At 38.2% G+C, this 66,865-nt stretch overlaps 1 protein-coding gene across 1 annotated transcript; it reads left to right on the top strand.

Annotated features, from left to right (window-relative positions):
* Nucleotides 1-21,320: 21,320 nt before the first annotated feature.
* On the top strand, nucleotides 21,321-66,052 carry LOC127234031 (thioredoxin domain-containing protein 3-like). Its single transcript, XM_051200742.1, has 15 exons — nucleotides 21,321-21,360; nucleotides 21,438-21,495; nucleotides 21,660-21,766; nucleotides 23,650-23,721; nucleotides 26,417-26,533; nucleotides 27,545-27,611; nucleotides 35,691-35,764; nucleotides 38,946-39,038; nucleotides 40,953-41,149; nucleotides 42,258-42,433; nucleotides 56,930-57,074; nucleotides 57,641-57,748; nucleotides 58,429-58,580; nucleotides 64,712-64,856; nucleotides 65,818-66,052. The coding sequence occupies exons 1-15, from the start codon at nucleotides 21,328-21,330 to the stop codon at nucleotides 66,050-66,052; spliced, it is 1,779 nt and encodes a 592-aa protein (XP_051056699.1). The 5' UTR covers nucleotides 21,321-21,327.
* The last annotated feature ends 813 nt before the right edge of the window (nucleotides 66,053-66,865 follow it).

Here is a 66,865-nt window from a genome sequence, read left to right as displayed (position 1 = left end):
AATATTAACACAAGACTAACATTCCACAGAATTTCACTCCATGTACAAATACATGTTAGACACTTATTGTTAGAAATCTTAGTGATCAATGTTTTACTCATGCTTACTACATGCTTTACTATTCAATCCATTATTAAAGGAAAAAATAAATAATATTTACTTTTGCCCATAGACTTGTTATTATTAACACTATAATTATCAATTACACTTAAAATACTATAGCTCAAATGTTTTATGATTTTGTTACAAAACAAGGTAAGAATCAGTGTGCTTAAATTATACTTTATTTCTCCTTTAAGATTGATATGTTTCTTCACAATGGTTGCAATTGGTTTAATTGGTGGCCCAACTGATAAGTATGCTAATTTCTGTGACTGTTTTTAATATGTAGACAGCCTTTCAGAGGGATGCTAATGACTGCTATCTATTAAATAGTCATATCACTGCACAAACAAGTTCTTTCACCATCTCTGTTGACATATTAAAACAGAGTAGACATTGAAAGAATATCACTTCCAATGATATATCATGAAGAGGCTGTGGTTTCCATCTTGCACACTCTTTTCTATTTGGATTAATTTTCTCTGAAAAAATCCATGCCATGCCTCAGGCCCATGGAAAGACCCACATGGCTAAGAAATGAGAAAGCCTCTTAGCATTAAACCATGAAGTAACTGCCTACTGGTACGGCACATTCATTGTTGCTTCACGAGGGACTCTATGACAGAATATGTCAGTTAAACTAATTTCTAGATTCTTGTATGAAACTGTAAACAGTTCATTTGGCCATTATGACTTGGGTTATGAGTAGTAATATTTTATAGCATATTAATCCCATATATTAATATGCTTGTACCCTTACATACATAATATTTCCATGTAGGTCACTGCATCTGAGTTTTATAACCCACTTGCTACTCTCTGCATGTTCTAGTTGCTGTTAATAACAAAGACATCATTCTCCAAGATAGTAAGAACTGTGTCTGTTACAGCCCAGGGTCTTGAATGGTGGGGGAGTAAAAACATGTCAGTACATGGAAACATACTGGTACTTAAGGTAGATTTCAGGGAGGACAACTGGGATTGGATAAGAGCTGTTAGTCATGGCTAAGTATAAACCATTAGATTCTATGTATAGCCTCTGAATCACTATCAGTTATAGTATTTGGGACTTATGTCTTAGTCTGTTTTGTGTTGCTATAGCAGGATAGCACAGATTGGAAAACTTACAGAATATACAATTAGAATTTTGAGAGACAATAAAGTAGTCTGTTCTTGAATAATTTGTTATGCAGGAATAGATAATTACCACATACATAATTTTAAAATTTGATGTCATACATCTAATTGAATTGTTAATAAATGGGGCCTCACAGGAATCCCAAAATAACCCACGCTGTTGCCAAGACTAAAGGTTGCTCAAAACAAACTGACAACAAGGCCCTAATTTTGAGGATACTCCACAGCGAATTTAAAAATGAAAGTGTCAAGTCGTGCCTAAGCATGAGGCAAGCCTCATGTTCAGGAGTAGTTGACCAACATATCATTGGACTCAGAGGGGTGTGTGTGTGTGTGTGTGTGTGTGTGTGTGTGTTACAATTCAGTGTCTTATTTTTGTTTTTGATATTGTTTCTGTTTTTTTGGTTTTGGAAGGTCTGCTGTTACGTTTCTTTGGTTTTGTTTTGATTTTTTTTTTTTTTGAGAAAGAACTTAAAGTCAGGTAGATAGGGAAGAGAAGAAGATCTGGAAGGATTTGGGGAGGGGAAGAACATGATCAACGTATATCTGAATTTGACAATTGTTTTAAATAGTGAGAAATATAATAATAACAAAGGTTAAAAAGTAAAATTTTATTATTTCACTTACTTGACTAAAATATTTTCACTTAAGATTCAACCCAATAGCAAGACTGTCCGTGAGATACCTACAATCTTTTATTCATTTATACTGTCTTCAAAATCTGTGTTTTTAATGAGTAGAGCATATCCTAACTTAGTAGCCATATTTCATATCAAAGATGGCTCATGCTTAATGGATAGAACCCTGGTACAATTTCTCTACAGAAAGTTCGAGTTAGTTTGCATCCATCTTTTTGTTGTTGTTTGTTTGTTTGTTTGTTTGTTTGTGCTCACTTGGTACAAAATAGAACCTATGTCAGATAGTTGAGATAAAACTAACATGGTTATACACAATACAACCAGCAATGTCTGACATATCCTAAAGGCTTTATAATTGTAGTGTGATAGGTTTTAGTCTTTGTGTCCTACTTAAGCCAATATTGCTATAACACTGACACTGACAAAAACAACTAGTAGAAGAAGGGGGTTATTTGGCTTAAACTGACACACTAGAGTCCATCACTGAAGGAAGTCAGTGTAGGGACTTCCACAGCAGGTGTTCTCATTCATCAGTATGTGGCCTCCTCAACAATAAGGACTTCCATACCCAGTACTTACTATAACCTGCCAGAAGCCAATGGCTGGGAAGATAATAAGCTCCAGAGCAATCTAGTATTGGTTTGTTGAGTTTTCTTTTTTATTTATTTTAGAAACAATCTTATTTTACATATCAATCCCAGTTCCCTCTCCCTCCCATCCAGCCATGTCTCCCAACAACCCTCCATCCCACACCCCATCTAATCCCCAAGGAGGGTAGCCCCTCCAGGGGGTATCATCAAAGTCTGTCACACCTAGCCCTTCTGTATGTATTTGGTGGTTAGAGTATCACTTTGTGAATGGGCTCAAAATTCCATTTGTGCACTTTGGTTATAGATTTCAAAGCTTCTTTTTATAATAGGTAGTGGCTAGTGAAGAAACTGATAACTTGTCAAAGTGTCAAATATAAGTAGCCGTGAGTGCTCAGCTTTTGACTGGGATATCTTTATCAACTTCCTTATCAAGGCTCAAGGAACATCTCAAAAGTAGACAGAGAAAGGATGTAAGATCTATGGCTATGGAGGGAAGCTATGAAATATTGGCTACTTCTGGATGTGACACAACTATTATACACATCAACTTACAGCAACTATGGTTACCTGAACAAAATCTGCACAAGATCAAGGGGTAGTCAAAATTCCAGGATGAGTGGAATGGGGGCCTTCAAGGCTTTACCTTGGTGGATGAGGTGGTTGGCATTTGATGGCTAGTTGCTAACAGAGAAAGAGCTACTCTTCTTTACAGACATGGCTGCTGTTAGATGGCTCACATTGTATTGGATGACCCCATACTTATGCACATATGGACATCACTAATTGAACACATGGTGTTATTATTTATAACAACAACAAGAAAAAGGGCATGAAGTTGAAAGGCATATAGGACAGAAACACTAGAGAGGAAGTTGGAGGGAAGTCGTGATATATGGATAACTTCAGTGAAGTTTTCACAACAAATTAAAAGATTAATTGATACAGAGGTGATTGTTTGGCCATGGTGGTTGCCATTCTACTAAAAATAGATTAAAAAATGGAAGCAACCTAGACGGTCAGTTATCTGGTAAGTGGATAATGAAATGTGGGTATATATGCAGTGGAATTTTATTCAACTGTAAAGAAAAATGAAATCATGAAATGTGCAGTTAAATGAATGGATTAGAAAATACCACACTGAGTGAGGTAATCCAGACCTAGAAAGACAAATGTCACCCACTCTCTCTTATTTGTGGATCCTAGATCATAACTCTAAATCTTGAGATTTGAATGTGTAACTTGTAGTAAACACAGATGTGAGTAGGGGACCATGGAGTAGGGTGAGGGGAGAAGGGGCTCTAGAGAAGGGTATAGAAAGACATAGGTGCCGTGGAAGAGGGAAGGGGAGAAGTGGATGGAGACGATAACTGAGGAATGGGGTGGGGAATATAACATAGAACGGGAGAGATGAATAACACTGAGAATATTTGAGAAAGCAATTGGGTAACATTTTATAATTTATTTGAAAATACATACAATAGAACTGGAGAGATGGTTCTGTGTTTAAAAGTATGGGCTGCTTTTTCAGAGGACATAGGTTCAATTCTCAGTATGCCCGTGGTGTTTTAATTATCTATAATTTTAGTTACAGGATATTTGAAGCCCTCTTCATATCTCTGTAGGCACCAGGCACACAGTGGTACACAGACATACACGCAGAAAAATCATCCATGCACATAAAATTAAAAAATATGTTGCGTGTGTGCATGTGGTGGTGGTGGGGGGAGTTTTCCATACTTGGGATGATAGTTTTCACCCCAGTATCCATAGACTGCCTGAAAATTCTCTAGCCCCAGTCAAGAGCTCTTCCTTAGAGTTGTCAGAGGAGATCCAAGAAACTCAAAAACAATACACACTTTTTCTGTTGCTCCTGGCCGCCTCCCATAATTGAGGGTAAGACACTATTGCTGAAGATACCACACACTTTGGACACAGGGGCTTGGAGAATCAAAGTGGTCCTGACCTAGAAGCCCCTCCCTGAGGACTATCTCCTGTAGTATTGGAATGCATTAAGCAAGCTGCTAAGGGGGGAATGTAGTGAACAGTCATACCCAGCTGTAAAGCCTCTGAACCACAATAAGGACCAGCTCAGTAAGATATTCTTCGTGGTGCAATAATGGTACTTTGACTTTGGGGTAACTAACAAATGTCTAATAGAACATAAGTCCTGCTCAATAGGAGGAAACTCATGCTTATTACTATTTTAAATCCATCAAGAGCCTGTGACTGGAGACATCATAGAACCTGAGGGAACCACTGCCAGTTTTCTAATCAATATAACTTCCATGTATATTGTAAATACTTAGCCTCATCAATGAAACTTCTTTGCAACAGATGTGAACTAATATAAAGACAAACAAACGGTCAAAATGCAGAAAATAAGCCACCATGTGGTTCAAAGTCCCCACTGGTTCATCTATAACATAGCCCCTACACTTAAGGCTTAGAGGACATCAGGTATGGAAAAATTGTAAAAGCCAGGAAGATTGCAGGGAGATGGTGTCTTCTAGACAAGACAAGGGTGCTGTGTCCATAGAATTTAAACAATATATTTGCTTGTATATGACAAGTTCCATGACCACACCAGTCACAACATGCCGATTTTGATAGGAGGAGTGGGTTTCGCATGGTTCCTACTCTTAGAAGAAGAGCTACAGTCAGCAAAAGCCATCAAAATAGAGAGAATTGATTTTCTTCAGGATCAAGACCCCAGGTATGTTTCCTAAGCCTAAGTGCAGACCCGAAACATGTGACACATGGGTGACACCAATTAGACTCTGTCAGTTATAAATTATTCATACATGCAGGCACACCTTCAACACACACACACACTCAGGATTATAAAAGAGTGATTATAAAAGAGTGCACAAATTTGAGAGGATTCTTGTGAGGGACACAGGAGGGAATTATATAAAGAAAAGATGTGTGAGGGAGCTTTCTCAATAACCACTAGCTTCTGATTCACAGAAGGAACCTGATGAACAACGAACGGTTCCCCTTTCTGAACTCCTTGGCTGAGCTCCAAAGCAGTTCTGTTTGGCCCAGGAGTCTCATAAGCTTGTTTTTCAGAGTCATTAGCTTTTGACCTCCATCCCATGGGCAGAATCTCAGCCAGTCTCTTGATGCATGTGCTTGAATATTTCTGATTATGAATCTTCTAAGTGTTGTTCCTTTCCTCCATGCCCTCTTTTTGGCATTCTTTCTGCCCTGCCCTGCTCTGCATGGTAGGCTGGCCTCCATGCCTGTCTTAAGGGCTTTTTGCTATCTGGAATCTTGTTGGATTTGACCACTGTCAGGAGGTGCCATCTAGTGGGAGAGGGAGAGGGAGAGGGAGAGGGAGATTTTTTTTCCCTTCCTAGTCATTACAGTTCAGCTGCTGCCTATATCCTTTCCAAAAAACTGCTTCTGCAGGCAGCCTAGCTCTTGTTAGTTTGTTTCAACACTGTGCTTTGTATTGCCTCTTCACATCAGGTGGTGCTAATCTCTGGGTACATCATGTCCCTTGATGACTTCCCTATTCTTGCCACATTTCTAAAATAAGCATAATCTGAAAGTTTAACCATCGAAGTTACACTATTAACCTGCATTTTACTTTTTAAAGAAGTTGACTAGAAAGCTACAGAGCTTAAACATATACCTTAAACAGAAGGAGCAGAGAAACAGGCCCACCTCTCCATCTGTGCATGGTCTCTCCACTTCTAGAGAAGGAAAAGCTTTTGTGAATGCCACTATTTAAACAAATGACAAGGTGGGGAGAGGAGGTTGAGCTTTTGGTGGAAACATGTTCTTGGTGCTAGATGAAAGGTAAACATGGCCTTTTGTGCCTGCCTTGAAGAGGACTCACTTGCTTCTTCCCCTTCCCCATGGTCCAAGACCATAAATCGTCAATTCTGCTGCAAACTCTAGAGCACTGAAGAATCTGTCTGGGAGTTCTGAGTTGTTGCTAACACGTCCTCACCCTCCCTCAATTTCTTTCTTCTGACAAATAAAGGGGATGAGTAAAAAGTTTTATTCATCGGCATTTTACCGTAAAAACGCACTTATTTTATAATTCATTTAAGCGAATCTTTCTTAAATTTCCTTAAATTCTTGGTTTTGAATACACATAGCTTAGTTCATGCAGTTAGCACTATTTCCCGCTTTGCACTATTACTTTTGCAAAGGGTATCTTTAAATGACACTTTGAGAACATGCTTATAACTCACTTTGATTTGAAGAAGGCTAAGAGAACATTTTTCTGGGTTGTAGAGATGGCCCAGAGGTTAAAAGCAAGCACATATTTGGTTCCCAACACTGAAATCAGGTGGCACCTCTGGTCTCCCACCAGCACCTATATCTCCACACACAAATTTACTTTTAAAATAATAAGAAATCGATTTTAAAAGGAAATTATTGTGTCCACCATTTCAAATGTGCAACCTTGAAAAACTTTGGAGTTTCTATTGCATAAGATTTCTCTACTGAGCTCATCAAGCAGAAGGATCACATAGGTTACTTGAAATGAGAGAAACTGCAAGAGGAAAACATGCAGGGTCTAATGGATAGCATATGGAACAGTTAACACCAACCACACTCCTGTTGCATGGAGTGTGGGAGCATACAAAATAATGACTTGTTGCTGTGCCAAGGGAGTAGCAAGGCAGGGCAAAGGCATTCCAGAGAAAGACACTTGTGACCTTTCTTTAAACCGCTAGACAATTGAAGCAATGGTCCCCAAGAAATTGGAATTTATCCAGGAACCTCGGGATGAGGGAAAGGAGAAACTGAAGTCTGTTCCAGTCAGAAGAGAAAACTGTCTCTCTGAAAGAGATTCCACACAGTTTGGCAACTCCTCAACCATCTTGCAGGAGCACTTGGAGCCCAGACAGTAATGGGTTAGCTGTGAGAAGGACCACGCTGTAAATAGGATTGCTTGATTATGCATACCTCTTGCCTTCTGTTTAAACCTCAGCTTTATATCATGTCTTTGACAGTAAACCGGTAGTCACCCAACTTCTATTTGCTCCTCCTCATGCAGCTGCATTGAATAAATCTCCCTTTTCTGTTTTTCTCTCAATTGGCTTACTGAAGATGGAAGCCAAGCTAGAATGTAGGGCTGCCAAGACTCATGTTCTGACCTTAGCAAGTCTGGTAACAGTAGTGGAAAATTTTCTATTTATATACAGAAAATAAGCTTAATTGCACAGCAGTGCTGCTATGTAAGTGAGATATCACCAACATGAGGACCTAAACCATGAATAAATATATTTAGTGTGATTGCTTGTTAATTTTCAAATGAAGATATATGATACTATGAAACCTCCATTCCAGAAGACTTAGCAAGGACATTATTCTCTATGAAATGTTTTTCTCTTAAGAGAACAACTGTTCTCAGAGTAGGGAAGTATTTTGATTACAGGTTGTGACAGAGAAGGCAGATGGACTCCTCAGTTAGCCTAGATGAAGCTGTAAGTAGTAGACATTTGACTGTTGTCTCTGAAGGTTTCCGAAGATTTGGGGATACAAAAAACAGAGCTAGTGACCATCTACCCAGTGGAGAGGCACCGGCAGTGCTATTAGTGACAGCCTGGGAGAAGGACAATCACAGCACATGATCCATGAGACACGGGGATATTTACAAATAAATCCTATTTATGTCATTGGGAACTTGTTTGGAGCAGTTTCCAGTTGATAGGGAGCTTGAGGAGAAAGTACGGCGGCCCCATGTACCTCTTACTTCACATATTCTCACCCCTAAACTACACCAATACCGTTCCTCAGAATGGCACCTTTACCACATCAATGTAACAATATTGCTTTTAATATCACTCAAAGGCTATAGTTGGTACTAGAATTCGTTCTTGGTTTTATATATTCTGGAGGGGTTTGAAACTGCATTATGGATGCATCCACTGTTTTGGATGCATTAAGAATGGTTTCAAGTAAGAGGGAAATGACTTCTGGCTCTCTTAATTCACCCCTCACTTGTCCTAACCCTTGGACCACTTATCTTTTTGTTTCCTCCATGGTTTTGCAGTTTTCAGACTCACATGACTGGGATTATTAAGCATACAGCCTTATAGCTTAAGTTATCCTGGAATCTTTTTTTATGGTAGGTATTATCACTCCTTTTTCATATCAAACAATATTCCATCACTTTGATGACGGTCTGCTTACCTACTGGAAAGCATCACAATCCAAGCTACTATGGGTATTCCATACAGGTTTTTATGTGGTTGTGGTCTTTCAGCTAACTGAATAAACACTAAGAAAGCAGATTGCTATATCATAGGGTTGATTGAGTTTTATTTGCCATTAGCAGTAAGACAGTGGTAGTATCATGTTATCTTCCACCAACAAAGAGCAGGAGTTCCTGTGGTACTTCACTGTTCCTTTAATTTGCATTTTCAGGTTAGCATGTGACACAAAACACCTTTTTATGCATTAATTTGTATTATAATGTATCTTTTTATGAAGTATGTGTTTAAGTTTTAAGCTCATTTAAAATATTTCTATTGTTGATTTTTTAAAAAAAAACTTTGTATATTGCAGATACAGATACTTAATCAACTATATCTAGTATAAATATTTTCTTCCAGTCTTTACTTGTCTATTTGTTCTCTTTTGAAGTGGAATTTTTGTTTTTACTTTAATGAATTCTAGCTTATCAATTATTTCCTCCTGCCTTCAAAGACCATCAATCCCAGGTTGTCTGGCTTCTCCCTTGTGCTCCATTTTGAGGTTATCATTCTGTGTTTTATGTTTTGGGCTGTGGTCTACTTTGAGTTAATATATGTGAGAGGGGCATGAGCTATGGTTCTGGACTTATTTGTGTAATCTGGTTCTAGAGTTTCTGCTGAGATGCACTCAAGCTTGTCTCTTCAGCCATGTCCAGTATAGTTATTAGATATCAAAGACTTTATTTCAGTTCTATTTCAGTGCTTTTGGTTTTTTTGAAATTTAGTTTGGTTTTGAGTTTTCTTTCTTAGAACTTCTGTGTTCTGGGTGGGGACAGAGTGGATAGAGAGAGCCAAAAGATTTTTTTTTTCCACCTACTTTGACACTCTTTTCTCGAAGCCATAACAGTGAATACATTTCACTGTGCTCCTCAGTTCTGTACATTGTCTGCTTTTCCCCCATGAACTAAAGTTCTCAAAAAGAAATTACACCTTCAACTGAACCTTCTGCATAGTTGATTAACTGATTAGAACTTCAACCACTGTGGAGAGTTTGGAATGCTACATATCCAGATCCTCATTGCAATTTATCTTGGGCTATCTTTAGCCCCTAAATAGCCATTATTTGCTCTTGTGTGATAAAGCATTTCATTCAGAGATGCAACACACATCTACCCACCACAGATAGGGATCCCATGACAGAAAAATGTATGGATACCAGCAAGTTCAACTTGGTGAACCAATGAGTTTTACTGGGGTTATTTATAGGAGCAGAAATGACTCAAAGACAGCTGCATCACCAAAGTCAACCTCAGCATGGGCCAGGGATCACAACAGCTAAGAAACATGTAACATACTGCATAGATTGAAGGCAGCTCAACAGACTGGAGAGTTTCCATTCCAAGTGGCTCTGGTCTAAACCTCTTCCAGGAAGCTGGACTGATTTCTGCTTTTTCCTGGCTGTTGGTCTGGTCTCAGAGTCTTCTTTGCATCTTTCCACCTCCTCAGACTTCTTTGCAGTTCACCTGAGAATTTTCTTTTCCACCCAGCTTCCCTTCTCTGAGGGAAATGCCCAGCTTTTTCTGCTTACTCTGACAGGGAGGGATATAGGTGGAGTTTTCCTAAATAGCCACAAGAGAGTCCTTTTTATTAATTATAAATGCTTAACTAATATCTCAGGCTTATTACTAGATAATTATTATATTTAAATTAATTAATATTTCTTATCTATTCTTTGCCACATGGCTTGGAAACTTTTCTCAGTCCATTCTGCTTCTCTATATCACTGCTGGAAACTCCAGACTCTGCCTTTCTTCATCCCAGAATTCTCAGTTTTGCTCACCCACCTGACCTCATCCAGTTCAGCTATTGGCCAGTCAGCTTCTTTATTAAACCAAGTTAGAGTACAAAAAATATTAGTTATTCCACAGCAGAAGGTCCTAGTGAATCTGGTCAATTTCAGGGACTTCCTGAAGCTACTTCAAGTTGCTTACTTTCCTGCTTAAGGAGCTTCCTATAAGATTGAATGTTTTCAATCTTGTTGGACACTATTACACATTTGCCCACCTCTGTATTAGACATAGTATTGTAGCTGGATAATTTTATCTGTCTTGTCCAGTCCCGCTGGACCAGTTTCTTTCCCACCTGCTGGTCCCTGCTGCTGCTTATAAAATAATCATTCTGAGGCTTAATATTATTTGCAATTGCTTGACTAATGGCTCAGGCATATTGCTGTCTAGCTCTCACAACTAAATTAACCCATTTAGTTTATGTTTTACCACAGTGTTTGTGGCTTGTTTTCTCACATCTTGCTTCTCCAGCAGCTACATGGTGCTTCCCTGACTCTGCTTTCTTTCTCTGTATCTTTGTTTGGGTTTTGGCCTGGCTATTGGCCAAATCAGTTTTATTTATTAACCAATAAAAGCAACACAAAATTGAAGTATACAGAAGGACACCCCACATCATAGCATCTACAAAATACAAAACAAAACAAAAAACAGATAAAAGTTAGTGGAATATATTAACTTAACAAAACCCCAATCTGAGTAGTACTGGGATCTATAACAGAGGTTTCTCCACTTGGCTATCAACATACCTACTTACGATTTTACCAATGTATTTAAAGGGAACATTAATTTATTACTTTCTATGGTTTGTTACTACAAAATTCATCAAACTGTTACCACGTTGGAACATGGAATTTGGGATAATCTAAATTTATGTTTCTAGGCCATACTCAGAACAATCTAGTACCTTCCAGGCTCATTATCTTAACATTTAACTTTCCTTTTCTGTGTATCTTGATGAGATTCTTTCTTCATCAATACTGGACTTGGCATAAGAATTTTTAAAAACACAGCAGCCTTGGTATTTTATAAGGCTAGCCTATGGCAATGAATAAAGTATGACCTCGTAGATGACACAGTATCCTACCATGCATACAGATTCTTAATTTTCTTTATTGAGTGCTCAGAGGGGCATATGAAAATAACTGTCACAGGCAATACATTTGATAGACGTTGACTAATAGTAAAATCTAACTTCATTCAAATTCCAATTATTAAAGTCTAGTCGCTCAGTTTGAAGGAAATAGGCCCCCATGGATATATTGATTAGATAAAATTAAAGGCAGAATTTTGAAGACAAGATTTTTGAAAGGGATACTTTCACCAATAAGAAAAGACCAGCAGGGATTTAGAGTTTGCTCTACACTGGTTTGTCTTCCAGAGGACCCCATTCATTTGCCAACACCCACTCCAATTTAAAGGCATCTGAAACATTTTCTAGATGCTAAAGAGACAAGACATACAAGAGATATACAGTCATACACTCAGGATAAACACCCCCCACACATAATAAAATAAAATGAAGTGAAATTATCTACAAAGACAAATAAGGTCTCTTCACCTTCTGTAGTGGTATCTTTGTTGACATACAGGGCTTCAGTATTGGATCAAAGGCTAGACTGAGTAGCTCTGTCTCAGGCTAGGCAACTGATGAGTTTCTGAGCACTGTGTTTGTGTTTTAGAGTCTAGAAGTTGAGGCCAGTTACATACATGTTTTGTCATGGGATTATCTCGTGGAAGTGAAAATTGTGTAAATGCCTGGAATCATTTTTAAAGTTACAAAATTTTAGTTTATTGTTACTTTAGGTAAATGAATGTGACAGAGGAAAGTGAGATGGAGAAAGGGCAGGCACTATGACAATTCTGTGAAGTTTGGAACTCAGAACATACAGTGTTTGAGAAATTATAAAATTCAGGGTAATTTTGGAAGTATTGAGAAGGTACAGAAGCAAACACCCATACCTAAACACTGAGTCGAACTAGAATCCAGATGCAGACGGAGAGGACAAGACCAGGTTGCAGAAACACATACAGACAGCTGACCAGAACAAGGAGGAGCTAACAGACCCCCAGACTGATAGCTTGGAATCCAGCATGGGACTGACTCAGCCCCCCTGAATATGGGTCTCAGCCAGAAGGACTGAGCAGTCTAAGGGACCTCAGACAGTGGAGTCAGGATGGATTCCTGGTGCACAAAAGAACCTTGCAAACACATCCCCCATGGAGAGATACTGCCTTAACCTAGAGACAGGGGAGAAGTCCTAGTCCCTACTTCAAATGACCTGACAGACCTACATGACCCCACCTGGATGGCATTGTCCCACATGTGGAATTGGGGTGGAGGGATGGGAAAGGAGGGTGGTCAGGGTGCATGTGAGGGGGCAGAGAGGGTAAAAGGGAGGGAGGGAGAGGGAACTGGGATCGACATGTAAAATAATAAATCAAATAAAAACAAAAACAGACGCATCAGAGGCTGAATACAGAAAATAATTGAACTATTACTTTGGTTGTGAAGTAAAAGTGTGATACCAAAAAGGTTGAATAATTTTGATATGACTAAGTAAATCATTGAGTTGACAACAAAAATATATTGCTTTGAATGCTGTATAAGGTCATTTTGAACTCTTACAGCTCAAATGAAATATTTTGCAGGGATTTGGTCTCTTCTCCTGTATTGTGTTCTTATTATATCTTCTCAAAGATTTCTCTTTACCACCTTCTTGTTTTTATAAAAGGCTCTCTCACTAACTACCAATTTGCTTTTCTCATTTTATTCCTCTTTATTTTCCTTCTCGAGCTCAAGCCTTTAATACTGACAAGTACTTTAGTGGCTATACAAAAAGCTGAGATTCAAGGCAGTTTTCACTTAAAGAATTTAGTAAAGAAAATGTAATGGTTACACAAGCCAGTCCTGTGTGTTTACAAATCCAAGAGGTAGCTTAAACTCTATTTGGCCAGGAAATGTGAAGGGGATACTATGAGCCTGAGGTTCAGTATCCTGCTGAAAAGATGCTGTGATCTTCACTCCAAACTACAGTCAAACTACAGAAATGGCCTCATCTACTGTCTCAGAATTGGTGTCACTCTGAATCAGCTTCCTTGATTGACTCTGCTTCTCATTGTGGTCCTTTTCTGCTTATTCATAGGTCTGTCACTCTCTCTCTCTCACTCTCTCTCTCTCTCTCTCTCTCTCTCTCTCTCTCTCTCTCTCTCTCTGTGCTGGGGGGCAGGTATGGGCATGTGCAGATGCCCAAGAAGACCAGAGGGGAATGCCAGATCCACACATTTGTGAACCTTCTCATACAGGATCTGAACTCCAGTCCTTTGGTAGAGCAGTGAGTGCTCTTAACTGCTGAGCCCTCTCTCCAAAACCATACCTGTCATTTTTAATTCAATTCCATTTAGTGAAAATTCTACCTGGTTGGACATGGACTATTTATTTAGTTTTTCTTTTGCATGGTAGGGGGATGCAGTTTCGTCATTTTAGGTATTCTAAGATTTGTTAAGCAAGTTCATAGTAGTGTTCAGTCTCAGAGATTTATTCCCCAGTACTCAGCCAGTGTTTTTTGAGTAGTCCATCCAACACTCACTACGTTAGTACCTCAACATGACTGCTGGAATCAAGTACCACTCCCAACTTTCTGTGAACACTGAATGGAGTTCCTACTGCATTTCTGTATTCTTCTTTCCTTAACTTGCTGGGGACCAGCACAATGTGGACCTTCATGGGGAAGAGTGAAGGGAGGAAGGGTGCAAGGAGAGGAGTTCAGGGGAAGGAATGCAGGAGAGAGGAGTTCATGGGGAGGAGTGTGGGGGAGAGGGAGTTCAGGGGGAGAAGTGCAGGGGGAAGAGTACAGGAGGAGGAGTGCTGGGAGGAGGGGCTTATCTCAATTGGTTGCTATCTACCCTTCTTTGCTCATGTCTATTTAATGTCTTCAAAACCATTGTTTCTTGCATCCCATTGTTTTTCTATTGTGTTAGGCCAGAGAATAAATTCAGCTCTGTTACTATACTCTGTGAAGAGCGTAACAATTTAATACAGAACAATATGTCATGGGTGTTCATGACCTTTCTTATTCTGTAGAAAGAGTGATTTGTCTCAGATGACATAATGGTGTTAAGATGACCTAAAATCAAAGGCTGTAGTCAAATTTTGTTTTCTCATTTAGTGACAAATGACTCAGTGGAACAGGACACCAGCAGCAGCCATCCGAACAAACACCCCCCTACGGCCTTCTTCCTCTCCCTTGTTTTGTCTCTTCACTCCAGAGACTTGTGTAAAACGATGCTTTTGCAAGTTTTAAAAAGACTATAATTCATACAGAAACAATAGTAAAAATGGTTTAAAGTAGTATCTTTTCACACAAATAGGTAACAATTTACTGAATAGTCACTACAAGCAGGGATTGTAAATTTCAATCATCTAACTTCCACAGAAGTCATCAACTAAAACACATTATAATCTGCAGCAAAATCATTGGTGGGATGGGAGGAAATTTGTTCAAGATGATAGAGACTACCAGTACTCCATATACCCTCATGGAAACTTCATCAGAAACATTTGGGGGGGGGCAGAAGACAAGCAAAACCATAAATGTAGGAAGTTGTCTGATTTGTTGGCATTGTCCCCTCTGTACTAAAGAAAGAAATTTCCCATCCCCCAGGCATCTTAATTTCTACTTAAGCAAAGCTCAACAGGTCACTTTCTACTAGTAATATTTGTGTCTTTACTGAAATGACACAAACACAAAAGTTTAGTGAACTCACCTGATAAATGATATGTACACAGAGAATATAATATATATACATACATATGCATATATAATATGCAATCATATGCAACAGGGAATATATAAATACATATAGGTGGGAATGTAGAAGATAGGAGTGTGAAAGGATGAAATTATAAATTGGCAGTATTGCATAGCTATATCCATTAGGTATGCTGTAGTTTCAATGTATCCTTTCAAGTTGCATGTATTGGACTGAAATCTGGCCCCAGTGGGACAGTGTTGAGATGTAACAATTCCCGAGAATGCCACCCCAGGTGAACAGATTCCTGCTGTTTCTTGAGTGGGGCCTTGTGTTTCCTGGGATGGTTTCCTAGGAAACTCTAGATTTATCCCCATACCTTTCCAGGCCTGTGTGCTATGACTGCTCATGAGGGAGTTCCTCACAGGTTTCATACAATGAAGTGAGCCCTGCGAAGAAATAAGAATGAAAACCTGGTGCAGATTGACTTTGTCAACCTGGATCCGACTTCAGGGAATCTAATACCAGGTGGTTCATCATAAGAATGTTGAAAACACAGTACAGTTTGGAAAAAAGGTTTCCAGGCAACAATCAGTCCAATTCCAGGTGTAATGAGTCTTTTTCTGTCCCAAAAGCCACCTCCTAAATAACATGGAGACTTCTTATTAATTATGAATGCTTGGCCTTAGCTTAGGCTTGTTCCTAACTAGTTCTTATAACTTAAATTACCCATTTATATTAATCTATGTTCTGCCACCTCACCTCTGTACTGCCCATCCTGTTGCCTCTGCATCTGGCTGGCAACTCTTTCAGGCACCTAGATTCATCGTAATACCTCTCTTTGCCCAGAAGACCCTCCTAGTCTCTCCTGTGTAGCTATTGGTCATTCAGTTCTTTATTAAATAAATCAGAAGGTGTCTTGGTGAATTACATATTCACATAATGTAAATAAACATCCTCCAACAACTAGGTCTACAATAAAAGCTTCAGGTGTGACTACACTGAGACTCTTTTACACAGTACACGTGACCATGAATGTAGGTTCTGTAGCTCAAAAATCTAGAAGCTAGTGTGGTCTCTGGCAGATAGCATAGAGGTCAGCAGGCCATAAAGTACATGTGACATCTACTCTAAGGATGGGTAATAACCTAGGGAAGGAAGAGTCTGGAATGACCATTCAGGGGAAATTTGGGTGATGTCTTCCTCTCTAGCAAATAGAGGGTGAGATCTGCCTCCACAGATAGCCCAAAGCTTACCAGGTTATTAACAGCTCCATTCTCAGCTTTCTGGATGACGTTCAAATATTTGATTTGTATCTCCTCCATTGAGGAGACATCCATGTATGATTAACACTCCTGGTTCTCAGTGTTTCCCTGTGAGTACAGGACCCCTGCGTTCCCAACACTCTCCCTTATCAACCATATGAAGTTGCCATAGGAAAGTCCCTAGCCCTCTGTTAGCACCTGGATATTGGTTTAGCAAGAGATCAAACTGTAGAAAATAAGTTTATTTTCATCATAAATTAAACCAGTGTATTTATTCTACTCCAGCAACATAAATGGGATGAGGTCAATTTATGAACTATCTCAAATGTAGACAAGTAAAAATACTTTTGGTAGTAAATATCAAAGCTGCTGAGATGGCTGGGTGAGTAGAGAACCTTTTACCATGCCTGACTTGAGTTTGATCCCTGGAATGCACACGGCAGAAGCAGAAATCCAAATGCTGCCAGTTGTCCACTGACTATCTACCTAGAGGACCTGGGTTTGATTTTCAGTACCCACATGGTGACTAAGAACTGTCTGTAACTCCAATTCCAGGGGATTCTAGCTTCTCTGTGCAGTATGTGGCTTTGGTGCACAAACATACATGCATGCACAACTCCCACACACATGAAATAAAAATAAAAAATAAGGAAGAAAGTTGGACATAAGGAACTGCTTCCCTTACTAAAACACTAAATAAATAAAATAAAGTCACAGTTGTGGGAACTCTGAGGGAAGCAGTGTGCTGTACAACTCAGCAGCATTTCTCAACTAGAATGGCAGGAAGTGACATGTGAGGGAAGAGTCACCTGATTCCAGGTGAGGTGAAGTTTTATTACTTGGGCTATTTTCTTGTCAGTTTGGTGCCTCAATTTTTACAACTGTAAGGTGAGAAGTTCTTTGCACTTTCTGAGAACTCATCAACAGCAATGGTATAGATCCAGGATAATAATCATTTCACATTCAAGAATAATAAGTTCATTCTCAACGTACTCAAGTTACTAGTTCATGCCCCTCCACTATAGAAGTCAACCTAAAGCACTGTGGTTCTATGGGCACGAGGAACAATTGAACATAATTGCTTTGCAAGGTCACCCAATAAGAGTCGTCTTTAGCTGCTTTAATTGATTATGAGTTTCTAGAGATAGTGATCAAAAAAGTGAACATGTGTTTGGTGATTCGTGATTTAGGAATATGTAATGCACTGCAGAAAGGTAAGCTAAGAACAGTTTGATCAAATACCAGGAAAGCATTTCTAAATAAACCAACATGCATGATAATACATTTCAACTCTGAGTGTGCAGTGGACGGCGTATTTTGAAGAGAGAAATGAGGCAAAAAGACAACACTAAGAAGAGGCTAACCTGGAGTACGGAAGTGGCACTCTCTCCAACAAGCAAGCAATCAAACAAACAAAACACTAGGACCAAGGGGCTCAGTGTCACTTGAGTAGGCTAATTGCTAGAATGTCCTGCATCCTGCAACTGGTGTCATTTTATTATAGAGAAGTAAGAAGATCTGCAATAGGATAATCAATGCAAAGCTCTGGTGTAGGAAAACAGAGCTCTTCATAGCTTTGGTGTTCCGGATTGTGGTTGATCCTGAGTATACTATAGGCGAGGAAGCTTCTGTGATCAGAGATTTTGTGGGATTTTTTGTGCAGCTTCTGTTTTAGCCACAGATGTGCATACTGCCACCTGATGGACATCCCGAGAAGTTGCAACTAAATGTTTTAAATTTTGAAATTCAACTAGAGATAATAAAAAACAACATGTGTTTGTAAACATACAGAAGTTTTTTTTCCACTTATATGTATTTTTTCAGTACATATAAGAACTTCAGGAATAATAAATTCAGGTGAAAAGATATAGAATTCATTGAATAAGTTAAATAGCATTAGCAAGTAGAAAATTCTCAAAGTATTGTTTTATTATTTTAGGAATTAAGGGTCAACGGACTTCTGTGAAAGTTTTGTTAGAAAATACACTTTCAGTTGGCACAATAGTTGGTATATATGATTTTTTTTTATCTCATCAAGATCCAGCATGTGCTTGATGCAATTGTGGCAAGCATTCTGTTGGACTATGGCCCTCCTGGCACATTTTGAAGTCATGCTTTGTCATCAGGTTTTATCTCAAGAAGAAAGAACCAAAGACAATAGTAAAGATGCCAATACACATGCCCAATTTTTAATAAAGTCCTTGCTTTTGTCCTTTACAATATGGATCTTGAGCATGGGGAGAGCACTGCTGGAAGGAGTATGTAGAAATTCTGGCAGTTCAACCTTCAAGGGAAATGTAAAGCCGATTTTCATTCCTTCCATTTCAAGGTTTGTGCTATTCTCCAAAGTTAGAAAACAAAATACCTTTTGAAGAAAATTGAGTTACCTAGTAAAGGAGAGGCATGCATCATTTTTTTTTTCTTTTTTGCGGGGGTTGTGGAGGTGTTATTAACTTAGTGGAAAAAAGATCCTGGAAAAGTGAGATGACATGATAATGTAGAAGAAAACCCAGATAAAGCTGATCCATGAAGGTGAAAAGGATCTGAAGAAAGAATTCATGGACAATGAAAAAGAATAGAGATAATACCAAGACAAGCATTTCATGTATGCCTTCTACTCTTTTAAAAAAAATAGGTCTTTTCACACAAAAGACTGAATATGTAAGAGTAGAAATACAAGAGTGCTCACACCAAAGACAATGTGTTTTCAGCGTGTATTCCATTCTGTAGCCTTTAACCACTTTTCAACACAAGCGCCCTTCAGTATCACCTGCTCTTTCTGCATCACTTATATCGCTTTTGCTTTATTTCTTTAGAGTTAATACGTTTGATTCCACAAGTAAAAGTATCATTTTCTATGTCAGTAACCAAATGCAGCAGACCCACATAATAGCTTCTCTGACCTATTTCTTACTTGACAAAACTCCTGATGAAAACTGTATTCCTGTTAAGCACACATTGTTACATTTTCCACTAACCATATTTCACTTGCTTGGCACATGGAATATGAAGAAGTATTGATATAATAAGTGCATAAATAAATAACACATTTTTATAAAGAAATGGGCAAGGTTTGGGAATATATAGACTGATTACACATAAATGTTATTATACCTAGCACTCCTCTGCCTGTTATTTTCATTGAAAAACAAAACTTGGTAGTTTTTTGTGCCAGCACCTATGGTTACCAGTAGCACAATGTAGCACTACATGCATACTTAACAATGCAGGCATACCACGTTTTATTCACTGTTCTTCTATTGTTGGTAATATTCTTTGATTGTACGTGGACTCTGCACTGTATCTTGTTCCAAAGAAAGCTGCGTTGGCAGGGAAATTGCAGACTTGAGATAAACTATATATAATAATTGATTACTAGATTGATGAACCTCGGTTTCCCTCGTGATTGCATTGTGGCTTTTAGCCTCAATCTTGAAGCTGGGAGAAGGGTGTATGGGGACCCTGGAAATATTTGTAAGTCTAAAAATTGAAATAGTTAAACAAATTCTGTGAGCCCAGTTCCTAGGTGGAATGGGGGAAGAAGAGGGTGAAGGAGAGACCACCAGGGTGGATTCAGCAAAGGTGGAGAGTCGGAGCAGCAGGAAGAGACCACATTTTCTGGTCCAAGTTGAGGAATTTGTATCCTTTACTGCAAGGAGTGACAGTCAAAAGGCTCCAAAGCCCACAAGGAAGTCAAGTCTGCACTTTAGAAACCTCCCCGAAAACCAGAAATGCTGTGGTGCGCACATGGGGCTGGTGCGGGGGACACCCAGGACACGCTCAGGGCAACTCAGCAGAAGGCAGCAGAAGGAAGGGTCTTCAGGAGATGGAAATTTTATTTCCAGGGCTGTGACAGGAATGGTGAAGGATATTTAGGTGCCAACTGCTTTTGGGCTCGGTGCCCAGTTCTACGCGCTGTGAGCAGGAGCCTCGAGATTCCACCACAGCGAGGGAAGGGCAGACCAGGCCTCGAGGGCTGAACGTTGGTGTCTTTGCTCTTCATCTTCCGGGGGTGACACCAGGCATCCCTCATCCCCTCCTTTAGCTGGACCTGCTGGGGAAGAAGGTACAGCAGGAGCCCTGTCACCCTCAGCCCGGGCCTGACCCAGCAGTACAGGTACTGAACTTTAGAGCTCATACTACCAAAGGCCATAGACCTCAGCAAAGGAGCCAATTAAAATGGTCTTTAAAGGTTCCAATCTAGCTGAGAGGGCCCATTTTGCTATGGTGTATAGCAATTTTGTTGGGATGCAGTCTTAAGGGCTTTCCTTTCTTTCGACTTAATGTCTATTACCCATTCCTGATGTTAACAGCTGTGAAAAATCCATGTTGTGTTTCAGAGAACACCAGTGATTTTGTTGTAAAATCCCTATAATCTTGGAGTTAGCAGGTCTGAAAAGCATGTTCACTGCCAATTAACATGTTCTGCTGAAGGTGTAAGAGACCACCACATTATTAAAAAATAAAGAAAATACAGTGTAACTTTACAACTTTACAATGTTAAAGCACACACATGGTATGGCTTTACATTATTACATACCTAACACACACAGTATGACTTTACATTATTAAAACACACACAGTGCAAACACACACACACACACACACACACACACACACACACACACACTGACTAGTTTGTTGTGAGAATCCATACCCAGCATGCACTAGTCTGCCTGTGACATTGCCTTCTCTTTAGAGGCCAATCTGAGCTGGCCAGCATTTTCTAAAGGGAAATTGGACATTAAGTACATCAAGATGCTGTTGGGGACACAGATATAACAGTGTTTATATTCTCTCATGTCTCATATTTCTTTATCCTTTTCTGCAGAAGGAGACAAATGGCAAGCAAAAAACGAGAAGTCCAGCTCCAGGTGGGTCTGTCCTGCCAGCTGGTCTTTGTCTGGTGCAATGACATTTTCTACATCTTACAATGATTTTCTTTTTGTAGTCAATCATCAACAGTCAGAACCTATGGGATGAGATGTTGCTGAATAAAGGCCTAACAGGTACTGGGGCACTCTCATCTCTGTATCCAGGGTTTGTCCCCTAAGCACTTGGGGACACTTTGCAGAATTCTGTTTCAAAGCTGCCTTCTTGCTCATTTGGGGCGGGAATGTGCCAGTCTCTAATTCTTGGACTCTGTCTTTTCATTAACATCACCATCTTCTAGTGATTGATGTATACCAGGCCTGGTGTGGACCTTGCAAAGCTGTGCAAGCTTTATTCAGAAAACTGAAAAATGAACTGAACGAAGATGAGATTCTTCATTTTGCCGTTGTAAGCTTTATATTTTCATCCAACTTGTTTCCTGTTACATCAGGACTGAAGGACTCCCCAGTATTTCAAGTATTGTCTTAACTTCAACCTGCCAATCTTCACTCTAACCAATGTTTGCTTTTGAGTTTTACTATATGTTTAGTTCTATAGTCTGAGAATTAGTTATGAATTTTACCTAGTTTCTGTGATGCTGAGATAATTCATCATGACTGTAAACCTTAGGAAAATATAAAAAATGGACATATGTCTGTTGATATTTCTTTTACTTAATGATATGGTCAATATGTGTCCCTGAGGACATTAAGATTGTGGGGTGCTGTGTCCTTGGGATCATGGAGTAGATCCCTAGATACTTATCTATGCATAAATATTTCAAAGGAAGTAATTTCTCTTTTCATCTATTAATTATAAAAAGTGATGAGGTTAAATATCATAGTCAAATTTATTTAACTCATATTGATTATTCGATTTATCTATATCCAGTTAACAATTGGTTAGAATCTTATTGTCCAATGTGTCGTTGTGTACGAATAGAACACTTGAGATCTATCTTGATTAATTTCAGGAATGAATTTTTAATTTTAATCAATTTAATCTTAAAAACTGAGGACTTTTGAGATAGCACAGGGGGGTAAAAGCACTTGCTGGCAGGCCCGGTGACATGAGTTTGATCCCTGGGACTCAAATGGTAAAAGTAGAGATAGATTCCCTCTCTTTGTCTATCTGCCTGCCTGCCTGCTTATCTGTCTGTCTTTCTGTCTCTCTTACACACAAGTAAATTTTAAAAACTTAAAAACTGATATTACTAAATTAAATTATTGTGAAATTTAATATTTGGCTATATAAATCTACTTGTATTAGAGGTCAATTATTTATTAACAATTATTTAATATTAATCACTTTTAAGATTTATTATGGAAAGAGTATTTTCACATTGAATACATATTGAACTGATATTGAGTTAAGGAAAATAATGTATTACTTTACTTTCACCTGTTTCTTTCATGTGACTACCAGAGAAGCTAAAATACATTTCTCTTAGACAGATGCATACCTGAGTCAGTAAGGTATAAACTGCTGAAACAGTGAACCCCAGATCTATAAGCTGCATAGTCTGTGAGCAAACATGAAACATCCACCCACTGCATGTTTTTGGTGTATGCCTTCACTGCCCTTCATGACACCCTTGGAGTCAGTTTACTTCCTGACCTCACAGACTGTCAACTAGCCAACCCCTTCTGCACAAACATTTTGTTCTTCTTTTCTTAATAATTTTAAATTTTGTACACATATGTGTCTCTGTGTATCTCCATCTCGCCTCCCTCCCATTTTTCTGTGTTTGAGTCTCTCTGTGTGTAAGACATTGTGTGTGGGTGCATGCATGTTGAGTGCAAGTGTACCAAGAGGCCAGAGGTGTTCGAGCCCCTGGAGCTGGAATTACATGTGGCTGGAAAAGCATTGCTTTCCTAAGAGGGCAAGGGAGACAGCCCCACACCTGTAGGACAGCACTGAAAGAGAAAGTCTGCCTGGGTGGGAGGACAGTCAAGTTCAGTGTGGAGCCAGAAGAGAGCTATCAGGAAGGAGTAAGAGATATTCTTTGCATCAAGGACACTTGGGCTGGATTGGAGGAGTAATGGCAGGACCAGACAGAGAGGAAGGTAGAAACACAGAGGTGAGTTTGGCTAAAGGCACCAAAGAACACAGGGCTTGAGTTACTAATGCATGCAGTTTGATCCTTAACACAACTGTCACAAACCCAGAAAATGTTGCAGTCCCAGAAAAATGATACATATACACATCTCTATGTCATTTGGACATAGCATACAGAATAGGGTGAATATTGATTTCTCATTATTGTCTAAAATATTTACAATATCCTTCAGGCTGAAGCTGACAACATTGTGACTCTGCAGCCATTTAGAGATAAATGTGAGCCTGTGTTCCTCTTTAGTCTCGTAAGTACAGCTTTTGTCATCTCATTATCAGAGTCTTGTGAAGGAGCAGGTAACATTGAAAATTACCACAGAGCTGTTTTCTGGTGATAGTAATTGCACACTGTTTGCCTTATCTCTGTTTGTCTGATAATAAATTTAATAATATGCCTTCAGGGAGCTTGTTAAGACTATCACATACTGAACTGATTAGAAAAAAAGACAAATAAATTGGCATTGACCTGAGTGAGAAACTGTTCTCAGATGAGCTACAGCAAAGCAGTAGTTCTAAGAACTCATGGATTTGTGTGAAAGTGACTGTCTAATCATTCTTTCTAATGCATTCTGCTCCCATCTCCATGTTTACAAATGTTTAGGAATATCATGGAAAATTTATTCCCGAGTTGTTCTCATTGTTTTCTTCACAGGGGGTGGAGGTGATCTTATTTCTTCTTTACACTTGTCTGCATATACCTATATTTTGCATTGTACGACAACTGCAATAATCAGAAAACAGTATAATAAACATTGTTTCCTAAGTGCACTTAAATCTTTAACCATGTGGTAGTCAAGAGAAGTGTCAGCCAAAGCAAATATCACTTGGTCAACCTTCTAGTCCTGGGTACTTAGTTTTCAATAGTAGAAATAATTATTAATAGCACATCTTGTATAAAACTTCTTGCAACTATTTCAAAAATTGAATTATTGACTTAAAGAAATAAAAATACATCATGTTCTTGCATTATATTGACTGTATAAGTACTTGATTTCCAGCTTTTGAAGCAATATGGCCTTTGTGTAGAGTGACAGTTTTGAAGCCACCTATCATGTATATAGTTTATGGAATCAGGATGAGAAACTGCACAAAGGCAAGGACCATCTGCTTCAGAACATTCTGCCTGCAAAAAGTGGTGATATTTTTCTCTCAAATTTTTGTAAGACCTTGAGCAAAGTAGAGGTCTCTTTTACTTCCTATCACTTATACTTCAGTTGCTTTATTTTCCTATGTTTGATAGAATTCACTACATTTTCTTAATTTTCTTTTTTCCCACCTCAGTCCTGTCACTTCTGATCTTAGAGTAAATTCTGTTCATAACCTTACAGTTTGTCATGTGGTTCAAAGTCTGACTTACAAACCCATGTTCTCCTGTCCTCCTGGAGGTTTCCTTATCTATGTTGACACATCACTCTGCCCTGGCTTGTAAATTCTTAGTATCCTTTCCATCAAGGTTCTTTCCTCCCAGGGAAAGAACCATCCACTAAGCCCTGTGTTCAGGCCTTAGGCACTCTGTTCTGAACACACCACATGGAGGACCATTTATGGGAGAATAGTATTCCCTAACTACAAAACTGCCCTCCAGCTGACCATTCATTACATAAACTCTCCCATCCCAACCTCTTTTATTAGCCAGGCTTCTCAGCTAACAAAAGCTTCATTCTAGCAACAGCTCTGCTCAAGAGAATTGTCAGGCTGGTATCATCAGACTGAGAATACTTAGACCTCCAACAAACACAGGCAGACATCTTCTCTTGCCTTCCACTCTTTCCCACAATGCAGAAAAGAATCTTCACAATTGCAATTTTAATTATGGGGCTGGAGGGATCGCTCGGCAGTTAAGTGCACATCACCCATACCAGGGTCTCACAGTCATCTGTAACTCCAGCACCAGGCATGCACACGTGCATGCGCATGCGCACAGGCACAGACACACACACACACACACACACACACACACACACACACACACACACACCATTCAAAGTCCTTATTTCAGTAGTCTAATGGTTTTTGGCTGAGGGAGTGATGTCTTCTTCCAAGGTGGCCAAGGCTTCATATTGTCTGGATCTCTCTGGGTGTTGAGACTATGCATAGTGAGTTTGTTTAATAAGGTTAGATACACACCATCATGCCTGGTTCTATGTCCATAAACAGATGCCTAGTGCATTGCATATAGTAAAAAAGAAACAGACAAAGAGGGTATAGCATCTATCTTAGTTTATTAATCTGACACAACAGTCATCTACCAGCCATGTCTTAATTGAGGAATTGCTTGAATCAAATTGAATCAGATTGGGCTGTGGACATGTTCCTGGGTGCTTGGCTCGATATTGATTGATGTAGAAGGACCCAGCCCCTTGTAAGTGGCACTTTCTTTAGGCATGCAGTCCCAACCTGTATAAGAATGCTGGAGGGAAAGCCAGAAAGCAATTTCCTCTATGGGTTGTACTTCAAGTTCCCTCAATCATAGATTGTGATAGAGAAGAATAGCCCATATAGACATTTTCCTTCCCAAATTGCCTTTGGTCAGTGTGAACAGCAACATAAAGGAAATCAGAAACTCAGTAGACCAAATTAAAGGATCTTCCTAGAATCCCTCCCATTTAAAGCAAATATGAATGAGGCATGTATCTGGTGAGTGCTCCTGTACATGATGAGGATACAGGCAGACCTGGCTGGTAGCATAAGGATGCTTAAGAAGATGTGGATACAGCCATGACTTGTGTAGAGGACAGACAAGTGTGGAACTCTAATCACTGACGTTACCAAATCAAAGTGAACTGTCCCATCATTTATTACTTTCAAATGGCTGATTATAGTATCCTAAAGATGATTGGCTGGAATATGGGATCAAGGAGAGAGAACTTAGTCCAGAGTATATGTTAATTATTGATTTAACATGAAAATGAAAGTCTCTTAATAATCTCCTTTCTCTTGTAGAATGGTAAAATTGTTGCAAAGATTCAGGGTGCAAATGCACCACTTATCAATAAGAAGGTCATTAACTTGATAGACGAAGAGAGGAAAATTGTAGCAGGTGAAATGATTCGTCCTCAGGTAACACTATTGATGAATGGCAATTATAACTTTTGAAATGGACCATACTTTGTGTTCTCCTAAAGCATTTTCCCTAATTAGATGTGTCAGGCCACTTTATGTCACTGTGGTAAAATACCCAAAGCAGTTGGCTTATAAAAAGGAGAGGTGTGGTTAGGCTCCTGGTTTCACAGGAGTCACTCTATTGTCTATCCTTCCTATTGCTGCTTCAGGGTTGTGACAAGGCAGCACATCATGTTAGGCACTTTGTAGAGAGCCAAGTCACTCTATTTATGGGGGCTGAGAACTGAAAAAGAAAGAGAGGAATAGACCAGTGTCACACAGACTCCTTCAAGGGCATGTCTCAAATGAATTATGTTGTTGCAACTAGGCCTTACTTAAAACTGTCCACAGTCTCCCACTAGCACCACAGACTTGGGCTTCAGCCTCTGACAAATGAGTCCTCAGGGACACTTTATGTGAATTATAGTGCTTTCTATCTGTCTGGGTGCTGACATGATACAGCTTCCTCAGGAAATATCCTGCTACTGCAAATCAAAGAATAATTTGTGTTTTGCCTTGTATTCCCCTTGCCTTTCAATTACCATTAACATCATTTCTAGGCATTCTTTGACTATAACACTAAAGTAATTGTCTACTTACAATTATCTGTAACGTGTACTGTTTTTCCGCCTGCCGCCGCTGGTCTTGTCCTGCTGCCGCACCAGCCCCAAATAATGCACAGAGACTCTGTATTTGATACAATGCTGTTGGCCCTGTTACTTGTTTCTTATCGGCTAGCTCTGCCTTAATTATTAACCCATTTCTGCTGATCTATGTATTTCTCTTACCGGGAGCCGGTGGCATACTGCTTTCTCCAGACTCTCCATCTTGACTCCTCCTTCCTACTTCCTATTTCCTCCTTGTCTCCTAGTCCCTCCTATCTTCCTTTCCTATTGGCCAACAGTGCTTTATTATTAACCAGTATGAGAAACATACAGAATGACATCTCCCATCAATTATCTTTCACAGTATATGGAAATTCCACTAGTAGATCAAACTGAAGAAGAGCTGGCGGAATCACAGTATGAAAGTGTTGGTAAGTAAGAAAGCAAAGGAGTCTGGTAACTGTTCTGCATGTGGAGCCCTTCACTATGCTGCTGTGGCAATGAAGAGCTGTTGTATTGGTGAGAGTCAGTACAGGCTGTTCCACTGTATAATGGCTCGTGTCTTTTGTCTAAAGACCTTCAAAGCTTACCCAGGAGCAAGGGTTCCTTTCTATCTTCTGCAAATGATCTGGGAGCCACTTTCCAGTTCATCTTTTACTTTCAAATCTTGAGAAAAATAATTTCTTCTTTGAATTCAATGTTTTTTACTTATTCTCAGTTGAAAATCCCATGCCTTTACTGGAGTCTCTACATCAGTATTACTCAACCTGTGAGTCACAATCTCTATGAAGTCAAAGGACTCTCTCATGAGGATTTCCTAAGACTGTCAGTAGCTATTGACATTTAATAAGGATCAGGAGAAACAAATAGGCTGAATAGATGTTTACTCAGGGAGAAATAGGCTGAATAGATATTTATTCAGGGGGAAATAACTCACAACATAGACAGATGAACACCAGCAGTTTCCTGGTCCCAAAGATGCCACTGGATGTCCTCCTGTACCTGTGCTGCAAGAAAGAGAGCTCTCTGAGCTCTTCCCTCAGCCTTAGTTCCCCAGGTCACGACCAGCCCTGTCTCCACCCCCAATGGACGTGGTCTATGCCACAGATGCGAACAAGGTGAATATCTCACTACACTTCCTCTTTTAGTCTAAAGAAAAGATTTGGGCTAGATACAAAAACTATATCCAAAACAGTGAATAACAAGTGTTCTCTAAGAAAAGGAAAATTGAGAACATACAAACTTAAGGCCTAACTATCTAGTCCTAGGATGAAGTTCAAATGGGGTTTACAATAGAGTTGTCCTAAGCTGGAGAGCTTAAGTCTAGTACCTAATATATCTAACTAGGAAGAGAGAATAATAGTTGTGATAATTTAATCCTCAACCTCATCAAAGGCCTGAGAAGGAAAATAATAATACTAGGGTAGGCAGGAAATGCGGATGGGCAACTTCCAAAACAGGATAGAAACAGCATGCTACCTGGACAGTCACCCAAGGTCTCACAGCAATGTTGGTACAGCCAGTTTTGGCTAAGGCCTAGAGTATCTGGCAGACCACAACAAAAGCAGGAAGGTAAAAAGGCTGTCTTACCCTGACTTGGCAGGGTTCAGCAGTCATCTATGTTTGTCTCCTTCAAGCACATAGGACCGCACGTCCAAATCAGTGGTCGAGGTGGGGGGCAGTTCTTTGCCCAAGAGACCATAGCTGAATGGACTTCAGGAGGAGTGACAACAGTGTCGGAGATTTTTCGGGAAGGTGCATGGTGCTGTCAGGAGCAATAGTGTCTCATGTCAACAGAGTACTAATATTAAAACATTTAAATGCCATATTCTGCAGGTCTATGAATTCTTTGAAGATTAAGCATCTATTTCTGACTAATCTCATAGGTATAGGAAACATGGGTGAAGATAATCTGTAATACGCAGGAACTTAGTTATAACACTGATTGACACTGCCCTGAGTAAAGTAATACAACTATGTACATATATACACATGTAAATCCCTAAAGCAGAGATAGAATAGAAATGTCTAGACCAGAGACAGAACTATAAAGTGCAGCATGATAAAAATATCCTAAATTGTATCAATATACAAAATTGTCTTGAACATAAGTAAAAGTATACATACATAGAATATGGTAAGAATATTGTGCAAAAACATCATAATTAGAGAGATTTTCACAATATGACAAAACATACAGTTTATATACAATTCTGGGAAGGTAATAAACTTAATTTTACATAGGTTAACACATATAAGAATCTATAACCATGTAAGCTGTATGATACTATTATGTCACTATTACTAAAATAATTCACATAAAGATAGGCTAATCTAATCTACCCATATCCCATCTAAACCATACCTTTTCCAACCATACCTTATCCCTGTCTAAAAGAGAAGATACCAGAGTCTAAGCGTCACCTTCCATACCCAACCCTAAGATGAATATTTTCCCTAAATGCTTAGAGTAGGGAAAGGGGGCGTTGTTATCTTAAGATTACTTCCTGCTGAACTGGGACAATGATTGCTCCATGGGATCCTGTAGGAAGAAAATTTTTAGCAACAAAATTTCGACAGGACTGGCTGTGACATGTGTAGCTAGTCACTGTGTGGCAGGAAATGTTCACTGGAGTTCTATCTGAAATTCTGGCCATGGTGTAATAAGTAGGTACACCATAATAGCTAGCTAGTCAGGAGTTGTCTCAAGCAAAACAGTCTCAAACCGTTTTTAGGGTGATGTTTGTAGTCCAGATGCATCAGGTTGAGTCAAGTGGAAATGACAAAGTGGGCCCCATTTTCTTTCCAGAGAGTTCAAGGATTGCTGTTAGGGATTGTTATTATTACTCATGGAAAACTTAAACATCAATATCAAAGTAAAATTTTCAAGTTTTTAGGTATGCATATAGGGAAAGGCAACATTAAGCATCAAAATGTATATGAGCAAATTAGTACTTCCAAGAGAAAATTGCATATAATCAAATGAGTCCCCAGATTTTGTTTTTTTCTGCCTTACACCAATTGGCTTCTTGATATAAGGCAGAAACTGTGAATTTAATCTTTACAACGTGCTTGAATTTAGAGAAGGAAAGCAAAATCCAACTCCAAAGCCAGCATTGGTTTATATGAATTGGGACTAGAGGAATACTAGATATTAATCTTCTGACGTCAAGATAAAAGAGAAATAGATTTCTGTTTAGAAATAGTTTATGAGAATTAAATATTTTTACCATAAACCAGATTCCTTTTCATTAAGTAATTGTTTCTGGAGAGCTATCTTCTCTTCTGTAGGTACCTACATGTTTAGTGTCTCTTGCCTGTTTGAAGATGGGTGTTTTCTGTTTTCCTGTAAGGACAAAAAAAGAGCACTTTCCCTAACTTTGAGAGGTCTCTGCACATCTCATGGGGCCCAATTTGTTGGATGAATTGTCATTTCTTTACATTAAGATGTTTCTCTTGTTCAACTAGGATCTTGATCAACTCAATTGGTATCCATAGCTTTTCTTCCCCCATGATACAAATGCAAAACTCCTACCCCAACGTAACATATATCCTGGTTTCCATACTGAAGTCAATACATCCTTGAAGTATACCAGATGATTTAGTTCAGAAGTTTTTTTCTATTGTCCAGTGTCTTTCTGCACCTGTTATTCCTTTTTCATTAGCATTAAGAAAGTTTAATGTTAATAAAGCATTATGTAACCTACGATTGGGTATCTTGGTTCCTCCTGCCTATTTATGGAGCATTTCCGTTAAAGTACGATTGGATTGCTTGTCCTGTAGGATTGTGTGGTATACCAGTTATGTGTTTTATGTTATAATACTCAAAAAACTGTTTAAATTTGCTGGAGACATATGCTGGAGCATTGTCAGTTTTCATTTGTGTAGGTATGCCCATAATGACCATTACCTCTAATAGGTGTGTGATAACAGAATCAGCCTTTTCAGAGCTCAGAGAAGTAGCCCATTGAAACCTATAGTGTGGTGCACATATTTTAATTTCCCAAATTCTGCAAAGTGAAACACATCCATTTGCCATATTTCATTTCTATTTATACCTTTAGGGTTACTGCCTTTTGGTAAAGGAGTTTGGTTATAGCATGAGCAAGTAGGACATTTCCTTACTATTTCATTAACTTGTTGCCAAGTGATAGAAAAAATCCTTTTTTAAACCTTTGCTGTTCACATAGTGTTTCTTATGAAACTCCGAGGCTTCTAGCACACTTCTTATTAACAACCGATTAATTTCATCGTTGTCTTGTGCTAGGGGACCTGGCAGACCCCTATGGGATCTCATGTGTTATATATATATATGACGAGTCCTATTTCTGATAGTATCTTGTAAGTGTATAAACAATGAAGTTAATTCTGAATCATTGGGAATAAATTCTGCAGTCTCAATGTGTAATACTACTCTCTCTACGTATTGAGAGTCAGTAACTATATTGAGTGGTTCTGTAAAATCCATAAGTGCCATGAGAATGGCATACAATTCTGCCTTTTGTACAGAATTGTAAGGGCTTTGAACTACTTTACTTTTTCCCCTGATTTATATTCTGCCTTACCAGATTTGTTTGCATCAGTGTAAAATGTAGGAACTCCAGAGATAGGTGTTTTCATACAATGCTGGAAGGATCCAAATCGTTTTCTTTATGAATTTGATTCTTTCATTTTTGGGATAATTGTTGCTAATCATTAATTACTGCATGCTCTCTGTCAATATTCATTATCTTTCCATAAGGAGGAAATTTCTTCATTAGTTAAAGGTACTATAATTTCTGCTGGGTCCCTTCTTGTCAGTTGATGAAGTCTTAATTTACCTTTTATAATCAAGTCGGAGATCTTTTCTATATATGTTTTTAGTTTTTATTTTGTTTATGTGGTAGAAACATCCATTCTAATATGATATCTTCCCTCTGCATCAAAATCTCTGAAGCATATTCTCTAGATGGTAATATAACCAGAATACAGTCTAGTTTTGGATCCACATGGTCCACATGTGCTACTAATATCCTCTTTTCTACCCATTCTAATTCCTTTTCAGCTTCAGCTGATAGTATTCGTGGACTATTCAAGTTCTTGTCCCCTTTCAGGGTCATTTTCAAGTTTTTCAAATCATTCATTTCTATTCCAATAATGGGTTGTAGTTGAGAAATCTCTCCTAGTAATTTTTGAAGATCATTAAGACTCTGGTAGCGATCTCTCCTAATCTGTACTTTTTGTGGTCTAATTTTCTATAGACCTATTTTATATCCTAAGTAGTTGATAGAATCTCCTTTTTTGTATGCTTTTGGGTGCAATTTGTAATCCCCAACGAGCTAAAACTTTTTTTACTTTCTCAAACATTGTTTCCAAAATTTCTACTTTAGAATAAGCTAACAATAATATATCATCCATGTAATGGTAGATTATGGATTGTGGAAACTGTTTACTTAATTATTTCCAACGTTTTTTGCACAAAATATTGGCATAGAGTGGGGCTATTTAGCATTCCCTGTGGCAAAACCTTCCATTTATATCGCTTCACTGGTTGAGAATTATTGTAATAAGCTACAGTGAAGACAAATTTCCTTTATCTTGTTCTTGTAAAGGTATAGTGAAGAAGCAATCCTTTAAATCAATAATTATAATAGGCCATTCTTTAGGTATCAAAGAAGGCAAGGGCATTCCAGGCTGTAGAGAATCCATTGGCTGAGTAACTTTATTGATGGCCCTCATGTCTATAAGCATTCTCCATTTACCAGGTTTCTTTTTGATAACAAATACAGGAGAGTTCCAAGGGCTGGTAGATTCCTCGATATGTCCAGCATTTAGCTGTTCCTGAACCATGTTTTCTAAAGCCTCTAACTCTTCAGAGGTCAAAGGCTAATGTACTACCCAGACAGGTTGAACTGTTAGCCATTTTAAGGGTAGGGCTTTTGGTTCCTCTGTTTGTTTGGCACTTTTATTATGTTTTTGTATAGCCTGGATATTTGGTGTCTGACTTGTGTAGTATTTTATAATACTTTTTCCACAATCATAAGGTCATTTATGGTTCATATCTAATACTGGAGGAATGTTAATCTGTGCATTCCATTGCTGTAATAGATCATGACCCCATAAGTTTATTTCTATATCAGCCACATATGGTCTCAACCTTCCTCTCTGTCCTTCTGGTCCTATACATTCAATCCATCTCGTGCTCTGTTTTACCTGAGACAGGGTTCCAATCCCTAAGAAGTGAACATTTCCTCTTGCAGGGGCCATCTTGGAGGCCAAGATTTATTAGTTATGATAGTTATGTCAGGCCCTATGTCAACAATCTCTCCAGTCTGTTATTCATTTTAACCATCAATCTAGGCCTATGACTATTTATAGAGGTTTGCCAAAATATACATTTTTTGTTTCCTTCTTTTGTGTTTGATTCACCTTCTATCACTAGTTTGTCATCTACAGCAGTATGAGTTTTTATGATAGGCACTGGATTTTCTAATTGTCCTGTGGGAGATTGTCCTCCACTGTGATTGGAAATGTCCGGACCACCTTTGACATAGGGGCCTTCAAGAGGCCCCCCCAAGGAATTTCCCAATTGTAAAGGGTTTCCTTGTTTATCTCTGGTAAATCTACATTCATTGGTCCAGTGTCTGCCTTTGCAACACCTTCTACATATCCCAGAAGGCTGAGGCTGGGAGTGTTATTTCTAGAAATAATTTGCCTACAATTTTTTTTAGATGTCTTATCCTATCACAGTTAAAATATCTGACACTTTGATATCTTTTCAAACCTTTGGAGATAGCTTCTCCTACTCAAGCTTCTATGTCACCATAGTTAAGACCTCTGTTATCTTTATGTCTTCTCGGACTTTTAGATATGGCTTCTCCTACCCAAGCTTCAGTGTTATTGTCATTATACTCAATGTTGGCTGTATATAAGACCCATTCATACAAGGGTGCTGATTTGATTTTTAAAGGCCAAAGCACCTGTTTGCACTGTGGATTTGCATTCTCATAAGCTAATGATTCTATGAGTATTTGCCTAGAATCTGTATCTGCTACCTCTAATTGTATTGCCCTAGACAACCTTTCTAGAATACACTAAAGCATTCTCTTGGTCCTTGCCTTATCTTAGTATAGGATTCTATCCTCTCCCCTAGTTCATGAACCTTGTTCCAAGCATTCAAAGATGCTATACTGCATAAAGACAAGTTGTGGTCATCATAGGCAGCTTGAGTTTCTGGCTCCTGGGTGAAAACCAGGTCCAGTGAAAATCCGGATCCCACTTCTGACACCAGATATTGACATTTAATAAGGATCAGGAGAAACAAATAGGCTGAATAGATGTTTATTCAGGAAGAAATAACTCACAACATAGACAGACGAACACCAGCAGGTTCCTGGTCCCAAGGATGACTCTGGATGTCCTCCTATCCCCGTGATGCCAGCAAGAGAGCTCTCCGAGACCCCCTCCTCAGCCTTAGTTCCCCCAGGTCACTTCCAGCCCTGTCTCCATGCCCCAATGGGCATGGTCTATGCCACAGGTGTGGACAAGGTGAATATCTCACTACAAGTAGCAGAGTTACAGTTATGAAGTAGCAATGAAAATAATTTTATGGTTGTGGTCACCACAACATGAAGAACTGCATTAAAGGGTTGCAACATTAGGAAGGTTGAAAACCACTGCTCTGTGTATTTGTGTATGCATCTGTTTTACTATATGCACATCTGTTTGACTGTGTGCATGTACTTGTGTGCTTGTGTTAAACTCATGAGCACACACTTATAACTTGGGTTATACTCACGGGTGTGTAAGTTCATTCCTTGTGGTGGTATAAAGATGAAGACTTACTTGCACCCAGGATATGAAATGATGAAAGTGTAAACTGTCAGTTTGGCTAAATCCAGGATACAAATGCCTGTGCATGTATATGTGGGATCATCTTGATCAGGTTATCTGAGGTTGGAAGACCTTTGCACTTGTAGGTGGTACTGTTACCATTCGTTACTTGAATTCGGGCCTTGAAAAGCAGAAAACAGACTAATAGCTGAACAGTTGCCTTCATTCATCACTCTTGCCCTCTTGACTGGGGATGTGATAATAAGCAGCTGCTTCAACATCCCTCCATTTTGGCTTCCCCACCATGGAGGACTATTTCCTTGATCTATGAGCCAGAATAAACCCTTTCTGGGGTAAGTTGTTTTTGTTATGTATTTTATCATACTAACAGGAAAGGTAACTAAAACAACTGGTATAGGGAATTTACGATAAGAGTGCATTTCTTACTTGGTAGCTCTGTTGCTTTGTGATTTATATTTGCACAATGCATGACTGAAGATTCACTCATTTTAATACTGAGTTACTGAATTACAATGTTTGTAATTCAACGGTATGAGAATTGTATCAAAATTACACATGTCTATATATTCATATCATGTCTCCTTAATAACCCAGACATTATCAATTCATATTTCTAATTGCCAGATTTTTCATTATCCTGGTTCTGAGCCAAGAAAATTAATTTTTTTTTCTCTTAGGGGAAATTTACAACATGGCTATTATTAAACCTGATGCTGTACTCAGGAGAAAAAATATAGAAGTTAAGGAAAAAGTAAGTAATAACAAAAGTTGTTTGACTTAATTGCAAAATAATAGCTTATGATAAAATAGAACACACTGTATTGCTGTTCCTAGCTCCCTCTATAGGAGTTTGCTTATTCTGTCTTACAAAGATCTCCCAGTGTATCTCCCTTGAATTATCTGCTTTATCACCACCCTACAGAAACTTTCAGAATTTTAGATATTAAATGGAATTGTTATAAAAGTTCTTTTTGTTTAGCTATTAGTGATACAACAATGCAATAAACTCACATTAGCTTGCTTTTTTTTCTTGTATATTACGAATAATGGCACTTTTCAATGCATGATAGTTTAAGAAGCCATTCAGTGCTTTCTTTTAGACCCAGAACACACACACACACACACACACACACACACACACACACACACACACACACACGTATATAAGATACAATTTTCAGAGTTCCTTACATATATGTGAAAATGATTTTAACTCAGATGAGTAAACACTTCTTGTAAAAAGTCAAAGTGACTAATGTCTTCTTTCTAGTTTTTTTTAAATTTAGTATCTTAAAGTGTTCCTTGTACTGATAGTGTTTCACCTGTTGGCTTAGGTTTTATTCCTAGGTATTTTCTTTTTGTTTTAATAAGGTTTTCTCTGTTTTTGGATGAGTGCATGTTTGTTACCAGTGCATAGAAATGCTGGTGATTTTGATTTTTTTTTTTTTTTTTTTTTTTTTTTTTTTCGTCTTTTCCACCCTGATGCTTTTCTGGAGTTTGTTAGCTCTGATTCTCTAATTGAGTCAACAAGATTGTTTAAGTATAATGTCATGCCATTTTCAAATGGGGATGACGTATCTTCCTTCTTATTTGAATTCCTTTTGTTTCTTTCTCATACATTCTAGCTTTATCTAAGATTCCTAGCTATGGATATCAAGTAGTGTATTGTATAAGAATAGAGATAGTAAAAACTCTTGTGTTATTCAAAAGTTTAGAGGCATGCTCTCACTGTTTCTGTGGCTATCATAGTATTGGCTGCAGGTTCTCCATAGACAGCTCTTATTATGTTTGGATGTGCTCCTCCTATCTCTAGTCTCTTCAGGGATTTTCTTATGAAAGGGTATTTAACTTGTCAAAGCCTTCTCTACTCAGGTCCAAATGAGCATTCTGTTTCTGCCCTTTATTCTATTTATATGCTTCATTACATTTATTGGTTTGTGTCTGTGGAATAAATCTTGCATCCTGAGGTGAAATCAATTTGGTCAAGTTGTATGATCTTAATGTATTTTTGAATATAGTTTGCAAGACTTTAAGAATTTTTGGGTTTGTGTTCCCTGGGGAAATTGATCTGTAGGTTTTTTTCTTTGTTGTGTCCCTCTCCTGCTTTGGTATCCATGCAATGCTGGCTTTAAAGAGGGAATTTACTAGTAATATTCCTTCAATTTCTGTTTTATAGGATAGTTGGAGGAGCATTAATATTTGCTCTTCTTTAAAGGTTTGGCAGAAATCATCTGGACCTGAACTTGTATTTGTTGAGCGGTTTTTGTGTTACTACTTCAATCTTTCTAACTTATGGATTCATCTAAGTTGTTTATATTTTCTTGATTGAATGTTTGTAGGTGACACCTATGAAATTTTTCATTTCTTCTAGATTTTCCACTGTTTTGAAATATAAATTTTCAAAGAACTCATTGATGCTTCTCTATATTTCAGTGGAATCTGTAGTAAATTCCCCCTTTATATTTCTTTCTAGGTCTTCTTTCTCTTTTAGTTATCTTGGAAAGATGTGTCCCATCTTATTCTATCAGAGAATTGAGTCTTTGTTTAATTGATTCTATATAATGTTGTTTTAGTCTCCAATTTAATAATATCTATCCTGATCCTTATTGTTTCTTACTATCACTTAGATTCTGCTTGGGGTCTAACTGTAAGTTATTTTCTTGAGAATTCTCAGATATTTTTTTCCTCCTTCCCAAGATACTTGTGATGTAAACATTAATAGCTGTAAAGTTCCCTTCTATACCTGTCTTAGGTATCTCTCAAAGGTGTTGGTACATCATTATAGTTTTATCGTTATTTGGTTTCAGGATCTTTTCAAATTTCCTGTTTTGTTGATTCAATGACTTCTTAACATTCAAAGGTGTATTATTTTGTCTCAATGAACTTATGTAGTTTCCATTTATTCCTTATTATGGGTTTCTAGTTTGATGGGACCATGATCTGATAGAATAAAGAGAGTTGCTTTCTTATATTTGGTAAGTATTTATGACCTAGAATGTGGTCTCTTTAAATATGTTTCTATGAACTACTGGGAATATCTTGCTCTATATCTGTCAAATGGAATATTGTTTATCTGTCTGTTGATGCATATCTGTTTGCTTTGAGGATGCATTGCTGATTTTCAGTTTGAATGATGAATCTGAAATTGAGACTTGGGTGCTGAAATCACCTATATCATGGTCAATCTGACTTTTGAGTTTCACTAGTGTTTGTTCCATAAAATTTATGGCTAAACATTTGGTTCATGTATAATTGTTATAGCATATATTCTTGCTGAATCATCCCCTTCTTAAATATGTAATGTCTTTAGGAAATTTATTCTTACTAATTTTTGCTTTATATATACCTAATCTGATACCAGGATTGTTATGTCAGGTTTTCTTCAGTTTCTGCTTCCTTGGTAGATTGTTATCTAATCATTTGACTCCCAGTCACACACCTTTACCAGTGAGGTGTGTTTCCTGGAGATCATAGGATCTAGTATTTCAATTGAGTTAGCCTTCAAAAACAGAAACATAGGAACAAAAGAAGCTAAAATAATTTTGACATGGAGAAGCATTTTCAAATTTCACTTGTATGAATAATTCAGACAGTTGTGTGTGTGTGTGTGTGTGTGTGTGTGTGTGTGTGTGTGTGTGTTTTCTTGGAATTATGTTCCTACTTTTCCCATCTTTTTATGTTAGGATTTCCAATTTTGAGTCCAATTTTGAAATTTTTTATTGAAGTTTTAAAAACATATCTGGGGAGTGAGTATCAAAGGAACCTTTTTATGAATTTCTGAGCTACTTCAGATCCTGTGAATTTTTTTGGGGGGGGGTCTTTACCTGAAAAGATTAAAACTAGGCAGTTACTAAGTTCTGAAGTAAATAGGTCTATTTTCTTTTACATGTGTTCCTTTGTCATGTTTACTTCTGACCTTACCTGAATTGAAGATTATCAAAGAAGGATTTGTCATAGAAGTACAGGACAACATGTTTCTCCCCGAAGAACTAGTGAGGGAATTCTATAGTCATTTAGCAGACCAGGTAAGAAGGTTTTTAAAAATCCACTGTGTACTTATTTACACACACACACACACACACACACACACACACACACACACACACACACAATTACAGTGGTTGCTATAAATATAGATTTTTATTATATATTAGAAAATTAACAAATCTAACCAACTGAATAAACTTTTGATGACTTGGTGATGTCCACACCCTGGTGATGGCAAAGATGGTGGCTCTGGGATTATCTCCAGTGTAAACAATAGCAACCAAGCAAAACTGAATGGTTTGTTTTTGAAGACTTCTTTCTGCTATGTTCTCTGGAAGGAATAGCCAATTCTTTCCCATCAACTTCCGGACTTGGCTGAAAGTTTTCCTTTCCATCTGATACACAGGGATGCTGTAACCTACTCTTTGTCTCTGTCCTTTCTCTAAGGCTATACCCCAGCAAGTTGTCTTCTTCCTGAAAGAATGAGGTAAAGGCAGTATTTCAAACAATTTTAAAGGGGAATGGTTAAGACTTTGAAAGGGAAACCTATATTTTAAAAAACATTCTGCCTATGTTATGGGCAGTAAATGCATGTGACTATTTGGATTTAAATTTATTCAAACTAAATAACATTTAGAAATTGGAGTCTTATTTATACTATCCATATGACTACTACTCAGTAGCCATATACAGGACTATTGTTAGGAAGTGCCCATTGTGTTACTCAAAGAGAAAACTCTGCTGGTCAGCACTTGAATAACTGTGCAATTCCAGAAATCTCTCTTGCTCTCCTTTTCCATATATAAAAAATAAAGGAAAAATATCTTAGGAATGTCATTCAGAAGCTATTATGTCAGTGAGATTGCTTTCAGTGTGATGAATATACCTGAAAAAAGTCAACTAAAAAGGAAGAAAACTTCACTTTGCCTCATGACTTCAGACATTTTATTCCATGGTGTCCTGGAGCCACAACTTTGGTGTCTGTGGTGAGGCAGAACATCATGTTCAGGAGATCATGGTAAACTAAAGCTGCTCACTTCATGAAGTCTTGAAACAAAGAGTAATTGAAAGGAGATATCAGACTCCTAGTTACTGCTTCAAGAATATACCCAGTGATTGCACAGCCTTCCATTTAAGAGTTTAATTTGCTTTCAGTAGCAATCACGTGGCCATTGGGGAACATTTTGGATCCAAATGTGAGAGTTATTGACTTAGAAACTCTGGGATAGAGCACCAAAAGTTCTCCCCACCACATCTCTCTCTCTCTCTCTCTCTCTCTCTCTCTCTCTCTCTCTCTCTCTCTGTGTGTGTGTGTGTGTGTCTGTTAGTTCTCTGTACAATATATTTATTCATTTTCCCTCCTTTCTCCCAACTCCTTCTAGATTTGCCTCCTCTTCCCAACTCACACAACATAGTGACCTCATTAAAAGGACAAAACAAAATAAAAACGCCATCATGTTTTTTAGTGACACCATGCATAAGATCAGTTCAATCAGAAACCAAGCAAAATCCCAGCATGGAGAGCGGAGGTGTGCATGAAGTCCCACCCTTAGCTATGGTGCTATTAGCAATGATAGCTGCTGGGAGATAATTCATTTTATTCTAGTTTTGGGCCCCTGAACCATGATCCAGTTAAAGACCTCAAATCCAAAAGTATATAAGAAGCTGAAGGCATTTTAACTAGCCCTTCAGGAGATTGCCCACATTCTGGTGTTTGGAAGTAGTTGTTTGCACTATCTTTAAAAAAAAGAATAAAATTATTTTCTATTGGCTGCAAATGTTTATTGTGTAAAAAATGTTCCTGCAAACAGAAGATTTATAAGGGTAACATAGCATTACTAATAACCATGAAAGGGAAGATGTCACTGTTATTCTTTTTTTTTTTCACAGTGACACCCATTTTAATGCCCCTGTGTTGGGATCCCAAGGGAAACATTTCTCTTTTTTTGTAGCCCGACTTTGAAGAGTTTGTATCATTTGTCACAAGCGGCATAAGCTGTGTGCTCATTATATCTCAAGGCCACGAACAAGAGGTTATCCAGGAAGAAACTCAACCTCAGGATGAAGCAGAAGAGGAGGAATCATCTGAGCATCAGGAAGAGACTCACATTAAGTTTGCACCTGTGGTGACAAAGAAGAAACGGGACAGGTAGCTAAGGCCAGAACTTTATCACTCCTAATGTGTCACTTGGTGATGGAGCATAATTCCCAAAGGTCTCAAACATTTTATTTTTTTATCTTTTTATTTTACATGTTGATCCCAGTTCCCTCTCTCTCCCTCCCTTGCTCCCTCTCTCTACCCTCTCTCCCCCCTCACATGCATCCTGACCACCCTCCCCACCCATCCCGGTCTCAAACATTTTTAATGTAGATACCACAAGTTTTCTTTTCAGCCAACCTAGAATATTATGTGTTCAGAAAATGGGCAACTTCCCTGAATGTTTATGACAGGAAAATTAGAAAAGGAGTAGTTTTTCCTGCTGAGCTCTCTAAGCCTGGCACACCATCTGGCCTCATTGTCTCAGGCCTAGAAGGTATATTAAAAGCATCCACTGTCTCAGTCAACCCTGCCCATATTCCTACATTTTCTTCCATCTTCTAGGCTCCCCTGTCTTACTTAAGTCAGTTACTGGTATAAAATTGATGGTGACAAAATAAATGTATACTTTGGCAATAAATTTCCAAATATTTCAAAATGAGCATGCAATTATCAGAATGTTGGTGTTATGTGTTGCTGTCCATGACCCTTATTCTGCTAAAGACTAAAAGCCATAGTTTGATACAACAATTTTGCAAAGACATGCCAGAATGAGTTTGGTGAATAAAAGGCTTTGCAGCTCTGTGTCCCAATGATATTGCATTGTCTGTTGGGGAATTAGAGGATGTTTCCTCCTTTCTTTATAAACTGTAAGTTTTCCCTATGGTTTCTGATCACTTCATATTTCTCTGGTAGCAGTAATTCTAGAATTTGTTTTGCTATTGTATTACTGGACCTAGAACCTACCCAAGTACTCTACCCTTGAACAAGTTTTTTGATGTCATTTAAGATTTTAAGCAGGTTAGAACAACACAAAGGGGAATTCAGTGGATGCTGAAGGGCACCAGCAACAGTGGGAGTTACTTTCAGAGTGATACTATGTGGGCAGAAAGAAGTTTCATATTGTGTTATTAAGCTCTAATTCATTAACATATAAGTTTTCATACAAGTTTGTACCTTAAATTACAATAACCTTAGGTTATATTTTGTATCTCAACAGTTTGCAAGAATATTTGGAACGACAACATATATCTGAGTTTTGTGATGTTGAGGATAATGTGTCTAGGGTTTCTGTGTTCATTGACATGTTATTCCCTGATTTCAAAACCATGAAAAGCATGAATATACAAAGAACCTTGGCATTACTGAGGCCAGAAGTCTATGAGGAAAGAAAAGGTAGGAAGTGAAGCACAAAGTAAGAAGTTGGCGGGTAGGATTTGAAGGTTGAGGTATCACTTTCTCAATAATGATGGGCAAAACAACTTTAGCAGAACTTATAAAGCACTTTCTAGCCTGTGACTGGCTAGAGTCTGTCTCACTATTGTCAGGACACATAAAAGGACACAAGGAGCCTGGACAACTACCTTGTGTTTGCACTGCCTCAGCACAGAGCTCTGGCAGAGGCTTATCCATGGTGTGCCCTAAGTAAGATGTTGTATCAGGTCTATTTCATTTGTAAAAATCAGTAGATTAAGATGACAAAGCATACATAGAGTGCCTGGTACTTCGAGTGTTAGTTTCTATTTTGCTTGCTTGTTTTTCAGTACTGGGGGTGGCTCACAAGCTCTTGTTCTTGTAGCAAAGCACTTCAAACTGAGCTAGTGACCAATCCCTAAGTGCTGAACATTTTAAATCCCATTCTGTAGTTACGAAGCAAATCAAATACCCCAACATGAGTCCAGAGGTTCTAGATAATACCATTCATTCATTCATTCATTCATTCATTCATTCTTTCATAATTTTTTGTTTTGTATGCCTGGTGTCTGGAAACACCATTTGTATAGGGAGCTTTGGCACAATACAGGGATAGCATCATAAAATACTGTATTGTAACTCTAGCTCTATTTATACTTTGGCCAGGTAATTTTTTTGAGGAGTGGGTGCATAGCTCATCACATGCTACATTGTCAAATGTTTACCATCACTTTTGGCCTCTAGATGTCAGGAGTTCCCTTCCAAGCTAAATTGTAACAGCATGGATGTCTCTAAACATTGTCAAAGGCCCTGAACAGGACTGAAAATCATTGAGAATTCCATTTTGTCATCTGCCTTGGGGGTATACAAGTTCTCCCTTTCCATCCCTGTGCCTTGGTTTCTTCTGCTTTTTGTCTTTGAACAGGCTGAAGTATCTGTAAGATGCTGATTAGGAACTAATGTTGAACAAGAGTAGTGAGACACCATATTTTAAAGCAAAAGGCTCAGATTTTGTAACATTCAGTGCACTATTAGCTATTGATTATGGAAATTTCCACATATTAAGTGGCTTAAGGTGAATTTTTTTTTTGCCAATGCTCTTATTTTTATTTTGTTTTTCATGGCTAGGGATTGAGTAGATAGTATGACTTATTGTAAATGAATGCTGTCATGTTGCAAACAATTTATTATTTGTCTACTGCAGCCATGTATTTTTCTATACTTGATAATATGGTGGATTGCTTTACTTTTTGAAGACTGAGCCAGCCTTGCATATGCGCTTGCTTCTTGTGTGTTCTGAAGAACTTTTGTGTCTGTATATGTGGGAAATATTTGTGGTTTCTTTTATGATAATTTGGTTTGTGTGTCAAAATAATGTGAAACTTACATAATGAGGGAAAAGAAAGTCTTTTCTGCCATGTTTTCTGGAAGAGGCAGAATGTTATTCATTTCAAATGTTTCCTAAATAGTTCCTTGGATTTGTTAGAGAAGTTGCTTGGGCCTGGAATTTTCTGTTTGGGAGGTTTTACTCTTTTTTGTTTCTTGTGATTTTTTTTTGTTTTGTATTTTGTCCTTTTGGAATTTTTATCACGAACATGTTGCATTTTAAATGAATAGACTTTATGCTTTTTTTGTCAAACAAGTATCTCATAGCTCCCATGTGCAGAGTTATACTCCTGCCCTGCTTTTCTTGTTTAAACTATCTTGTATTATTATAATATATTGTAATTAATGCTGTAATACAATTACTCTACCTAAACTCAAGTTCATAGTGTGCATGCACTCTTGGTTTTGAACAATCTAGGTGTGGAGAAAACCACATGGTGTCATTTACCCTATGGCAGATTAGAACAGCATGGAGTCTCAGGCCTGAATGTCCCTGTGCTTCCCTTTCTTGTGCACACCCTACCAGAGCTGAGCTCTTTTCTGCCTTTTCAGTTTGTCTTTCCAGAATGATGTCATTGAAACTTCACAGCACACACCCCTTTCAGATTGACTTCTTCCACTTACCAGGGTTGACTAGTATTCTTCAGATCTTTGAAGTTTCGTTGCTCATTGCTTAATAAGTATTGCTGAATAACATTCAGTTGTAAGAGTACAGTAAGAGTGATTTATTAAAGGACATTTTGTCCAGGTTCTTTCACTTTCAAGAATGAACTGCCACAGACATACATGCAGAGGTTCCTGAGTTGACATAAGCTTTCAGTTTAACTAGATAAATAGCTGGGACAATGATTCCTGGACCATGTGGAAAGTTGTATTTCAACTGTGTAAGAAACTGCCAGAGTGCATTTCATTGTAGCTATACTATTTTTTATTCTATTATTAATGAATTAGAGAGTTCTTCTTAGCCTGCATCTTTATCAACCTTTGTACTGTCAGTTTTGTCTGAACTAGTAGATACACAATGGTACCTTATTGCTGTTCTTATTTGAGAGTCCCCCATAAAGTGTATGTAGCTCGGCATTTTTTTTTTTTTTTTTTGGCATACATACTAGTGATGCCTATATCTTTCTTTATGGTGTATCTCTTTAGATCTTTTAATATTAGCTTCCAGAGTGGATATCAAATGAGCCTGACCATAATAGATGATAAATATTTCAAATAATAAAAAAATGCTCTAATTTAATCATTTGATGAAATCATTGACTTGTATACTAGTATGTTTTCTTACTATTAAACTTTCTGATTTTTTTGTATATTTTGATCCTAAGTCCTTTTCATATATATGGCTTATAAATATTTTCTCAGATGTTTTGTTAATGAATTTTATAGAAAAATATTTTAAATAGTCCAATTTGAATTGCATGTTACCATAATTTACATTATTATAAAGTAATTATACATAAGACTGATGAATGTATATCATAGTTGTTATTGGTTTTTATTATTTGCAATTTTTCTTGACTTCTTTCCCTTTTATGTCTCTCTTTGTGTGTTCTTTAACATTAATTGAGTATTAAAAGATTTTTCCCTCTTCTCTTAGCATATTGTAAGAAACTAATTTATTCTTCTCACCTAAAAAGTATAAGTGTATGTGGTGACAGAGCCTTTAAAAAAGCTGTTCGAGTTAAGTGAGATCATAAAGGTGAGTTTACACAGGGATTGATGCCAGGACTCTCCAGAAAATATTATTGTGATATAATAGGACATGGCAAGTTGCTCTTCTCCACCCGCACACAACCAAAACAGACCAAGTAAGAGCATGCACATCTGCAGTAAAAGTGTACATGTCCCTAAGCTGGAAAGAAAGACCTCAGTGGGAACCTAACTTCCTGGCATCTTGATCTTTCACTTCTGTGAGAACTTCTAGAACTATGAGAAAATACATTTTTGCTGTTAAATCCACCGAATCTCTGATAATTTTCATAGCAACTCAAGCTGCGAGAAATTTCAGTTTACTGAAGATCAGATGAGACATCTAGCTTCCTGAAGTGGATTTTTAGACTTTTGGGTTGTAGACAGCAAGTTGTTTTTTTTTCACTAGCTGAACCACAGCCTGTAAGCGACTCTAATAAATCATATGCAATGCAAATAACAAATAATGCAGATAACAAGTACTACTGATAACAGCACTCAATGAAGATAACAAACAATGCAGATAACAAGTACTCACTGTGGGAAAACAAGCAATGTTGATAACAAGCAATGCAGATATTAAAACTCATTGTGGATAACAAGCAATGAAGATAACAAACACTGTGGATAACAAGCAATGCAATGTAAAAGGAGTTCTTAATTAATCTAGATAATAAAAGGCCAGAGTCAGATATAGAGGGAAATACTGAGAGATCAGAGAGGAGAAATCCACAGCACACCTTACCTTATAAGCGTCTATGCAGAGAAGAGAGCAATTTCCTGTTTGTCTCTGCTTATATCTTGTTTCTGCCGAGCTAAGTCACTTCCTGTCTGTCTGTACAGATCTCCACACCTCTATGGTTAGCTAGTGGCAAGCTCCATTCTCTGACTCTCAGACAGGCTTTACTTGTGCAAGAAAGATATCACCACTATGCAGATAACAAGCATTCACTGTGGCTAACAAGTACTGTGGATAACAAGCAATGTGGATAGCGAGCATTCGCTGCAAATAACAAGCAAAGTAGATAACAATAGTCCAGATAACGAGTACTGTGTCATGACAAGTACTGCACAAAACATTACTGCAAATAACAAGCACTGTGGATAACAAGTAGTGCGAATAACAAGTAGCATCAATAACAAGTAGTGAAGAACTGCAGATTACATTAGTATGGATAGCAAGTTAACTTTCTCCTGTGCTTTTCTTCCTTGAGGAGATATATATATATATCTCCTCAACCACTGTTGAGCACTGTTATAAAGATAGCAGTATCACACCAAGTGTGCAATGTGAGGGAGAGGAAAAGACTATTATGATGCTTCTTAGAGGTGTATTTAAATTCTAAATCAATTACAAAGGGCAGGATCCAGCCATCCAAACCCTGAGGAAATCATTACTTCAGAAAATGTCTACAACTATTAAAAATAGATGCTATTCTTTGTAGAACTATGAAATTCTGGGATAGCAACCCAAACCAAGTAGGGCAAGAGCATTTTTTGGAATGATGAAAGGATGGATAGGCCAAAGGAAGGAGTCAAGTTTAATATTTGATACTCTTCTAAATAGAGAGTGTAAGTCCAGCCAAGTCCTGGCCTGTCACTCTACCCTCTGGCCATGTGTGGCAATCCCCTCTCTATCACCAACTACAGCCACTAAGATTGACTTTGGCAGGTAGAACTAAAGTTACCTAAAGATGTTCATGCTATGATCCACGCAAACTGTGGGTATGTTACCTTACATGATCAGAAAGACTCTGCAGGTGTGATGAGGTGAAAAACTTTGAGATTCAACCACCCTGTTTTTTCCAGATGGCTTGATCAGTCTCATGAATCCTTAAAGATGGAGAAGAGAGCAGGACTGTGCCAGACAGACAGTAAGAAAGAAGTCTATGGCTCACCATTGCCAGTTATGAAGGATGGAAGAGAAGGCTGCCAGCCATGAAATGCAGCACATCCTAGAAGCAAGGAAATGGCCCCAAGTTTGAAGCCAGCAAGAATATGAGGACCTCATCCTTACAAGCATAAGGATCCATATTCTTCTAAAAATCTAGGTGATAAGATAATGACTTCTCTAGAGTCTACAGAGAGAAGAGTAGCCTGCTGATAACTAGAACTTCTCCTGTCAAGAGCCAGATTGTCTGGCTTCAAAACTGTACGATTTTAAATTCTCTGACACTTTAGGTATAAAGCTCTAATGGTGTGTGTGTGTTTGGGAGAGGGTGGTAGGTGTGTACATGAGACACTCACTTTGGTCATCTTCCCTTGTCATTCTTTACCTCAATTTTAGTCTTCAGATGGGTTTTTCGCAGATTCAGTGAATTGAGATGGCTGGGCACAGACAGAAAGTGAGATGGCTGGGCACACAGGAAGTAAGATGATTGGGCAGAGAGAGGATATAAGCAGGAAGAAACAGGAACTTGCTCTCTGGTCTATTGAGATGCTAAGGAGGTAAGATACAGCTTGGCTTTGTCTTGCTCTTTCTTCCCTCTGATCTCTCAGCATTTTCCTCTATGTCTAACTCCTGGTTTTTATTATTTAAACCAATTAACAACCCCCTTTACATTTTGGTATCCATGTGACCATACATTAATGGCAGGACATGGACAAATCATCCCACAATGTCCCAGGTCGGGGCCTGAGAAAGCCGACAGCTGCCCTGGGCTCATTCAGTATCAGGCCATACTTGGCTCCACCTTGACTTCTGTGTATAGTATATCATGAAAGTTTCTGTTTTTATACCTTCCATATATTACTTCGGTCAAGTAAATAACTCAAAGATCTTCTCAGGTTATTATAAAATTATATGAGTCAAGCTTGTCCTGCTTCAATTCAAAAGAGAGAAATTTACATATCATTTTGAGAATGCCTGTCATATTTAGCCATCATAGTCAAAGCAGAGGATCTATTGGTAGTTCTTTCTGCTAGGAATAGTCTTGAAGAAAACTGATTTTTCCAAAACAATCTTGAATGTACAACAGGGTGTGATATAGTTAAGAAAAAAAAAAGAACTCAAGTAGCCAGTGTAGTTTTATTTGTGTTTTTCCTCACTTACTCAGAATGTTATGCATATAGTTATACATACTTTTTTTTCAAAAATGTTACATAACATTAGAAAATTATATCCAGATTTAATAAAGTAAAAAATAAACAATTCAAACTGGCATATGCTAGAACCAAGTTTTGTGTTTTATTTGGAAGATTAGAGTGTATAGTGTGTGTGTGTGTGTCATTATTATCTGTGTATAAAGAAGTATCACTCCTACATTGTTTCTGGAGATTGACACTGAAATTATAATATGAAGAATAAACTTCTATAACTTTGTGCAAATGAAAGTAATATTTCTGAAATGAAATGGCTTATAGGTAAAATTACAGAGTGAACTAACTACATTTTCCTTTCAAAACCTTTGAGTAAAGTGAAAACTTTATACACAAAATAGGACAAATATGTGTGATATGCACTGGAGTGGTAAGAGGAAGGAATGGTGTAAGAGTGAACCTCTTTAGAGAACACAAAGGAACCACCCCAGGAGAAGTACTGATTCAGAACCAGAGTTCCAGTGGCTCCCTCACAATACCAGTTAAATGGCCATTCTTTGCTCAAGAGTGAATATTTTAAAATCTCTGTTTATAGCTTGTTTTAATATTATATTGTCTTTATCTGGTAGTAACAAATATTGTGTAATATGAATCACAATTTTTGTCGATTATTATCGGCTTGTCATATGAAAACATCTCAGAACCATCTTCCTACCTTTAAATCAGAATGATGAGAAAATTCTCTGTTAGGCTACCAACAGAGATAAATTAGACAGAGTCCCTCTACAACATCAGCCTTCAATAAGCCATTGGTAAATTCCAGTAAAAAAAAATGCATTTCAAGACCGTCTGCACATGATTCTTTGATGTACGTGAAAATAGTTGTGGGTAACCTCACATTATTTTTTCTAAATTTTCTCCACTATTGTAGTTTTATTTTTCAAGTATTGTCAATATTTACCCATCGATAACCTAACCAGATTGACATTGATAAACACTATATACTATTTCTTAGCTACATTACAAATTATTTCCTAAACAAATATGCTATTGAATATGTTTTAAGTTATGGGAATTTTGAGTGCTTGTGTTGTGTACTCATGATATTCAATATTTATCTTTCAATTAACTGGGAATCTAGACAATTGAGAACATGTTGTGTTAGTTTTGATTGTTGCTGTGATAAAAACACTGGCCAAGAGAATGTGACTAGGAAAAGGTTTCTTTAAGATCACTGCTGAAGATACAGTCTATCACAGAGAGGAATTTGCAGCAGAAGGAGCTTGAAACATTTGGTCCCATCACCTCCATAGTCAAGAAAAGAGAGTGATGAGTGCAAGCTTCTACTTGTTTTCCTTTCCCCATTTATAGAGTCCATGATTTCCTGTTTATATAGAGTTCTGTCCTCAAAGAAGATGGTTCTTCCTGTATCAATTAATTTAATTTGGATAATTCCATACAAGCATGCCCAAAGTCCCATCTCCCAGGTGGATTCTAGGTGCTGTGAAATTGTCACTTATCACTGTCATAACTCAACTTTTTTTAATAGTATAAAAGCTAAAGATTTTTTTCAAATTTGCATAAAAGTGCTCAAACCAAGACAACAATATGATGTATCTTTATAAAATATAATTGAGAGGCTCCAACTAATATTATGACATTTTTTGTAGCAGAGGAGGGCAAATGATACTGCAGTCTATTTGGCATCACTCCCTCTCAATTTTCCTCTTCACTTTCTGTTTCTCACATGCATACAATCCTCTTGGAAATTTTTCTTAGGTAGTGATTGGTGTACATATTACATATAAAACAATAATAAAACGACTAACAGTTTATATTTTCTTACTTGAGATGGAATAATGCTAAGAGTGAGCATGTCCCTTGTAAAGGCTTTTTCATTTGTTCCCAGATGTATCACGTGAATGCGTATTGAACACTCCACTGAAATGTCATGAGACTTTGCCTTTTCATTTGCCAGACCTGGTGAGGAAAGTATTGTCTACTCCCAAAGCCTCCCAAGACCTCATTTTGTTCCTGGCAGGAAGTCAGTATTGTCTCCAGTGCTCTTTGGTTTTGTTTTTGTCTTGACTTTTGATGCTCAATTTCTAGATTTCATCTGAAAGACAGATAACAAAATAATTCCAGGAAAACTCACCAAAAGTATTTCATTTTCTTTGAGGTTTTTATTTTTATTGGCCTATTTTTTTCATACTTATATTTTGATCACATATTTTCCTCTTCCCAAACCTTTCCCAGATCCTCCCTACCTCCCTCCTTATCTAGCTTCATTTTCTTTAGCTTTCTCTCTAAACAACCACAACAAATCACAATACTCAATCATCCCAAAATATCCACCAAACCCCAAACAAAATAGTTACAAAAAGCATGGAGTCTCTTTTGCCATGCCCAACTACGCCTCAGCATGGAGCACACTATCTTAGTGATTCCTACCCAAAACCATTTACAATTATTTCATATTTAGTGTCCTCAGGGGGTTACTATATGCATTCTGGGTGTGTTATAGGTAAAATTAGTACAAGTGAGTTTAATATCTAGAATTTCTGCAAACTCATTTGAAATAAAAGGTGGGATATATATATATATATATATATATATATATATATATATATATTTATCCTACTTAAAAAAGTTACAACTGACATTGAGGAAGTGGGGGGAGACCTTGGCTCTCTTGTTGGAAATGTGATCTAATGTAAGTGTCCTGGGAAGGGTTACAGTTTTAAAATAAGGGCTGGACAGATGGCCTTGTGCAGAAGACCCAGATTCACTTCCCAGAACAAACATCAAGCAATTCCCAGCTATTTATAACTCCAAATCCTGGGGGGATCCTACACCCTGGGCCTTTTATGCCATCTGCACTCACATGTACAAACTGGTATATAGACACACACAAAAACATAATTAAAAGTAAACATTGCATTTTTAAATTAAAAAAAACTGAAAGAACTGCCTTATAATCAAAAATTCTACTTCTGGGTATAAATGCAGGAGAAATGAAATTAGTATGTCAAAGAAACAAGCACACGCTTGTGTTATTATAGCACTGTCCACAAAGAGCCAAGAAGGGGAAACATAAAGCAATTGATGGATAAAAAGTACCACACACACACACATACACATACACACATGCACATGTGCACACTCACCTTGGAATAGTTCTTTCCATTCAAAGAACAAACGTGTGTCATTTCAAGAGTGTGGATGAAGGTAGAGATCACTAAGTAAAACAAACAAAGCATGGAAGGGCAAGGGCTGAAGGTGTTCATTTGTATGTGGAATATTAAATGGCTGACCTTTCAGAAACTGAGAGAATAGTGACTACTGGACTCTGGGAGAAATAGTGGGAAGGGTGGCTAAGTGAACACTCCATGAAGTTGTAGTTGGTAATGAGAAGTCCAAGTGAGAGCCTGCATAATGGGGAATATCAAACAGCAGCCTTGTATTGTGTATCTCATAACACTAGAAGAAAGTGAAACATCACATGGCACTTCAGTAATGCATGCAACAAATATGTGTGTAATTTTCAAGCACCTCTAAGAGCTAGCACAAGGAATGTTTGTGTGTGCATTGAACACTGTCCTAACATGTACTACCCTGATCTTATCCTCCAAGGGTCCTGCTTCTTCATACTCCCAATCTGTTTCACCAACATTTTCCATATTAAAAGTCTTCAAAGCCTGTGTTTGAGAAATGTCATTTAAAAATGACCTTATGTAAACAATATTAACCATTTAATAACATTTGGAAAAAACAAATTTAGAAGGAATCATAGTTTTCATAAAATTTCACTAGCAGTTTGGTAAACTTTCTTTTGGGATTTATACACACATATACACAGACACACAGGGAGAGAGAAAAGAGAAAGACAGTCAGATATATTTATATATTTCTTTTCAGTTTAACATCACAACATGGTGGTTTATGTCTTTATTTTTTTAAAACAAAATATTTATATTGCATTATAAAAGTCTAAGTACTTCCTGTTCTTTGGTATGAGTATATGCATGTGTGACTAACTGCATGCCTGTTTCTGTGGGTCCTCTGTGGTGCGTGTGTGTGTGCGCGCGTGTACGTGTGAGTGTGCATGTGTGTGTGTGTTATACAGAGAACAACCTGAGCTATCAGCTGTCATTCCTCAGACATCATCTACTTTTGTTTGTGAGACAGTTTCCCTCACCAGTCTGGAATTTTGGGAGTATTCTGGGCAGTCTTGCCAGTGAACCCTGGGATTCACCTGTTTCTGCTTCCTCAGTATGGGGATCACAGTCATGCCTGTATTTTTTTTTTTTCTATGAGCTCTTGGGATCAAACACAGGGGTTCTCATGCTTGCAAGACAAGCACTTTATTAATCCAGCCTTATCTCTAGCCCCTCATATTCTTATATGCTCTTACATTGTTTCATATTTTAAATTTTGAATTAATGCTATAATTAGTATCTTTAAGTATCATTTGCTGTATTTATAATCTATTCCTAGACTTGAAAGATTCCTGTGTATAACTGACCATTTATAAAGACTGTTATATGTACCCTCATATTGGCTTATTTTTGAAGTTTATTGTTAATTTACTTTTCACTTCTCAAAAGTATTTAGCATCTCTGTCAAGATATGTTATATATTAATATTACAATTGTTATTATTTGTAGTGTTGGTGAGTGAAACTGGGGCCTTGTGCATTTACAAGTTATCTTTATAACTATTGGCAATTTAATTGGAATATTTAAACTCTTTTTAAAAATGAAATTAAACATTTTCCTCTGTATATATATATATATGTATATATATATATATATATATCCTTAATTACATAAATATATTTTGAGCATCTTTTTAAAGAAATATGATCTTCATACCACATAATTCATCCTTCAGAATTCTACCTCATTTATTTATTTATTTACTTATTTATTTATTTTCAGACAGTGGTTACATGTTATTTCCTGAGGTCACTCCTCTCTTAATGTCTTCAGAGGTTGGCTGCAGAGTTGTTCTGAATGCAAAATCCTAGGACACTCAACCCCATATATAAGTGGTGTACATCTTGCCACAGTGTACATCAGATTGTCTCTATAAGCCTTGCAATATGTAAAGAAATGTAAATGTAAATAGTTCTTATAGTTTGTTTAGGGAAAAGCAATAAAAATGTGTATGTGCTCAATATACATTTAACAGCCTTACAGGCATTCCTAACTGTTTTACAAGTTACATTTGGTTGAATATACAGATGTTAAAAGGGAGAAAAACAAATTGAAACTATTTCTCAGACACCGTAATCTACTGGTTCTTGGTTTGAGTCTAGTCTCAATTTTTGATCACCCTTGGTATTTGGTCAATAATACTTCCTTAGGTAGTAGGAATATTCTGAGAAGTTTAATGCTGTGAGACTAGAGCTGTTTTTCCCCGTAATATCATCCATTTTAGGGTTAGACTTTTGAGTCTTTTGTATTTGCATTGTGCCATGTGATTAATTAGCTGAAGGACTGGCCGTGAATAGAGCCAGGCAGAAATGATTTCTGTAGAAGAGGTGTGAAGATTAGCTTCAGACCTTATTTCCTCTGCAGCAAGAGAGAGATTCTCAGGACCTGCAGATTAGAAGAGTGTTAGTGACAGAAAGCTGAAGGTGTTTCCATTTACACGTGCCTTATTACTCTATAAATGAAAAAGCATCATCCTTGGCTCTTTGCTGAATATGACTCATCAGATGCCTAGCCATTTTCTATTCTGTGTATGCCATCTCTTCTTCTCAAGGATTGTCCACCTGCAGATGCCCCCTATTCTCTTCCAACATTGCCTTCTCCCCCCCCCCCAAGAGTGAAGTTTTCTGGTTACAATAGGGATATACTCCAACAGGTTAATAAACATAATTTAGTGATACACTCACAAAACCCAAAACCTTGATGGGATCTCATTACCCTTAGATTGTCCTTGATTCTTTGTTCCTGTGTAATGACATCTCTTCAACAGATTGTTTATTGTGTTTGAAAGTTTCTCAACTTTCCCATGCCTTCCTCCTCCCATGTGCACCTTGCCTCTACTCTGAGTCAGACTTGCTCCAAATTTAAATTCAACTCCAGCTGTCTGTCTGTCTGTCTGTCTGTCTGTCTGTCTCTCTCTCTCTCTCTCTCTCTCTCTCTCTCTCTCTCTCTCTCTCTCTCTCTCTCCGTCACTTCTCTTTTTCTTTCTCTCCAATGTTTAACATGATTTATAGTCCATGTCAGATGCCTTGGTTTGGATTGCATTTGAGCACCCAACCTCCATTACTGGACAACATTCTTCCCATTTTTCTCAAGAAAGCAAATACACTGTAGTCAATGCCAGAAAAATCAGAAGAGTTTATGAAATGGTATTGGTTAAACCAGAATTGGTTTTCTTTAACAGAGGCTAAGAAAATAGCATATTGTCATGGCTCAGGGACCTTAGTGCTACTTGAAGTTGCTGGGATGATGACAAAGGGGGAAAAACAAATTGAAACTATTTCTCAGACACCGTAATCTACTGGTTCTTGGTTTGAGTCTAGTCTCAATTTTTGATAATTTTAGGCTAATATGATTGACAGTTAAGTGACAACCCATTATGCTGTTTTGGCTAATGAAACCACGCTTACCTGGAGTGGTGGTTGGTTATCCTTGTATATGTCTTCCTTAATTTGATACTCTTTGATTATGGTTGGAAAAAAATATCATCCAGGCATAATACTGACTGGGCTCTGAGTTAAGATTTGTATTTTTGGTTTATTCATTGGTGTCTATAGAACCAAGCATCCTGTCCACAGCTATCTGAAGCAGAAAACCAATGAAGAACAGGGAGATTTTCCTAGGTACATGTTTCAGAACCATCTCAACATGTTCTTTTTACATGTCAAACCCCGCATATGGGTTCATTTCTATATTGTTCATGAGGAAGAAATGGAAAATGATTTATTTTCTGGTCTTCAACAGAGAGAAGCAGGCTAGTGAGAAGGAGATTGAGAAATAATTTTAGCTATTCAGTCAACATATTTCTTCCCAAATAGACAAGTAAAATAATAGCCTGCTATTTATAAATATTTATATTAGAATTGGTTAAATATTTAGGTTACCATCTTGTCTTAGTTACTTTTCTATTGCTGTGGAGAGACACTATGACCAACTCAACTCATAAAAGAAAAGTATTTAGGGGATCTTGTCCCTTTCCCCTCCTGTGGGGGACATTATATGTCTCTCTTAGGGTCCTCCATGTATCCTAGCTTCTCTGGAGGTTTGAATTATAAGCTGGTCATCCTTTAGTCTATGTCAAAAATCCACATGTGAGTGAGTATATACTATGTTCCTTTTTTTGTGATTGGGGTACCTCACTCAGGATGGTTTTTTTCAAATTCCATCCATTTGCCTACAAATTTCAAGATTCCATTTTTTTCTGCTGACTAGTATTTCATTGTGTAAATGTGCCACATCTTCTTTATCCATTCTTTAGTTGAGGGGTATCTAGGTTGCTTCCAGATTCTGGCTATTACAAATAATGCTGCTATGAACATAGTTGAACAGATAGATGTCTTTGTTGCATGGATGTGGATCATTTTAGTATATGCATAAGAGCAGAATTGCCAGGTCCTGTGGTAGATTCCCATTTTCCGATGAACCACCATATTGTGGGTGGGGAATTGGATGGCAGTGGGGGTTGGGAGCTTGGGAAGATGGGAAGGAGAGGGAGCTAAGATCAATATGTAAAATAAGAAAAAATAAAAAAGAAAGTATTTAATTGGGTGCTTCCTTAGCCTAAGCCTAAGCACTAGCCTTAGAGGGCTAGTACATAACCATCATGGCAGGAAGCATGGAAGCAGGCAGTCAAGCATGGTACTAGAGCAATTGCTAAGAGCTTACATCTGATCTCAAGTTGCATAAACATAAAGAGAGGACTACTAGCAATGATATGTGCTTTTACACCTCAAAGCACACAACCAGTGACACATTTCCTCCAATAAGGACATACATCCTAATCCTTTACAAAGTCCCACCAACTTAGGACCAAACATTCAAATATATGAACCTATGGGGGCTGTTTTCTTTGAGGTCACCACATATCTGCAAACACATGGTACATGGGCAGCAAAAGAAATTACTTCCCGCAGCTCCTTTGTGTGTTGGTGAATGATTGCTATGTGGTAGGAAAATTTGAAACAACATTATAAAATTGATGTATGAAGACATGCCATTCATTTTGAAACCTGAGCTGTTTTTGTGAACTTTTACATTTCCCTAATTTAGACACATATGATACCTCACAATGCTGCATCATGTATTGTGTTTGTAGCCATGAATCTGAAAGTTTGAAACTTACTTTGTCATGATTGTTTTTCTTTAGATGATGTTTTGAACATTATTCAGAATGAAGGGTTCACCATACTGATGCAAAGGCAACTATTATTGTCAGAGGAAGAAGCCAGAACAGTGTCCAAGAACTATGAGAATGAAGAGTATTTTAATAGACTGCTGGCTTACATGTGCAGGTAAAGTGGTGTTCAGAGTTTGAAAGTTCTGTGATCTATTTTCCACTCATTTCAACCTTATAGCAAATAATAGGTCCCATGGACACAGATACATACCAGTTTCCAGTTGAGTTTGATGCAGAATTCCAGAGTAGGCAACATCACCAAGTAAACTGAGAACTGTTTGACCCTTTGGGCAGTCTGATTATTCTGTTGGGGGCCTTTTATAACATCCAGTATCACACATCCTGAAGAAGAAAATGAGGTGCTAGAAATTTACCAGATATCTAGAGAAGTAACTGCAGCTGAAACAAAAATCCAGCAAGTATACATAAACCCACCAGAGCATGACAGTCTAGAAGAAACCCCTCTAAAGAACTGAGGTCCTGTTATTTCCTTCCTATTTTCTTCCTAGCTCATGTACGTATGCTATTGAATGAATGCCAACATATATAAACATTGGACACCTTATAGATCATTTGAAATACTTCAGTTAGTTTAACAACACATACACACTTGTATTCTCTTTATATCATTAGCTACTAAGATATTCTTTCATTAACCTTTGGTTTTGCTTTTTCTAACAGCAGTCCATCTTACATCCTTGTACTGCTGAGGGAAAATGCTGTGGAATATTGGGAGCAGTTAATGGGACCAAACAATGTTGAGGATGCTTTCGCATATCATCCAGAGAGGTACTGCTTACACCATGATTCCCTACCCTTTTTTCATGCATGTAATTTAATTTCTTTTTAAGTCTAAGATGCAGGAAGCATAGTTTTAGTCTGAGAGGGAAAGCTGTTCTGGTAGAGTAATTGACTGTTTTTAAGTGGAGATCTGCTTTAACATAAACTTAAAGATGACTATAGTTTTTCAAGAAAAGGTGGGATGCTTGACTTGGGCCTGGAAACCAAGAACCCAACTAATTTATGACAAATTACCTCAATTAGAGCTTTGATCGAAGCTTCAATATCTTTAATTGATTATAAGAGTTTTGAAATGCTTATGAGAAAATCAAGATTAACCCTAATGCCACTATATAGAGAACTTTAATTTTACCAAGTGAGGTCATGTCGCTAGCCTTGATTATAGTCCTGGCCTTTTCCCTACTAGGGTCCCTGTTCTTCTAGTTGTCTTTTGAAATATCCATTGACAATGGGATTTAAATGTTCACATATTTCCTTTCTAATGTCTGCTACCTCCCTGAGAGAACATAGTATATCCAAGTCACTTGCTAATTCCTTCCTTTTGCACAGTACCTAGATATGGATGGTTGCTGTTGCATAATGTTTTTTAAGCAAATTAAATAAGTAGTGTTATATTACATTAGATTGTTATATTATATGTGAATTTTGACTTGGCCTCCCTTTTGAAGTTTATGTGCACAGTTTGCCACAGGAACTTTTCCTATTAACCAGTTCTATGGAAGCAGTTCAAAGGCAGTAGCTGAGAAAGACATAGAATGTTTCTTCCCTCCTCAGACAACACTGGCATTGATCAAGCCTCATGTGACTCAGGAACAAAGACGTAAGCATATACTGTATCTTCAAGTCCTGACACTTTATTTTCTGCTTGATTCCTTCTACAAGAACACTTTTTCCCTACATTTTCTAGTTAAGATATTAAGCTTTTCAATTTTATTGTTATTTTTTGCTTGTGTTCCCTTTAATGTTTATCTTTATTGAATTCAGTCTTCAAATCCTGACATTACTCAAGTACTTACTTTTATCAACATGGACTTAAGTAAAGTGTTCATTCATATTTTCTTTAAATTCACTGAGTTATTTGACAAAGTTTGTGAATGTTCTTTTAAATTCTGCCACTTGGGACTAGTGGGTTTGATGGGGGACATACTGTTTTGGCCATTCATATTGGTTCTGTTTTTGTGTTCTAACCCAGGCATGTGGAATTTTTGGTTGTGTGTCTAATATGATAGTCTAGTTTCCCTGAGACTAGGCCATGAAGGAGATGTGTGACTTGAGTTAGGTCAGGTAAAGCTGGTTGATGAGCTTTTTGCCTGTTTAACCAGGAAAGCTGACTCCCAAACCATGAGTGTAGAGCTAGGTCAGGCAAGGGGGTTTCATATATATACAAAGGGTTCAAAGACGCAGGTCTGGAATTAGGGATTGTTGGTTAGCAGACAGCATAGGGTTTTTGGTGAGGGGTGCCAATAAGGAGAAGTGATTTTCCCAGGAAATGTGTCCTGGCACAAAGAGGGCTCAAGATAGCTCATACACAAAGCCACTTTCTTTATTAATTATTGATGTAAGTAGGACTAGGCCACTGTGTGTGTTGCTACCACTGGGCAGTTGGTTCTCGGTCATACAAGAAAGCAGGATGAGCCAGCTACGAGGAGCAAGTGCATAAACACTCTTTTTCTAGGGCTTCTACTTCAGTTCCTGACTCTTGAATCTCTGCCCTAACTTCCAGAAATGACAGACTGTAATGCAGAAGTATATGATGAAATGAATCTCATCCTGAAGTCATTTTCAATCATTGCATTTTTATAACAGCAAAAATCAACAACTAGGACAAAGTTGGTACCAAAGAATGGACTGTTGGTTTGATAGAACTGACCATATTTGGGGGAGGATTGGGAAAGGTCCTTAGAGCTTTGGGCTGGAGAAACCATCAAGAGCTCAGAGTGTAATTGTCCATTTTGTAGTAATTTGGCAGACAGGAATGTTGAGAGCAATGTTGAGAGATGGTGAAGGTCTGACCTGTGAAGAGTCAGAAGGAAACAAAGACCCTGCTGTGGCTTGTTTTCATGATACTTTGTGTTAACACAAAATGTCTTGTCAGCTGTAGCTAAAGAATCATCTGCAATTAACTAGAGACTAATACCACTACAGGAAAACTGCTTTACTGGGACAACTAATGCTGATGATCTGGTGCTAAGAAATGAGCAGTGATGAATAAGAGACCATATCACTGAGGTGAAATCTTCTGAGAGGTGTTTCCTCAGGACTAGCACACAGAAACCATGGTCCACAAGTGGCCAAGGCCCTAACTTGTATTGGCAGCTGAACTTGGTTAGTGTGTAATGTGTAAAAGTCTCTCAGGTGTTACTGGTTTTGAAGAATAGTTGAAGCTTGACACAGTGAGAGTCTACTGGTCAAAGTGTAGCTTCATTTGCAGTAAAAGCCTGATGATGGAGGGCTCATTGGAAAAGTTGAGGTTTGGTAGCATGTGGCAAGGTCAGAGTCCCTGAAATAGCTCAGAAGCTATTGGTGAAGATGAGACTCAATTGCAGCAGAGACCCCAGCATTCTGGAGATATTAGTACCATGGGACAACCACAAAGGACAACAGTATGTGCAGAGTGGAGTCGGCCTAAGTCTATGACACACACTGTCCTGTGCTGCAAATAGCAAATTTGAAGGCACGGTCTCTTTAGAGCCCAGAAGATTGTGAATGGACATCAAACACTGAGACTTTTATACTGTGAAATTTTGTTTTGCTTTGATTTGACTGTGACTGTGAATTCACTCTCTCCTGTTGGAGAAAGGAAGTATTTACCTTTTTAAAAAGTTATTATTTGAATTTTGACAGGCACTCACAGTTGGCTTTGAACTTTTAAAGAGACTTTGGAGTGCAGAGAGACCAGATATTTGAGAGAGCCTTGAAGTCTGAGGCTTTGGATGTTCTTTAAAGATTGGGCTTTATGTAGACTTGGAGTTTTAAAAGTTGGGATGTTTGAAATTTTGATGTTAATGTTAGCATGACATCTAGAGGACAGAAGGAACCAGTAAGGTTGTCGTTGGATAGTGATGTGTAGGTCAATTGGCAAATGGTTAATTGTACTACTGTGTATTCTCAACTTGACAAAAGCTAGATTCATTTAAGAAGAAAAAATCCTCAACTGAGAAAAATCCTCTCACTGGGTGGGACAGCCAGCAAGTCTATAGGACATTTGTTTTAGATGACTGATGATTGATAACTGATGTAAGAGAGCCTAACTCATTGTGGGCAGTACCACTCCTGGGAATATGGTCCTAACTTTTTTAAAATTAATTTTTATTTAAATTAAAAACAATCTTATTTTGCTTGCATATCAATCCTAGTCACTTCTTCCTCCTATCCCCTCACACCGCCCCCCCCATCATCTCCCCATCCATCCACTCCTCAGATAGTGGAAGGTCTCCCAAGGGAGATCATCAAAGTCTGCCACATTATTCAGGCAGGACTTAGCCCCCCACTCCCCCTCCCCCAGTATCTGGGCTGAGAGAGTAACCCTTCATAGGGAATAGGCTTCCAAAGCCCAGTTGTGCACTAGGGATAAATACTGGTTCCACTGCCAAAGGCATTTTTATACTGTCATCTACCCATCTCTTCCTCCAGTGTGTGCAAGTGGGGCCTCTCCCAGTGAGGGCAGGGCCAAGTCTCTGATGTTGCAGACACAGCCCTGGACGGTTTTGGGGCTATCCCCTGGTTTCTCCCCGGTGCGGGTAGGGCCAAGGCTCAGATTGGTTATAAGTTTAATGAGGACTGTAACCAGACTGAGCAAGCCATGAAGAGCAGGCCAGTATGAAGCACATCTTCATTATTTTTGCTTCATTTTCTGCCTCTTGAATTCCTCGAAAGATGGACTGTGATGTGGAGGCATAAGATGAAATAACCCCTATACTCCCAAGTTGTTTTCAATCATGATGTTTTATCATAGTGGTAGAAACACCATCTAAGACACACTGCTAGACTTAAGTCCACATGGGTCACAGACCTCTACCACACTGAACCTCTTAGAAGAAAAAATGGGAGGTACCCTTGAACAACTTGGTACAGGAGACTGCTACCCGAACATAACACCAGTAGCACAGACACTGAGATAAACATTTAATAAATGGGACCTCCTGAAATGGAGAAACTTTTTTAAGGCAAAGGACACAGTCAGCAAGACAAAATGGCAGCCCACAGAATGGGAAAAGATATTCACCAACCCCACATCTGACAGAGGGCTGATTTCCAAAATGTACAAAGAACTCAAAAAGCTAGTTACCAAAACATCAAATAACCCTATTAAAAAGTGGGGCACAGAGCTAAATAGAGGATTCTGAATAGAGGAATCTAAAATGGCTGAAAGACACTTATGAAAGTGCTCAATATCCTTATCCATCAGGGAAATGCAAATCAAAACAACACTGAGATACCATCTTACTCCTGTCAGAATGGCTAAAATCAAAAACACCAAAGACAATTTATGATGGAGAGGATGTGGAGAATGGGGAACACTTCTCTACTGCTGGGAGTTCAAATTCATACAGCCACTTTGGAAATCAGTATGGAGTTTCTTCAGGAAAATGGGAATCAGTCTACCTCAAGATCCAGTAATTCAACTCTTAGGTATATACCCCAAAGCTGCACATTCATACAACAAGGATATCTGTTCAACTATGTTCATAGTAGCATTATTTGTAATAGCCAGAACCTGGAAGCAGCCTAGATTCCCTTTAACTGAAGAATGGATGGAGAAAATGTAGTACATTTACACAGTGAAGAACTACTCAGCCGAAAAACACAATGAAATCCTAAAACACGCAGGGAAATGGATGGAACTAAAAGAAACCATCCTGAGTGAGGTAACCCAGTCACAGAAAGACAAACATGGTATGTACTCACTCATATATGGATTTTAGACATAGAGCACATGATTATCAGCCTACAATTCACACTGCCAGAAAAGCTAGGAAACAAGGAAGACCCTAAGAGTGTCATACGTGGTCCCCTGAGAAAAGGAAAGAGACAAGATCTCTGGAGCAAATTGGAAACATGGAGGGAGAGGGGAGGGAGTTAGGAGAAAGAGAATGGGAGAAGAAGAGGGACAAGGTGGGCATGAGGGAACAGGAAGGTTGATACAGGGAAAAAATAAAGGAGAATAAGAAAAGAGATACCATAATAGAGGGAGCTATTATAGATTTAAGGAGAAATCTGGAACTAGGGAAATGCCCAGAGATCTACAAGGATGACCCCAACTAACAATCTAAGCAATAGTGGAGAGGCTACCTTTAATGTCCTTCCACGATAATGAGAATGATGACTATCTCATATGCCATCCTAAAGCCTTCATCAAATAGCTGGTGGAAGCAGAAGCACACAAACAGCTAAACACTAGCTGAACTTCTGGAATCCAGTTACAGAGAGGGAGGCGTGATGAGCAAAGGGGTCAAGACCAGGCTGGAGAAACCCACAGAATCAGCAGACCTGAACAAGGTGGAACTCATGAACCCAGTCTGATAGCTGGGAAAATAGTATAGGACTGACCCAGACCCCCTGAATGTGGGTGTTAGTTAGGAGGACTGGGCAGTCTATTGGGCCTCTTGTAATGGATCAGTATTTATTGCTAGTATATGAATGGACTTTGGGAGACCATCTCACATAGAGGGATACTTTCTTAGCCTAGACACATGCGGGAGGGTCTAGGCCCTGCCCCAAATGATATGACAGACTTTGAAGACTCCCCCATGGAAGGCCTCATTCTCCCTGAGGAGCAGAAAGGGGATGGGCTGGGGTTTGGAAGGGGTGATAGGGAAGGATGGAAAGGTGAGGGAACTGGGATTGACATGCTAAGAAATCTTGTTTCAAATTTAAATAAAAAAAGGAAAAAGAAAAAAAAAGACACACTCCTTTTTGAAAACACCTTGTTCTGTCCATGCCTAACACAAACCACAAAAGTCAACATTTCTAAAAATAAGAATCCCTGAGAGTCCAGAGATAATTGTTTCCTTTACTTGGTTTAGGAACCATATACATTATTCTTTATAAGATCATTTTCTTATGATAAATTTACAGGACTGGCCTATTTCTGTTGTATGCTTTGTACTCTCACATGTATTACTAAAGAGGGTCTCCTGGGGGTAGATCCTAGCTATCTCCCTCACCATCAGAAAAGGCCCAGGCTTCTTCAGGTTTTCAGTTGATTAGGTCTCACTCATTTTTCCTCCTTGCCCAGTACCTCAGAGTGTTTTTATTTGGAGTAAAAACAAATCGTTTCTTTCCTATTTACTTTGCATGCTCTGGTGTCAGGTGAATTTCTGCTGTGTCTTCTTTCTTCTTTCCGCTCCCCCCGCATCTTGTCTTTCCCCACTTTTCCTCTTTTACTAGAAAGCTCCAAGTCTTTAAGTTGGTTCTCCTTGGTCTGGAGAATGCAGATTTCAATGTGCAGGCTATTGGTGATATTCTTACAGGATTCACTGTAATAGTGAACTTGGTGGCAACTCTTCACTTCAGAAAATAATTTTCACCTTGGTTCTTCCCCAGGACAGATCATACAAGGCATTCTTGGACATTTGGGAATGGGATGGGGATTGGGAAGGGGACAAGTGATGATGAGGACTGAAGGGTGAGGGGGGGTGGGATTGACATGTAAAACAAGCTTGTTTCAAATTTAAATAAAAATATTATCATAAAAATATGTCTTCCTGTTTATTATGCCAGCAGATCTCCTTTTCACTTTGATGCTCCATCAGTTGATCAAAGTGGGACATTCATGCTAAAATTTTGAAGGTCTTCTGAGTATTAATCTGGTGCTTTTACACAATTTTGCATGTAGATAAACCACAAGATACAGGCTGAGCTATCATTTTTCTCTACTATTTTGATTTTGAATAAACCATGATCATGGAGCGAATGATCTTCAATGTTACCTAATGTTTGTTTCCTTAGTGGAGATCCTGAAAGCCATTAAAGAAGCAGGATTTGAGATCTCCCTGCTGAAGGAAATATACCTGAATCCAGAGAATGCAAACAAAATTTATTTCAAAATAACAGGAAAAGAATTTTATAAAAATGTCTTGGAAGTCTTATCTTCGTAAGTTTCTGAAATGTTGTTTGTATTGTAGATATGGTAACTGTACACGACAGAAACTGTAGGACACAGAAATTATTTTTTAACATCTTTCTATCTAATCTGACTCATGAAAAGACACCTTGTTAACTTTTAAAGTTCATTAGTTTTCCAATTTCTTCCCTACTTCCATTCCTTCTCATCCCTTCCTCCTTCTATTTACTTAGCTCTCCACACTAGAGGCTGTCAGGGTTTAAGAGCCTTGCTTAGCCAATTCAGAACTATGCTTAAATCTCCTTTCCTGTAAAATGGAGAGGGAACTATGAGACCCACTTCATTAGGAAGTGATGATGACTGAGAACCTGCATCATGAACACTAAGTAAGATTCCATGTGCATCTCTTATAGGTGGCATTTCCTGGGGAGAGTTCATGATTCAGGCTACATATTTAGAGAACTGTGCCGTGGTGGGGAAGGAAGGAGAGGCAGCAGGGTCAGGAGGAAGAGGTCAGAGTAAGGGGGTTCTACAGATGACCCAAAATTTCTACTGACCAACTAGACTGGCCATCCAAGTGGTTCTGCGATGAGCTGAGGTAGAACATCTTTGCCCCAGGTGCCAGGCAATGACTGGATAGAGCACACCTAGGGAGTGAGGATGGCCTGTGCAAGATGGCTTTCTGCAGTGGAGGCAGTCTAAAGGATTGGAGGGTAAAGGGTGAACATGAAACTAAAGTCCTGGGTACATGAAAATGTTTGTGTGGGCCCAAAAGTAGTGAAACTGTAACTCTATTCACATTAATTCTTTAGAATTAAACTACAGCACTCAACTAACACAAAACTTGTTGAAGAAGGAGAAAACAAAGAAAGCACAGGATCATATTGTTAGGAAAAATGCTCTGGATGAACCAGAAGCATTCTGTCTTTAGCCCTGTGTGCAATCCATGCCTTTGAAGGAGGCTGCCTTCTAAAATAATCACTATTTGCAGGGGTACATCTGTAGTCATGACTCTGACCAAGTGGAATGCTATTGCAGAATGGAGACGAATGATGGGCCCAGTAGACCCGGAAGAAGCAAAACTTCTTTCCCCAGATTCCCTCCGAGCCAAATATGGAGTAGACATTTTGAGAAATGCTGTCCATGGGGCATCTAACATATCAGAAGCAACAGTCAGCATCAGTAATGTGTTCACAGAAGATAATTCCGAGGATGAAGAACAGTAGAGTATGTACTACTAAGTATATATACTTTAATGACTTTTGTTTTCTTTATTTTATTTTTGAGATTATAATATAATTACAACTTCCCTTTCCTCTCTCCAAAGCCTCCCATACACCCACCATTACTCTCCTTCAAATTCACGGCCTCTTTTTCTACTAATTGTTATTGCATGCATATTTGTATATACATATGTGTTCCTAAATATAATCTGTTTAGTCCATATAATATTGCTTGTATATACGTTTTCAGGGCTGATCATTTGACACTGGACAGCCAATTGATATGATACACAACCTCAGAGCAAATTCCCTTATCTTCTGCTCTCTCTTTCACAATGTTTCCTGAGCCTTAGGTTCAAGATTGTTTAGTGGACATAGTCACTGGGACTAGGCTCTATAACTCTACCTTTTGATTGGTGGTAGTTTTCTGTGGGAGTCCCCATCTGTTGCAAAGATGATGAGGTGTGAAAACTATACTTATCTGTGGGTATAAAGAAAAATGTTTACATAACTGTTTTTAAGGATTATGCTTCTTTAGTAAATTAATGGTTGTGGATTCTCTTTCAGTAACCCTGATGCCACCAGCACTGAATAGTTAGCTAGGTTTCCAGTACCAACCATTGTTCCCCTCTTGTTAAACAGGCCTTCAATCTAACGTTAAGCGTGATAACCCTAAGGGTGCAGTACACTATCTCATTTTCATGAGTACTAAATTCCCTTGTTTCAAGGAACTTGAGTCATGTGGGATACAGAGTAGGAAATTGATAACTTTTTTCTTTTTTAAATCAAAGCTGTTATCCCTATTTGCGCTTAAAA

Source organism: Phodopus roborovskii, unplaced genomic scaffold, assembly GCF_943737965.1.
Source record: "Phodopus roborovskii unplaced genomic scaffold, PHOROB, whole genome shotgun sequence".
Lineage (NCBI taxonomy): Eukaryota > Metazoa > Chordata > Mammalia > Rodentia > Cricetidae > Phodopus > Phodopus roborovskii.
Note: the sequence above shows the minus strand (reverse complement) of the source record. Positions and strands in the feature narration are given on the sequence as shown.

What these genes read in the sequence shown, in the direction of transcription:
- LOC127234031 (XM_051200742.1), top strand. Translation starts at nt 21,328, where the DNA reads ATGGCAAGCAAAAAACGAGAAGTCCAGCTCCAG. An exon ending in ACAAAGAAGAAACGGGACAG is followed by an intron (nt 41,150 to 42,257) that starts GTAGCTAAGGCC and finishes GTATCTCAACAG; the next exon opens with TTTGCAAGAATATTTGGAAC. An exon ending in CTGCTGGCTTACATGTGCAG is followed by an intron (nt 57,075 to 57,640) that starts GTAAAGTGGTGT and finishes TTTTTCTAACAG; the next exon opens with CAGTCCATCTTACATCCTTG.